We start from the raw sequence: 72,089 nt of genomic DNA, 5'->3' as shown, positions 1-72,089 counted from the left end.
GCTGTAACTGTCAATGAGACTTCTGTACCTCTCGACAGGTATTTTGGCCCACTCCTCAAGAGTAAACTGCTCCAGTTGTCTCATGTTTGAAAGTTGCCTTTTCCAGACGGCATGTTTCAGCTCTTTCCAAAGATGCTCAATAGAATTTAGGTCAGGGCTCATACAGTAGAAGGCCACTTCAGAATAGTCCAATGTTTTCCTCATAGCCATTCTTGGGTGTTTTTAGCTGTGTGTTTTGGGTCATTATCCTGTTGCAAGACCCATGTCCTGCGACTGAGGCCAAGCTTCTGACACTGGGCAGCACATTTTTCTCTAGAATCCCTTGATAGTCTTGAGATTTCATTGTACCCTGCACAGATTCTAGACACGCTGTGCCAGATGCAGCAAAGTAGCCCCAGAACATAACAGAGCCTCCTCCATGTTTCACAGTAGGGACAGTGTTCTTTTCTTGATATGCTTCATTTTTCCATCTGTGAACATAGAGCTGATGTACCTTACCAAAAAGTTCCATTTTTGTCTTATCTGTCCATAGGACATTCTCCTCAAAGCTTTGTGGCTTGTCAACATGTAGTTTGGCAAATTCCAGTCTTTTTTATGATTTTTTTTTCAACAATGGTGTCCTCCTTGGTCCTCTCCCATGAACTCCACTTTGGCTCATACAACGACGGATGGTGTGATCTGACACTGATGTTCCTTGAGCTTGAAGTTCACCTTTAATCAGTTTAGAAGTTTTTCTGGGCTCTTTTGTTGCCATTCGTATTATTCGTCTCTTTGATTTGTCATCAATTTTCCTCCTGCGGCCACATCCAGGGAGGTTTGCTACAGTCCCATGGATCTTAAATTTCTGAATAATATGTGCAACTGTAGTCACAGGAACACAAAGCTGCTTAGAGATGGTCTTATAACTTTTACCTTTAACATGTTTGTCTTTAATTTTCTTTCTTATCTCCTTAGACAACTCTTTCCTTCACTTTCTCTGGTCTACATTGAGTGTGAAACACACCATGTCACCCAACAGCACAGTGAGTATCTGTAGCCCTATATACAGACCCACTCAATGATTCCAAGATTGTAGACACCTGTGATGCTAGTTAGTGGACACACCTTGATTTAACAGTCCCTTTTGTCACATTGTTTTCATGGGTACCATCATTTCTGTTGAGGCCTATTTCATAAGTTTAATTTTTCTTTTTAATTCTGTGGAAGCATGGTTGAAAAGCAATGTCTGACTTTCATTTGTTCATTTTCATAGATCTTGTATTTATTATTACTTTTGTCAGATTCAAGTTATTTCTGTGACCATTGTGGGTTTTTCTGTCATTAAACGAGCGGTACCAACAATTTTGTCCACTTGTGTATGTGGGGTAAACCACTGTTTTGGGTGCATGGCAGGGCTCAGAAGGGATTGACCACTGTTTGACTTTTTGAACGCAAAATTGCCTGGAATCAATGGAAGCGCCATGTCGCTTTTGGAGACCCCCTGATGTACATAAACAGTGGAAACCCCCCAACTCCAACCCTAACCTCAACACCATTGACTCTACCTGGCACCTGTGAATAGCTGTGCTGTAGAGGAGTCTTTATTAAAATAAAGTTGTTGTTTTTTCTGTTTTTTTTTTTTTTACTTACTGGGTTAGTAATGGGGGCAGGGCATCTGATAGCTGCCTCTCCATTGCTAACTGTTTTAGGTTGATGCCAGCTGACATCAAACCCAAAAAATATTACCCCAATTGCCACCACAGCAGTGCAATCAGGAAGAGCTGAGGCAAAACACCAGAATTGGTGTATCTAATAGATGCGCCAATTCTGGGATGCCTGTGGGCTGGTATTTTTAGGCTGGGAAGGCGCCAATAACCATTGGCCCAGCAAGCCCAGCAGGAGACAAACTCCTGATACAACAGATACAACAGTAGCAATGGCAGATGGAACTCCTGGCAAGGGATGTTTGAGACAGAGAAACCGCCCCACCTCCAAGTCCAGATGATGACTCGCATGTCCAGAAGGTGGTAGGATGTACCATGCAAAAGATGACCTGGGGGACTGTGTCGAAGCATTTTTGGCAGTATTTGAAAGGGTTGCAGAGTGGGCAGAGGTGCTGGTACCCTATCCAACTGGCAAGCCCAAAAAAGCTTATTATGACCTCGCTTTACAGGACTTAAAGGAATATGCCAAACTAAAGACAGAAATTTTGGCACACTTGGGAGTGACTTTGTCTCTCAGGGCACAACGGGTCCACTGGCGAAAATCCCCACCCCTTCCCCACTCCCTAATGTTTGACTTGCTACAGTTTGTTCAGAAGTGGATGCTTCTGGACTCCTCCACTTTAGCCCAGATGGTTGAGCGCATGGAAATGGACAGGTTTATGCACGCTCTTCCTAAACTGGTGCAGACCCGGTCTTGCCCAGGGAGATCCTCAAAATTTAGATGACCTGGTTGGCTTAGTGCAAAGTTACCAGGTGGTCGAAAAATCATTAGAGAAACCAGGTGTAATCACACTCCCGTATTGGGGTACCCAAAAGGAGACTGATTAAAGGGAACCTGTCACCACGTTTTTGGAAGATGGGATAAAAATAGCGTTAAATAGGGGCAGAGGTGGGCGTTACATTAGTGTGTGTGTTATGCGTTTATTACCCACCTAAGTTGCCGAAATAACTTTGCAAAGTCTCCGTTTTCGCCTGTCAATCAGGCTGGTCAGGTCGCATGGGCGTTGTCTTCCCCCAGATTTGGCGTAGTTTTCCGTTGGTGGCGTAGTGGTGTGCGCATGCCCAAAGTCCGGAATCCTCTTCCAGGGGATTTAAAATAGCGCGGTGTTCGTTATTGCATTGGTGATCGGTGGGCGCGGCCATCTTCCTTTGGCCGCGCGTGCGCAGAAGCGGCGCTCTGCTGGCCGCGGCTTCAGGAAAATGGCCGCCGCGATATCCATCTGCGCACGCGCGGCATCCCGCGGCCATTTTCCTGAAGCCGCGGCCAGCAGAGCGCCGCTTCTGCGCACGCGCGGCCAAAGGAAGATGGCCGCGCCCACCGATCACCAATGCAATAACGAACACCGCGCTATTTTAAATCCCCTGGAAGAGGATTCCGGACTTTGGGCATGCGCACACCACTACGCCACCAACGGAAAACTACGCCAAATCTGGGTGAAGACAACGCCCATGTGACCTGACCAGCCTGATTGACAGGCGAAAACGGAGACTTTGCAAAGTTATTTCGGCAACTTAGGTGGGTAATAAACGCATAACACACACACTAATGTAACGCCCACCTCTGCCCCTATTTAACGCTATTTTTATCCCATCTTCCAAAAACGTGGTGACAGGTTCCCTTTAAAAAAAGGGGTGCTTGAGCCGCAAATGGGGGGGGCATCTACGGGCTCGCTGAGGCGTTGCCGTGGGTCAGGGTTAAGGACTTAATTTGTTGGAGATGTCTGGGTCCGGGACACATAGCCACTCGTCCTATGTCAACTGAACCAATGGACTGCAGCCTAGGATGGCGCGGTTCATATTATGCTTATCTGGCCTGGCAAAAAGGGATTTTGCCAAGTGACTCGTTTAAGAGCGGGTTCGCCCGTAAAAATCCCCATCACAGTTGAAGGTGGATGGGCTCCCCCTGTGTATGCTTGGGAGCGATGAGGACGAGACAGCAACCCATGAGTCTGAGATTCCTGAGTGTGAAGGAAATATATAATCAACTAGCTGTTTCCAGCCAGCTAACGCTCGGCACGCTCAGGAGCCTCGTGTGATAATGTGCAGGGATGGAGCCTCGTGTGGTAATGTGGGGGAACCGAGCCTCGTGTGGTAATGTGTGGGGACGGAGCCTCGTGTGGTAATGTGGGGGGACGGAGTATTGTGTGGTAATGTGGGGGAACGGAGCCTTGTGTGGTAATGTGTGGGGACGGAGCCTCATGTGGTAATGTGTGGGGACAGAGCCTCGTGTGGTAATGTGGGGACGGAGCCTCATGTGGTAATGTGTGGGGACGGAGCCTCATGTGGTAATGTGAGGGGGGTGGGATTATGTGTGGTAATGTGAAGGGGGCGGGATTATGTGTGGTAATGTGGTGGGGGGTGGGATTATCTGTGGTAATGTGGTGGGGGCAGGATTATGTGTGGTGAGGTGTTGGGGGGCAGGATTATGTGTGGTGATGTGGTGGGGGGCGGGATTATGTGGTGATGTGGTGGGGGGGCGGGATTATCTGTGGTAATGTGGTGGGGGGGCGGGATTATGTGTTAAGAAACTGGGGTGTATTGAATGTGTTGGGGCGTAATTTATACATACTTTATAGCCTAAACAGTGATTGAGAGCTCAATTGAGTGAGAGAAGATAAATTAGTTGTTAAATTAATTGTTGAGAAGTGTGTATGTGACAACTTGGTGGTGAGCAGTGGGATACATTTTTTTCTATCTTCTATTAGAGCATTAGTACTTTAAAAGGGTTGTCCACTACTTTCAATTAACCCCCCAATGTATCCCCCCGGGGCCCATAATGAATTGTGCAAATATCTTCCGTTGCCGTTTTCGCCTGTGAGCGGCGCTATTCCGGCGGCTGAGTCCGGGTCACGTGACCCCCAGGCTGCAGCCGCCGCTTATTTCCGCAGACTCTGGAAATTGACGTGACGTCAGCAGCAGGCGTGAGCCAGCCTCACAGTCAGCAGTCACTCATCAAGAGTGACTGGGCTGTTGGCAGGGCTGGGGGCTGCCTGCGGGGCTAGGCAGGGATGATTGTGCGGGCGCCGGGGCTCTGCGTGCCGGCGCCAGTATGTGCGGGCTGGAGGTCTGCGTGCCGGCGCCGGTATGTGCGGGCGGTGCTGGGGTCTGCGGTGGGTCTGCTGCGGGGGTGGTCATTGGTGTGTGTGTGTCTCTGTGTGCAGGCATCGTCCGATGCTACAGTGAAAGTGAGTGACACATTAGCCAATCATGGGACAGTAGTAGTCCCATCATCCGGCTAATGTGTTGAATGTAAAAAAAAATAAAAATACACATATACAGTACATACACATATACAGTAAGTACATACATACATACAACACACACACCATGTGACAACATGCAACATACAACATGCAATAACATGTGACAACATGCGACGACATGCACCATGCGATATGCGATGACATGCAGCATGCGACGACATGCAACTTACGACATGCAACATGCGATGACATGCAACATGTGACATACACCATGCGATGACATGGGACACCATGCGACGACATGCACCATGTGACGACATGCACCATGCGACATGCACATGCGATGACATGCGACATGCACCATGCGACGACATGCACCATGCGACGACATGCACCATGCGATGACATGTGACATGCACCATGCGACGACATGCAACATGCACCATGCGGCGACATGCACCATGCGACGTGCACCATGCGACGACATGCGGTGACATGCACCATGCGACGACATGCACCATGTGACGACATGCAACATGCGACATGCAACATGCGATGATATGCAGCATGCAATGACATGCGATGACATGCGACGACATGCAACATGTGACATGCACCATGCGACGACATGCAACATGCGATGACATGCGACATATGACATGCGTCATGCTGCATGTGACATGCAATGACATACAACATGTGGCATGCGACATGCCACATAGAGTACATACATACATACATACAGACATACAGTACATGTAACATAGAGTACATACTCACCATCACTTGTCACCTTGATCCCCGAAGCCATTGTCATCTGTAAAAAATATTAAAATAATAAACAACCAATATACTCCCTGATCCGCAGAAATACAATTAAAACGAGTGTTCCTCGACGATCTCCCGTGGAGAGCAGGAGCATCAGCCGATGCGACCGCTCTGCAGGGGCTCCAGGAATACAATGATGGAAGGTATCCTTCCACAATGTATTCCTCAAAATGTATTCCTATGCCCCTGTGAGAAAATAGTCCCTAGTCTCACTTTATGCCATTGCTGTGTGAGAAATTTTCCCAGGCAGCAATTGCCATAAAGTGAGACTTTGTCCTAAGGTAACCTCTCAGTGATGCACTGCAGGAGGCATTGTCTACTGTGTGTCACTGAGGGTCCTATAGAGCAGTGACATCACCCGATGTCACTGTTCTATAGGGGAGATCGTCGTGGGACACTCGATATTAATTGGACTACGGCGGACAGGTAGTATACGGTTTATTATTTTACTTTTTTGCAGGTGCTGAAGTATGGTAATTATGGTTAAATGAAGAATATTAAAATACTTTTTTCCTAATGTGTGTGTGTTTTATTAACCCTTTAAAAGTATTGGATTACTAATGGATAGGTGTCTTATTGACACCTCTCCGTTATTAACCCGGCTTAATGTCACCTTACAATAGCAAGGTGACAGTAACTGTTGTGAATTCCGTTCTCGGGCTCCCTCCTGTGGTCGTGAATGGTACTTTGGTGAGTTCTGTCCTTGGACACCCTCTGGTGGCTTTAAGTGGAACTGCTGATCTTTGAGGTTGGCTTTCTCAGCTGCCCTCGTTTATTGCTGCTGCTGGCTTCCCTATTTAACTCTGCCCAGGTCATTAATTCATGCCAGCTGTCAATGTCTCAGTACTGGTTCAGATCTCTCTTGGATTTCTCAGATGACCTGTCTACTCCAGCAGAAGCTAAGTCCTCGCTAGTCCATTTGCTGTTTATTGGTTTTTTAATATATTTCTCAGTACATGCTATGTTTCTAGTCCAGCTTGGTATTGCGATATTTCCTTGCTAGCTGGAAGCTCTGGGGGTGCAGAGCTGCACCTCCACACCGTGAGTCGGTGTGGAGGTCTTTTTGCACACTGCGTGGTTTTTGTTGTTTTTAATACTGACCGCATAGTTCCCTTTCCTATCCTCTGTCTGTCTAGAGAAGATTCGGCCTCCTTTGCTAAAATCTGTTCCATTCCTGTGTTTGTTACTTCCTCTTAACTCACAGTCAATATTTGTGGGGGGCTACCTTTACTTTGGGGAATTTCTCTGAGGCAAGGTAGGCTACTATTTCTATCTTTAGGGGTAGTTAGCTCTTAGGCTGTGAAGAGGCGTCTAGGGAGAGTTAGGTACGCTCCACGGCTATTTCTAGTGTGTGTGATAGGATTAGGGATTGCGGTCAGTAGAGTTACCACTTCCTCAGAGCTTGTCCCAGGTTTTTCCATTTTAACCATCAGGTCATTTCGGGTGCTCCTAACCACCAGGTCCATAACAAGTAACCCCTTATTACCCCATATCCCACCGCTACACGGGAGTGGGAAGAGAGGGGCTAAGTGCCGGAATTGGTGCATCTTACAGATGCGCCATTTCCGGGGCGGCTGCGGACTGGTATTTGTAGCCGGGGGGGACCAATATCCATGACCCCTCTCTAGGCTATGAATATCAGCCCGCAGCTGTCTGCGTGTCGCCTTTCTGGCTATAAAATATAGAAGGACCCCACGTCATTTTTTGGGGGGGTCCCCCTATTTTAATAGCCAGTAAAGGCTACGCAGACAGCTGCGGGCTGATATTCATAGCAGGCTACAAATATTAGCCCCCGGCCGTCGGCTTTCCCCCTCTGGTGCAGAAAATTGCGCGGGAGCCCACGCCGTTTTTTTCATTAAGGCCTCTTTCACACTTGCGTCAGTACGGGTCCGTCGCTATGCGTCGGGCCTACGTACTGACGCACGTTGTGAAATTTGTGCACGGCGTGGGCAGCGGATGCAGTTTTTCAATGCATCTGCTGCCCATTCTTAAGTCCGGGCAGGAGGGGGCTGTTGTGAATTCCGTTCTGGAGCTCCCTCCTGTGGTTGCTAATGGTATTTTTGTGAGTTCTGCCCTTGGGCTCCCTCTGGTGGTTTCGAGTGGAACTGCTGCTCCTTTAGGTAGCTGTAGCAGCTGCCATCACTGATCGCCTTGCCTGGGTTTGTTATTTAAACCTGCTCTGGGCTTTAGTTCATGCCAGCTGTCAATGTCTTAGGTTGGATTTTGTTCTCTCCTTGGATTTCTCATATGGCCTGTCCTTGTCAGCAAAAGATAAGTTTCTGCTAGTTCTTGTTTGTCCATTTGCTTTGGACATTATTGCTTTGCAAATATGTCTCTTTTTGTCCAGCTTGTCACTATGTCATATTCAGGCTAGCTGGAAGCTCTGGGAAGCAGATTTGCCCCTCCACACCGTGAGTCGGTGTGGAGTTCATTTTTGTAAACTCTGCGTGGATTTTTGTAGTTTTTAATACTGACCGCACAGTATCCTTTTCTCTCTGTCTATCAAGTTTAGTATTGGCCTCCTTTGCTGAAAACTGATTTCATTTCTGTGTATGTCATTTCCCTCTCCACTCACAGTCAATATTCGTGGGGGGCTATCTTTCCTTTTGGGGTTTTCTCTGAGGCAAGATAGCTTTCTATTTCCTTCTTTAGGGGTAGTTAATTCTTAGGCTGTGAAGAGGTGTCTAGGGAGAGTCAGGAACATCCCACGGCTATTACTAGTGTTGTTGTTAGGATTAGGGACTGCGGTCAGTAGAGATACCACCTCCTCAGAGCTCGTCCCATGTTGAGTTTTAGCCACCAGGTCATATCGGTGTGGCCTCTTAACCACCAGGTCATAACAGGGGGCGGAGTTTTGGCCGCGCATGCGCGGTAGAAAATGGCGGACATGACGGGCAAAAAAAACGTTCACTTGACCGTTTTTTCGTGCCAACGGTCCGCCAAAACACGACGGATCCGTTGCACGACAGACGTGACGTGTGGCCATCCGTCGCGATCCGTCACTAATACAAGTCTATGGGTAAAAAACGCATCCTGCGAGCACATTTGCAGGATCCGTTTTTTTCCCAAAAAGACGGATTGCTAAAAACGCAAGTGTGAAAGTAGCCTTAGAAACATTGGCCTTTCTATTATATATCTATGGATATATCTATCTATAGATATATTTATAGATAGATATATCTATAGATACATAGATGTATCTATCCATATATCTGGCTGCTTTCACACATCAGGTTTTTGCCGTCAGGCACAATCTGGCGAGTTTTGAGAAAACTTTTTCCGCCGGATCCGTTTTTTTCTCATAGAGTTATATTAGCGCCGGATTGCGCCTGATGGCCACACGTTAAATCCGGTTTTTGCCGGATCCGTCCAAAAAGCTGTTTCTGCCAGACGGAAAACACATACAGAGGAACGTTTTTTCTGTCCGGCGAAAAAACGCACAGCGACAGATCCGGCAAAAAACGTATGAAACTGAGATGTGAAATGATGAATCCGGCCTCGGAATCCGTTTTTTCATGCATGTTTCCATTCAAATCATGCACATTTTCCATTTATTTATTTCCAAAAACTGCATCAAAACCGCACAAAAAACGCACCAAAAACAGCATCAAAACTGAACCAAAAACTGCATCAAAACTGCACCAAAAACTGCATCAAAACCTGGTGCAGTTTTGCAGTTTTGCTGCAGTTTTTTGTGCGGTTTTTGGTGCAGTTTTGATGCAGTTTTTGAGCGGTTTTGGTGCAGTGTTGATGAAATTTTGGTGCGGTTTTGATGCAGTTTTTGGTGCAGTTTTTTGTACGGTTTTGATGCATTTTTTAATTCGCTTTTGGTGCGGTTTTTGCGCGTTTTTTATGCGTTTAGGTGCGTTTTTGAAAGCTAATAAAGATGTATTATTGAACAAAAAAAAAAGATTTGTGATGTCATTATTGTTCAACCTCCTCTTTTACATTTGTCCTACCCACACTCCATTAAACACCCAGATAGACAGATAGATGATAGATGAAATGGATAGACAGATCTACATATAGATAGATCTATAGATGCATACATCTATCTATTCCTATATCTATAGATATATCTGGATAGATAATCTATTGATAGATGTATGGATAGCGTAGGATGTGTGTCCACTGTCCAGATTACATCCGAATTAGCTGCAGATTGGATGCTGCGTACTTGTAGTCCCATCGGATGATGCCTGCACACACACCCGAACAGTCCCGCACACACCTGAACAGCCCCGCACACACACGAACAGCCCGCAGACCCAGCACACACATACACGCACACAGTCACCGCCCACACACTTCTCTCCTCCCGAACGGCAGCGTTTCTCGGACCCACATCCGCATCTAAACTGCAGATCTTTTTTACATCTGCGGTTTTGCTGCGGATGTGCCCGACTCAATGAAAGTCTAAAGGTGCAGAAACGCTGCAGTTCGGCACAAAAGAAGTGACCTGTTGCGGGAAAAAAAAGCTGCCTTTCCGTGCGGCTTTTTCCGCAGCATGTGCACAACAAGTCTGCGGCTCCCATAGACTTACATTGGTTGTGCACTACACTGCGGATTTGATGCAGTTCTGTGCGGCAAAAAACGCTGCGGATCTGCAATCAAATCCGCAACGTGTGCACACAGCCTTAGCATTTAGTGAACCTAGCAAAAAAGCCAAGCAAAAAACAAGTGTGGGATTGCACTTTTTTTGCAGTTTCATTGCACTTTGAATTTTTGTTCACATTTTCTGTTACACGACATGGTAAAACCAATGGTGTCGTTCAAAAGTAGAACTTGTCCCGCAAAAAATAAGCCCTCACATGGCCATATTGACGGAAAAATTATGGCTCTGGAAAGAAGGGGAGCGATAAACGAAAACAAAAAAAGCTCCAGGGGTGAAGGGGTTTAGAAACATGGATATGGACATATCTATGGAAATAGACATAGATATATAGATATATCTGTATGTATTCATCTATCTAACTATTTGTTATTTATCTATCTATCTATCTGTGTGTAATGGAGTGTGTGTTGGACAAATGTAAAAGAGGAGGTTGGACAGAAATGACATCACAAATCTTTTTGAAGATAGAGGGGGGAGGGGTTGGGGTGTGTTTTGGAGTGGGTGTGCCAGGTGCAGAGTTACAGGCGAGTGCAATGCATCATGGAACTTGTAGTATTAGAGCACAGTAAGTCAGGAGAAAGGAAGTTGTCGATTAACCCCATGAGAGCTGGGTCCAGCACTGAAGATGTGCTGCTACAGCATGATAAAAGGTAATATTGCTAAAATAAACACAGTAGATGTTTTCAGTGGCACATAATAGCAAGATTTATGAAAAAAAAAAAAAAAAGTTATAGTAGTGGACAACTTCTTTAAGTAATTATTCTCTGTACTAAAGAACTTGTATCCTTGTCAGGAGTGCACCAGTTGTACAAGGTTCAACTCAGTGCTTACATAGACTTACTTGCAAACAGTTTCCCCTTTCCATTTTTCTTTTCATTATGGCCTGGCCCTCACCTGTAGTTTTTGTCCAAAAAAAGACTGTAGCACCCATTTTGCGTAGATTACTGGAAATTTAAATTGCTTACAATGTTTGATGCCTACCGCATGCTGAGGATAGAGGAGCTGTTAGAACAGCTGGCTCATGCATCTTACATAGCCATTATAGACTTAAGTAGGGGATATTGGCAGATGCCCATGACAAGAGAGACAGAAAAGAGGTCTGCCTTTTATAACCCTGTTTTGTCTTTTTGAGTTTCTGGTGAGGCTATTTGATATGAAAAATGCCCCTGCCACCTTCCAGTGGTTGGTTAATCAGCTACTGGAGGGATTTGATGGTTCTGCATTTGCTTATCTGGATGATATAGCCATTTTTGGTAATTCCTGGGAGGAACACCTTGAGGCATCTGTCTACGTTGCCGCAGAGACTTAACACAGCAGGTCTGACTGTTAATGCAGGGAAGTGTCAGATAGCCATTCTGGAAGTACAATACCCTGGACACCATGTTGGGGGAGGGGTGCTAAAATCCAAACAAGGAAAGGTAGAAACCATCACGACCTGGCCTACCCCATGAACCAAGAGGCAAGTAATGTATTTCCTGGGTACAGCTGGCTATTATAAGAAGCTTGTGCCAAACTACAGTGCTCTGGCTAAGCCGTTAACTGACCTGACAAAGAAGAAGCTTTCCAAAGTTATGTCCTGGACTTCTCAATGTGAGGAATCCTTTAGTGCCCTAAAATCAGCATGGACTAGTTCACCCATTCTTCAGGCCCCAGGTTTCACTCGCAGGTTTGCAGTACAGACTGATGCCAGTATTTATGGGTTAGGTGCGGTTTTCGTCCAGGTAAACCAGCAAGGTGAAGAGCACCCAATTTTCTACCTAAGCAGGAAACTCCTGCCAAGAGAGGTTGCTTATGCCACAATTGAAAAGGAGCGTTTAGCAATTGTGTGGACTCTGCAGAAACTACAGCTATACCTCTATGGACGCAACTTCACTGTGATCACAGATCATAACCCACTGAGTTGGCTCAACAGAGTAGTAGAGGATAATGGGAAATTGCTCAGATTGAACCAGATTTTGCAGCAATATGATTTTACAATTCAACATAAGAAAGGAATTGACCATGGCAATGCTGATGGTTTATCTCGCCAATGGGGGCCGAAACTGGATACATGCTAGGGAGCTGACCAGTAAGTCAAACTCCCATGCACGTTCAAAAGGAGGGACGGGGGTTGAAGGAAATATATAATCAATAAGGAAAAAGCTTAACAGCAGTAGAGTTACATTTAGTTGTCAAAAGGGTGAAACTGGATATACCAGTATTGCAAACACAAACGGGCTTTTGCCTGAGGCGTCAATCATGGTACCTGGACCATGAGCTTCAAAGGGGTTCCCAAGTGTTCTGTACTAGACACAGGATATTTAAAATGCCACAGCTTAGTCCATCGTACACTCACAAACAGCATCTTTTAAAGGGGCAAATCTGGATTATCCTGGAAATATGAGCCTATGGTCAGAGCTATAAAAGCTGGGGGACACGATGAGATGTTGTCCACATGTGAGGGCAGCCTGGAAGGCTGATGTGCTCCATAATCCACTTCTCCTCCCCTCAAGGAAAACAGAAGGTAAGTGTACATGGAAATGTTTAGGTATTTGTGTTATTGTTCCCTTTTTATTTTATAACTGTTTTGCATATTTGTGTGTTTTATTTTTACCTTTTTATATAATTATTGTAAGCACTATATATTTTTATATTAAAGCTTAAAATCTATATAGAATTGTCTAAGTGTCTGTTTGTCTGTAACCGAAATCCCACGTCGCTGATTGGTTGCACCCGGCTAGCCTCGACCAATCAGCGTTCATAAATAAACTACATAAATATACTAGAACGAGAATAACATGAAGGACAGTCTGTGAGGGAGAAAATAACATGGATGACAGTGTGTGTTTGAGAGAATAACATGGAGGACAGTCTGTGAGGGAGAGCATAACATGGAGGACAGTGTGTGAGGAAGAGAATAACATGGAGGACAGTGTGTGAGGGAGAAAATAACATGGAGGAATCTGTGAGGGAGAGAATAACATGGAGGACAGTCTGAGGGAGAGAATAACATGGAGGATAGTCGGTGAGGGAGAGAATTACATGGAGGTCAGTCTGTGAGGGCGAGAACAACATGGACAGTCTGTGAGGGAGAGAATAACATGGAGGACAGTGTGTGAGGGAGAGTAACATTTAGGACAGTCAGTGAGGGAGAGAATAACATGAAGGACAGTCTGTGAGGGAGAGAATAACATGAAGGACAGTCTGTGAGGGAGAGAATAACATGAAGGACAGTCTGTGAGGGAGAGAATAACATGGAGGACAGTCTGTGAGGGCGAGAATAAGATGAAGAACAGTCTGCGAGGAAGAGAATAACAAGAAGGACAGTCTGTGGGGGAGAGAATAACATGGAGGATAGTCGGTGAGGGAGAGAATTACATGGAGGTCAGTCTGTGAGGGCGAGAACAACATGGACAGTCTGTGAGGGAGAGAATAACATGGAGGACAGTGTGTGAGGGAGAGTAACATTTAGGACAGTCAGTGAGGGAGAGAATAACATGAAGGACAGTCTGTGAGGGAGAGAATAACATGAAGGACAGTCTGTGAGGGAGAGAATAACATGAAGGACAGTCTGTGAGGGAGAGAATAACATGGAGGACAGTCTGTGAGGGCGAGAATAAGATGAAGAACAGTCTGCGAGGAAGAGAATAACAAGAAGGACAGTCTGTGGGGGAGAGAATAACATGGAGGACAGTCTGTGAAGGAGAGAATAACATGGTGGACAGTCTGTGAGGGAGAGAATAACATGGAGGACAGTCTGTGAGGGAGAGAACAACATGGAGGACAGTGTGTAAGGGAGAGAATAACAATTTTCCCCGTTTTTAAGTTTATCATATGGTAAAATAAATGGTGTCTTTGAAAACTATAAGTCATCCTGTAGAAAACAAGCTGTCATACAGTGATAGATGACTAATAAAGTTTTAACTCTTAAAATAAAGACAGGAGAATAACAATGGCAGTGTGTCCAATGGGTTAAAACATAAATGTAAGCACCAATGTTTATATGAATACTAGATGGTAGCCCGATTCTAACGCATCGGGTATCTACTATATAATCGTCTAATTCTGTCTGTCTGTAACGGAAATCCCGCGTTGCTGATTTGGCGCGGGATTTGAACCATGCTTCACTAAATGCTCGCGCCAGGCCTGCCGCGACCAATCAGCGATATTGGTGCAGTCCGGCCGCAAATTGGCACGGGATTTGAACCACGCTTCGCTGATTGGTCGCGCCCGGTCGGCAGCGACCAATCAGTGACAGGCGCAGTCCGGCCGCAAATTGGCCTGGGATCTGAACCACACTTCGCTGATTGGTCGCGCCGGCCGGACACGACCAATCAGCGATATTGGCACGGGACTTAAACACCGCTTCGCTGAGTGGTCGTGGCTGGCCCGGCGTAACCAATCAGCGATATTGGCTCGAGAATTAAACACCGCTGTGCTGATGGGTCGCACCCGGCCGGCCGCGACCAATCACTGATATTGGCACGGGATTTAAACACCGCTTCACTGATAATGTATATATTTTACCCGGAAAATCCTGTGTATTCATTGCATTATTCTTACATTTTCATAAATAAACTACATACATATTCTAGAATACCTGATGCATTAGAATCGGGCCACCATCTAGTCTTTAATAAGTTTGACCCTTATATGATCTAAAATAATCTATAGCCCTTCAGAGAGTGTGTGACCTTTTGATTGTCTGACAGTAACATATTTTGGGGACTCATCACCCCGTGTGTTTGATAAGTGATGGCAGCGAGTTAAGAAATTGAGGTGTGCTGAATGTTTAGGGGAGTGATATCTACTTCCTTTCTAACCTAAAACAGAGGTTGAGAGCTTTATTGCGAAGAGATAATTTAACCCATGGAGGCGCTGTCCACGTCACGTGCTGAGAAGTGTGTACGTGACAGGAGGCTTCTGGAGAGAACTTTGAGACTGCTCAACTGAAGTGTCTTAAGGTACCTTCACACTAAGCGACGCTGCAGCGATATCGACAACGATGCCGATCGCTGCAGCGTCGCTGTGTGGTCGCTGGAGAGCTGTCACACAGACAGCTCTCCAGCGACCAACGATGCCGGTCCTCGGGTAACCAGGGTAAACATCGGGTTACTAAGCGCAGGGCCGCTCTTAGTAACCCGATGTTTACCCTGGTTACCATTGTAAAGGTAAAAAAAACCCAGTACATACTCACCTTCTGATGTCCGTCAGGTCCCTGGCCGTCTGCTTCCCGCACTGACTGTGAGCTCCGGCCGGCCGTAAAGTAAAAGCAGAGCACAGCGGTGACGTCACTGCTGTGCTGTGCTTTACGGCCGGCCGGCGCTCACAGTCTGTGCGGGAAGCAGACGGCCAGGGACCTGACGGACATCAGAAGGTGAGTATGTACTGTTTTTTTTTTACATTAACAATGGTAACCAGGGTAAATATCGGGTTACTAAGCGCGGCCCTGCGCTTAGTAACCCGATATTTACCCTGGTTACCATTGTAAAACAATGTTGGCATCGTTGCTTTTGCTGTCAAACACGACGATACACGCCGATCTGACGACCAAATAAAGTTCTGGACTTTCAGCAACGACCAGCAATATCACAGCAGGATCCAGATCGCTGCTGTGTGTCAAACACAACGATATCGCTATCCAGGACGCTGCAACGTCACGGATCGCTATCGATATCGTTGCAAAGTCGTTTAAGTGTGAAGGTACCTTTACTCTAAATGGGACATTTCATAATGTCGCCATGTTAAACGTGGTCGCTCAAGAGGCGGGAGCCGACACCAAGTTTCCACACTTTGTAGTAAACAGAATTTGCTATATCGGGTGACTAAGCCAGGATGAGAGATATTAGAACAACTGGTAGGACCAGGACCCTGTAAGCGTAGGGTGCTAGACCTGGTTAATTCTTATGTCTTGGGTGGTCATCTGGGTGTAGACAAGACCCAAGAGCGGATTTTAGGTATGCCATGTCAACCTGCTCAATCCATGGTGTGATAGAGAGCTGGTGAATGCTCCATGTCTGGATTAACTCCAGAGCCAATGTCGAAGTGGCAGAGACACTATCATTGGCCCAGAAACAACAGTGCTGAGAACTCCTTCAGCAAAACTGAGATCTGTTTTCATTGTTGCCAGGATATACTCGGACCATGGAACACAAAGTTCTGATGTAATCACACTTTCAGGTAAACGTTCAGCCTTATTGAATCCCTGAAGCCCGCTGTGATGTGGTTTAGAAGAAGTTGAGAAGATTGTTAAGCCTGGGTGTCATCGAAGAGTCAAAGAGAGGCTTGTCCAGTCCCATTGTCCTTGTGCAGAAGCCAAATGGAGAATGTTGGTTTTGTAATGATTATCGTAAGCTCAATGAGGTGTTCAAATTTCATGCATATCCAATGCCCCAGGTCAATGAGTTCATTGAGAGGTTGGTGTCGGCAAGATACATTACCACCTTTGACCTAACAAAAGGGTGCTGGTATATCCCCATGTCCCAAACGGCCAACGAGAAGACAACTTTGTCTACACCTGATAGGTGTTTTCAATACACCAGGATGACTTTTGGTCTGCAAGGAGCCCCAGCCACCTTCCAGAAGGTCATGGATCAGGTCCTAACTCCTAACAAGAAATATGTTGCAGCTTAGGCTACTTTCACATTTGCGTCGGTACTCGCCCGTCACAAAGCATCAGCGCGACGTACTGACGGAGGTTTGTCCTTTCACATATCCGTCTGTAGCCCAGGGGAGGAAAGAGAGTGAGTGCGAGATTTTCTGCTGGGCATGCGCAGTCAGAAACACTGGATACAACGTACAGAAAAACGTTCCCTTGAACGTTTTTTGCAAAAGACGGGCCGTCACATTTCGCAGGATCCAGTGCCTGGTGGACAAAATGTGAGTACATACGTCGCTAATACAAGTATATGGGAAAATGCAGGATCCTGCAGATTTTTGTTGCAAAAATCGACGTATTATGACGGCAGAGGAAAGACGGAAATGTGAAAGTAGCCTTACCTAGATGATATTGTGATCTTCAGCCCTGATTGGGAAAGTCATCTGCAGAAGATCCAGGTGGTAATGAACACTGATGAAGGCGGGGTTTACCATAAACCCAAACAAATGTGCCATGGGGAAGGATGAGGCCAAATGCCTGGGTTATATTTTCAGTAGGGGAGAAAGCAAGCTGCAGGAAAACAAGGTGGAGGCGATCCAAAATTGGTCGCAACCAGTCTCCAAACAACAGGTTAGAATGTTACTGGGAATTGTAGGATACTATCGGCGATTCATCTTGAATTTCGCCATGAGAGCTGCAGCCCTGATTGACCTCCTTAAGGGCACAAAGTTATCGATGGCCAAGTGGACTTCCAAAGCAGATGCAGCTTTCAGGGAGTTAAAGCTAGCCTTGTTTAAACAGCTAGTCTTAAGGTACCTTCACACTAAACGACTTTGCAACAAGAACGACAACGATCCGTGACGTTGCAGCATCCTGGATAGCGATATCGTTGTGTTTGACACGCAGCAGCGATCTGGATGCCACTGTGATATCGCTGGTCGTTGCTGAAAGTCCAGAACTTTATTTGGTCGTCAGATCGGCGTGTATCGTCGTGTTTGACAGCAAAAGCAACGATGCCAGCAATGTTTTACAATGGTAACCAGGGTAAATATCGGGTTACTAAGCGAAGGGCCGCGCTTAGTAACCCGATATTTACCCTGGTTACCATTGTAAAAGTAAAAAAAAAAAAACACTACATACTCACCCTCTGATGTCTGTCACATCCCCGGCGTCCGCGCTGCTGCTCAGAGCTTCCTGCACTGAATGTGTCAGTGCCGGCCGTAAAGCAAAGCACAGCGGTGATGTCACCGCTGTGCTTTAGGGCCGGCGCTTACACAGTGCAGGGAAGCTGAAGGCGAGGGACGCGACAGACACGGCAATGTAAGTATGTAGTGTTTGTTTTTTTTTACATTTACACTGGTAACCAGGGTAAACATCGGGTTACTAAGCGCGGCCCTGTGCTTAGTAACCCGATGTTTACCCTGGTTACCCGGGGACTTCGGCATCGTTGGTCGCTGGAGAGCTGTCTGTGTGACAGCTCTCCAGCGACCACACAGCGACGCTGCAGCGATCGGCATCGTTGTCGATATCGCTGCAGCGTCGCTTAATGTGACGGTACCTTTAGTCGCACCAGACGTCAAGAAGGAGTTTGTGGTCCAGATAGACGCATCAGAGGTCGGGTTGGTCGCCGTGTTGTCACAAGAAATAAAAGGGGAGGAACATCCAATTCTATAAGTAGGAAAGGCTCCTCCTGAGAAAAGAATTACGCCTTCTTGGAAAACAACATTTGGCCATCAAATGGGCGATTGACACTTTGAAGTACTACATGCTAGGCCGAAAGTTCAGGTTAGTGTTAAATCATGCGCCCCTAAGATGGATCAGTAAAAGGAACAGGAAGAATGCCCAGGTGACTAGGTAGTTTCTGGTGCTCCAGGACTTCAGCTTCCACATGGAACAAATGCCAGGGAAACTACACGCTAACACAGATGCCCTGTCGAGGCTTCCCTGTCTAGTGACTGAAGGTGCCAAACTCCCCCGGCTTTGGGCAGATGGGTGGATATGTAAGAGGGTCACTGTTAATGTGATAGAGAGGAGATATGTTTCATTGAGGTTATTAGCTTCAGTGATATGAACCTGGAAATTTGTTCCAGAATGTTATGTGCTGAGAGAAGTTAATCGGCCATGACAGGTTCAAGTTTTTTTGTTTAACAGCTAAAGAGTTTGGCAGAACGTCTGTTCATCATAATTCCACCCGAGGGTGTGGTCCAGGATGTAAAGATGAAACCTCTGGACTTAATGATTGTTCTGTGTGTGCTCTGGAAGTGAAGCTGACCTACAGAGCAGTGCTCTTGCTAAAGAGAGCTAAGCACTGTTTTCTGAGTGGGCGGATCCTCGCATTTATACAGACTGTAAAGGGTGCTGTTTGTTTATACCAACAAGTCTGAATATGGCTATTTTTCTGTTGCAGCAACAAAAGAAACATTGTTTTATGGAGCCGGAACGCTTTTCTTTATTCATTCCTTAAAATTCCTTCAATTCCATAACTCCTTGCATACATGCGAATGCTTAGGTACAAGAAATATGCGACGCGTTTCGATCGTGTCAGATCTTAATCAATGCTTTTCTTTTGTTGCTGCATCTTCTCTCATCATGGTCCTGGACGAAGTTCCGAGCACCTGCGTCTGATCGGTGAGCTGGCTGAGGTTTATATAACCATAAACCCTCTTTTTTTTTTTTTTTTCTGTTGACCTGGTTTATGATGTACTTTTTAATAAACCAGCTGAAGATTGTGAAGATTGAAATGATGAGAATACCTGTGACTACCTCATTTGGAAGCTGAATGAGCCATTGTACCACACTATCTATATCTTTGCACCACATTATCTATATTTTTGCACTGTAAGGGTTGCACTCAATTGGGTGTGTCAGTAGGAAGACAGGAGGCTTGTTCCATTAAAAGTTCATGTGGGTTTATTGCTTCATAAACCCAGAAAACAAACAGCCTGCAGATCAGGCAAAGAAAATACAAATGTCTATAGCAGGGCTCTGCTCTGCTAGGCCTGTATGGCATACAGGCTGTTGTAACCCCCTAGTATTCAGGCTCGGTCTGGAGCCAAACACACACAGGAGACCTTCTCCCTCCCAAGACGCAGACAATGTGCCAAACAGCCTCCATTATATAGGCTGTAACCACACCCAGAGGTGAGGTATGTGGGTAGCTAGACCTGTCTATGTCTCACAGCTACCCGTAACCCGGTCCCAGGTGCAACAAACGAACCTCTTAGTGCTTTCACTCAGGCACTAGAGAAATACTCCGGGTTACATCACAGAGACAAGCCATCTCTGCTACACATACCTCCCATCGACTACCCAACCATTAGTCACACTACAGCACATAGAGACAAAAACACATGCAATTATGCACGCTAAAATGCAAGGAAAAACGTAAGTGAGCTGAGGTGTGGGATTCATGTGGAAATTCAGCTGCGTGAAAGCCTGAACAAACACTGATCATGTGAACGTGCCCTTAAGATGACAATGTACAGGGTGGGCCATTTATAAAGTTGGATCCAAAATGGCCGACTTCAAAATGGCCACCATGGTCACCACCCATCTTGAAAAGTTTTCCCCCTCCCATATACTAATGTGCCACAAACAGGAAGTTGATATCACCAAACATTCCCATTTTATTTAGATGTATATGGCCCACACTGTACATTATGATAGATTTTTTCCAATCCCCATCTAATATATAAAGCTGAATGTGTGTATGTGTGTATGTCCGGGATTGGCATCTGAACCGCCGCAGCTACAGACACAACATTTTGCACAGTCACACGTCTGGACCCCGAGAGCGTCATAGGCTATGTTGTGAGTGAAATTTTAACCCCGCGCTTTCCAATTCACCAAACAATTTTGCCCCTATCTACATAATGGAGAAAAAGTGAAAGGAAAAGTGTTGGAGGCGTCGCAGCTACAGGCACAAAATTTTGCACAGTCACACGTCTGGACCCCGAGAGCATCAAAGCTATGTTGTGAGGTGAAATTTCAACCCCGCGCTTTCCAATTCACCAAACAATTTTGCCCCTATCTACATAATGGGGAAAAATTAAAGGAAAAGTGTTGGAGGCAAATTAACAGCTGCCAGATGTGAACAAGGGGGACTTAAAGAATGAGAGCGATGGCGCCAAAGAGTATATACTGTACAGTTGCTAAGGTGGGGCCCCGACATGGGATAATCACCACACCACCACGGGGATATGAACACACACACACAAAATGCGCCACACACTACCACGTGCTCGAACACATATACCACCCTCAGCGCACATTTCACCACACATACACCAACCTCACCACATAAAAGTCGAAACACAAAAGTCGCCGCTCAAAACTCGCCACGCGCAAAACTCTCCACATGCAAAACTCGCCACACGTGCAAAACTCACCTCATGGAAAACTCGCCACATGCAAAACTTGCACACGCGGAAAAATTGCCACATGCACAAAAGTTGCAACACATGCAAAAGTTGCCTCACACAAAACTTGCACATACTCAAAAGGCACCACACATAAAACTCGCCACGCGCAAAACTCGCCATGCGCAAAACTTGCTGCACACAACTTGCTACACTAACCTGTCACATGCAACTCGACACACAAAAAGTTGCTACACGCATGTCGCCACACAAAACTCATCTCACAAAAGTCGCTACATGCATGTCGCCACATGCAACTCAACACACACAACTTGACACACGAAACTCGCCCTAAAACACACACAAGTCTGGTATTATCCTTCAAAAATAAAAATCTGATTAATAAGCAGACAAACTACAAGAGCAACAAATGTACCATATAGGAATCCGGCAGCTGTCAGTCATATGACCAGTCTATTATGTGTATGTGTGAGCTAATATATACTGCCAGGGGGTGGGCTTACTGTTGGCTGGGGATTTATCAGGCTGCCAATTTAGCTTACAAATACTGAGGTAAAAATACTGACCAAATAACGTGTGAACGAGGTCTAATACAGGAGGAGATGACATACAGATATATACTATATACAGGAGGAGATGACACACAGGTATATACTATTTACAGGGGAGATGACACACAGGTATATACTATATACAGGAGGAGATGACACACAGATATATACTATATACAGGAGAGATGACACACAGGTATATACTATATAGAGGAGGAGATGACATACAGGCACATACTACATACAGGAGGAGATGACATACAGGTATATACTATATACAGGAGGAGATGACACACAGGTGTATATACTATATACAGGAGCAGATTACCTACAGGTATATAGTATATACAGGAGGAGATGACATACAGGTATATGCTATGTATAGGAGGAGATGACATGCAGGTATATACTATATACAGGAGGAGATGACACACAGATATATACTATATATAGATGAGATGACACACAGGTATATACTATATATAGGAGGAGATTACATACAGGTATATACTATATATAGGAGGAGATGACATACAGGTATATACTATATACAGGGGAGATGACACAGCAGGTATATACTATATACAGGGGAGATGACATACAGGTATATACTATATACAGGAGATGACATACAGGTGTATACTATATAAGGCAGATGACAAACATGTATATACTGAGGTGAAAATGAGAGGTGTGAGGTGAAAATGAAAAGGTGTGAGTGCAAAATGAGAGGAGTGAGGGAAAATAGTGGAGTGATCGGAAAATGACAGATGTGAGGTCGAAATGACAAGTGTTAGGGGGGAATGAGAGGAGTGAGGGGGAAAATGAGAGATGTGAGGGGGAAAATGAAAGATGTGATGGGGAAAATGAGAAGCGTGATGGGAAAATAAGAGAAGTGAGGTGCTATAACTAACCACAGATATTTACTATGCCCAGGCAACGCCGGGCTCTTCAGCTAGTATTTACATAAATATGGAGCTAAATGTAACACAGGGCAGTGTGATATGTACAATATATCTTTACTAATAGTATATAATAATCTGTATAAATATGAAGCTGATGCGTGTGCACGACACCTAACATATAACTAAATGATATCATGTTAATGTGCATGTTATGACATAACAAGAATTTTACATGTCAGCAGGGCAATGTTTGTCCAATATTGACTGGCTCGAAGGGAATGATAAGACAAGATAAGCGTTGCCTAGTGTCACCACTTCCTGATTTTATGCACATATATTATAGGCACATTATCAGTCTGGTCAGCAGGGTAAAAAAAAAAAATGTTCACTCATGAGTCTACTATAGTGGATGCTAATTATGCACAATTCTGATAGCATGACTGTGTGTTTTCCAGCAAATGACACCGCACTGGTGTGAAACACAAGACCTAGAGCAGCATGGGCAGCCTGCTTTATCAGTGGGACACACAAAGCCATCTCTAGCAATTGTTTTGTGTGCTCTGGGAAACGTATAAGCCGGTATGACCTGTGACACACAACAAGGGACAACACACATACCAACCCTTTACTATCTCTGTCACACCCATCAAACCTCCCATACAACCTGTTCCCTGTGTCACTGCACGCTTCCCTCTTTACTTGTCTTTCCAATACAGAAAGGCAACTTGTGCTCCTGCCAACTCTTACTGTCTTGCTCAAAGCTTCCAATTTCTCCGAGATTTCAAGGTAAATATAGGTTACAGAGCTTTTTTTTTGCAAAGCAGCTGAAGAATGGCCAATTTTAAATGTAATTTGTGTATATGTGTATGGATGAATGAATTGTCACACACTGTCATTGGGATCTGCTGGCAATCATGTCTGTGTACATGGCTACTTACTATAATCTCATGCCTTGCTTATTATTGTGCACCCAGTTTGTCATACTTATTATATAACAATACATTGTCCAATGAATAACTGAAAAATGTATTAATAGTATTGGGAAACTGCTGGTCATCTGATCTAATACTACACATTACCATCTTTCTAATTTAACGGCAGAAAAAAATGCAAATTTTCCTTTTTTATTTTTTGTATTTATTTTTTTCCATGTAATCCTTTTTAGTTAATACTACATTTTCTCTCTAAAAACTAAAGAGGAAAAGATATACTGTTTGGTGATGTAGTATACATTTCTACATATTGTAAATCCAGGGGTTTATACAGTTATCTTTGTAGTTATTAGTATTTGGGATTTACTGTATTTTTCGCTTTGTAAGACGCACTTTATGTCCCCCAAATTTGGGGGGGAAATGTGGGTGCGTCTTACAAAACGGATATACTGCTTACCGTTACAGGCTGGGATGAGGGGGTGTCTGCCGCCGCTGCCGCGGTTGTCCACTGCTACCCAGGGTGATGCTGGAGTCTCCGGTGCTGCGGGGGACTCTGGCGACATTTTGTGAAAGGCCAGAGCCCCCCGGCAGTTCGTCCATGCTTTCCTGTGCGACGGACTCCGGGAAAATGGCCACCCACCGGAATCTCAGGAGATGAGATTTCAGCGCTGAGATCTCAGTTCTCGAGATCTTGGTCCCAAGATCTCCATCTGTGCATGCGCCGCCTCCCGGCGGCCATTTTCCCAAAGTCCACCGCACAGGAAAGCATGGACGAACTGCCGGGGGGCTCTGACCTTTCACAAAATGTCGGCAGAGCCCCCCGCAGCACAGGAGACACCCCTGCAGCACTGGAGACACCCCTGCAGCACAGGAGCCCCCCTGCAGCACAGGACACCTGCACACCCTCTCATCCCAGCCTGCAGCAACGCTCCACTCCTGCCTCCTCCAGCAGTGACCCTGGGACCCTGATCCACTGCAGCCACAGCCCCCGGTAAGCAATAAGATGCATGGATTATAAGAAGCTCCACCAATTTATTAAAAAAAGTTTTTTTCCTATTTTTCTCCTCAAAATTTCGGAGCGGCTTACAATACTGTAGTTGTCATTTGCAATGCAAAGTATATATGTATTTGATGCTGATATGCTACCTCTATATAACTAACATCCACAAATTACATCTCTCCCTTAAAATAAAAAACACACAAAACATTTATGGCAAATGTGTGGTTTCCACTACTTTTTATTGAAAGCAAACAACTTGACCACATTACATCATTGGTTAAAAAACAACATATGATGTCCTACACTCAGTATGATGGTCCCACAACCACCCCACTCAGTATGATGGTCCCACAACCACCCCACTCAGTATGATGGCTCCCACAGCCTCTCACTCAGCAAGATGGCCCCCTCACCTCTCTTTCTCAGTGTGATAACCCCCATAGTTCCCCAATCAGTAAAATGGCCCTCACAGTTCCTCATTCAGTATTGTGGCTTACTCGGAACCCTGACTCAATATGTTGGTCTCACAGCCACTCCCTCAATGATAACCCCGCACAGCCACTCATTATATTAGCCTCACAGCCCCTAGCTCATTAAGTCCACCACTCAGTATGATGTCCCCTTAGTCTCCTACTCAGTATGATGCCCTAAACTGTCCCCCATTCAATGTGATTGCCCCCAATCAGTATGAGGGTTCTTACAGCCCCCTACTCAGTATGATGGCTACCACATACCCCCACTCAGTATGATAGTCCCCACTCAGTATGAGGGTCCTAACAGCCTCCCACTCAGTATGATGGCCACCCCAACCCCTCACTCAGTATGATACCTCCACATCCACCCACTCAGGATGAATGGTGGATCCACAATTCTGTTCAGTGGTATCCACATCTTGAATATCCGGACACAGCTGTAAATTTTGTCAACAGGCTGATCCATACGTGTCACTTGTTTGCTGCTATAGACAGTATGCGCTGGCCAGAACCCATTACATAAGGTAGTCTATAAAATGCAACAACAAATTAGTGGGTTTAATCAAATCTTCCCACACCAAACACTGGTACTTTTTAGACTGTGTATGCAATCAAATATTATCAGATGGACTTTTTTTATCCTCTTAAATATTGCAATCATCATATTATACAGCATAACATACTTACAATTGCTAATCGTTGCCCTTCTACCCAGCTATTTCTTCTCTTTTCTCTGCTTTATGAAAAAACAGGAAGTCTGTTTTCCCTGCATTTATCATTTCCCTCTTCAACACCTGACCCAGCTGCTCCACCCTTTTCCTCCCCTTGCCAGGGACTTTTGCAGTGACTCCTGAGTCATACCAGTAAAAGAGACTTCCTGTTTCTACAAAGAACTTATAAGGATTCAGCTAGTCTGTTTTTAATCACGTGATGTCATAGACCTAATGGAAAAGAGACAAATTATCTGTGTAGAAAGGAAAAAATGTCAATTGTAAGTACACAGTACCATATAATATGAGGACTGCAAAACATTATGAGGATACAAATTTTAATGGCAGTGCTTCTTTAAGTAAGTGCTAAGCTGGACTTAGGATGATACTGCCAGATAGAGAAGGTGATTGAGGCTTAATGCGATATCGTGGTGGGAGCGCTTGATGCAAGAATACCGAATAAGGGTAATGTGGGAAATCTTCGATGCAAGTATACTGCCTTGGTATGATTTCTTGATTTCTGTGGTGAAGCTTTGGTTATCATTACACCGATAAAAGGGGCTCTGGCCTGGGTGTCACTACTGTGGGGCATGCCAGAGGTAAAAAAGGTTGGGGATCACTGTTGTACTGATTATTCTGACAATCAAAAGGATGCTTTGAGCAAGAACCTTCGGCACACAAATAAGAACAATTTATTGTTCAATTTTCAAAAATTAAAAAAGGGGCAAAACGTCCACCAAATACAAAGAAATAAGCAAAACGTTGGTATGCACAGATATACTGCAGCCGCGACGTTTCGGCAACAAAATGCCTTTTTCAAGCCAAATCTGTTTAGGGAGATATTGCGGACTGGAAACCACTGGTGCGCACATATCTCACAGGCTTCACAGCCATGGTGGTTTCCACTCCGCAATATCTCCCTAAACAGATTTGGCTTGAAAAAGGCATTTTGTTGCCGAAACGTCGCGGCTGCAGTATATCTGTGCATACCAACGTTTTGCTTATTTCTTTGTATTTGGTGGACGTTTTGCCTCTCTTTTCATTTTTGAAAATTGAACAATAAATTGTTCTTATTTGAGTGCCGAAGGTTCTTGCTCAAAGTCTACGTGATTTTTTCCTCCAGAGCACTGCTTTTCATTGATACAGTGAGCGTCCCTTATATACTACATAAATCAAAAGGATGTTGCCAGTGTTTTTTAGAGAGTGAAAGACAACACAACAGCATTGTGCAGATTTCCACACAATGGTAAGCTATAACAATATAGTACCAAGCCATATTGTACCCACCTAGTGCCTACAGTACCAAAGTGGTCCATCACAGAGTAGACATGCTTCATATTATATTTTGCATTCTGCATTAACTGCGTTGTAGAGAAGTAGCAGGCGGTCATACTTGTTTTTTTATTTGATTAGTAATTCATATCCATGTTGCTGACAGCTGCAAATTATAGCCCTTCTTTTTTATGAATGTCTAAGCTGCCAACCATCTACTATGGAGATACAGCCCAACTAACAACAAGATGGATTTTGCCATTTAGGCTAACTGGTGGATAGGAAAAAGCACTTTACACTGCCAGAATAGAAAATTACATTGTTGCAGAGTTTACATCTTTTCTTTTAATTTTTTTTTTTTTAAACATTTGCAGTTGATGTGGGATTTTATTTGCTAGCAACTATGACAAGGGAAGCTCAGGGTTTACAGATTTAGACAGCTTCCATTGAGTTAAATGAGAATAGTTTAATTATGCTTGCAGTGTGCTCCACCTAGAATTTCTTAAACAGTAAAAATACATGCTATTAACAATTTTATAGCTAAATCTTATATAACTTTCATTCTAACTACTTCCAAGTTAATGCTTGTTGTCAGTAATATTATTTCAAAATTTCCAAAACGTTGGTGGCTATATGCTCTAAGTACATAATTATTATATAAAAACATGCTATCACAAATGTGAGCTGTACTTTGTACTCCATTATCTGGCTTATGACCCCTCATTCATGTGATGCAAAGGCATAATAAAGAACATGTTCTGGTCTGAGTCATTCTACATGGTCAATTTAGTGTGTAGGCAAAGTGGTGCAATCAGCAAATGCCAGTTGACAGTGATCAATGCTCTATTTCTTATTGAGAATCTGTCAGCAGGATTTCACACCCAAAACTTACATGCATATGTAGCTCTTTCAAGGACAAGTCCAACATAACCCTTACATTGCCAGTTTGCTTCCTAATTACCGAGAAATCAGCATTTGAATTGATATGTAAATGAAGCTGAAGATCTATTAGATCTATAGATCTGAAGCCTTTGTCACTCCAGTTCCACTCCTTGCCCAGTGCTGCCTCCTTCTGCTTGCCTGACAGACATTATTTTATGTCACATCAGGAAAGTCCCCAGTCAAGTAGGAGGAGATGGCACTGGCGGGGAATAGAGCTGGAGTGACAGAAGCTTCAGACCTACAATACCTATTCAGTCTCATTTGCATATCAGTTCAAATGCTTATTTCTCAGTAATGGAGGAATGGACTGGGCATGTAAAAGTATGTCTGGACATGTCTTTGAAAGAGTTACATGCATATATAAATACTTTGGGGTGTGAAATCATGTTGACAGATTCCCTTAAATGTGCATGGTTTTCACATTGGATTGTTGTTCTAGAAACTATAACAAAGACCTCGTTCACTTTTTGTTCCTTATTTGCAAATTAACTTTGTTTTTGAATAGATAAATAGTGCATCATATGGTGCTCTTTTCCCTTTAAAATAACACCTTGGTGGAATCTCAATGAACTCAGTAGAAGCCATTAGGGCCTGTCAGTCACCCTCAATGTTAATCACTCAATCTGGTAGGCACCTTAATGTCAAGCACTAAACCTGTCAGGCACTCTCAATGTTAATCACTCAACCTGTCAGGCACCCTCAATGCCAATTATTCAATCTGACAGGCACCCTCAATGTCAATCACGCAATGGATCCATGCATTGTGGATTCTGGTAAAATCCACACTGCTGACGTGAACAGAGCCAAGAGCTTGTTATTTCTTTGACCCCTTCACCACATTGGGATTTTCCAGTGTTTTTATTTTTTGCTCCCCTTATCCCCAGAGTCATAACTTTTTTATTTTTCCGTCAATATGAGAGGTCTTGTTTTTTGTGGAACAAGTTTATTTTTTAACAACTTAATTGATGTTACCAACTAGTGTACAGGAAAATGGGGAAAAATTCCAAGTGCAGTGAAGTTGAAAAAAAAGTGCAATTCCACAATTGGTTTTTGGGTTTGTCATTTACCATGTCCATTTAATGCTAAAACTGACCTGCCACTATGATTCGCCATGTAATTACGAGTTTGTAGATACCAAACATATATAGATTATTTTTTATTTAAGTGGTGAAAAAAAAAATCCAATTTTCCGAGACCTATAGCGCTTCCATTTTTCGGGATTTTGGGCTGAATGAGGGATTTTTTACGCGCCGAGTTTACATATTTATTGATACCATTTTGGGGTAGATCTGATGTTTTGATTGCCCGATATTGCATTTTATTGCAATGTTGTGGTGACCCAAAAAACAAAATTCTTGTGTTTTGATTTTTTTTCTTTTACACCATTTACTGATCGGATTAATTTTATATTTTGATAGATTGGACGTTTCTGAACTCGGTGATACCAAATATGTGTATTTTAGAATTTTTTTATTGTTTTATTTTGAATGGGGCAAAAAGGGGGGGGTGATTTGAACTTTAATATTTTTTTATTTAAAAAAAACACATTTTTACTTTTCACTTGCTTCAATAGTCTCCTTATGAAATTTGAAGCTGCAGTCGTCTGATCGCTTTTGCAACACATAGCAGGGCTTCATCTCCTATAAACACCGGCCACTGGGTGGCGCACAGACCCCGGTTTGTCATGCCAACCCATTGGCGCCCTGCGATCATGTGACAAAGGCGCCGATAGGCGTAGTTAGTAACATGCTTCTGGTGCGCGCATGTTAAATGCCGCTGTCAGAATGACAGCGGCATTTATTTAACATGTTAACAGCTGTGGGAGGATCGCAATTTCACCCACGGCTGTTAGGGGCACATTACATGTGCCTGAAAAAATTATGGCTCCGGCGTAAAGAGGGGATGGCTTGTGTAACTCTACTGGACTTCCGGTTGTGCGCATTGTGCCTTTGAAGCTGGGAAGCATACACCCGGCAACAGAGGCGCAATGACATGTCTCAAGAAAGTGAGGTTTGCAGAGAGCTGTTAATGATGCAGGCTCTTGCAAATCATGTTATCACACCCACAGTGGCGTGATAACATTCGGAGAGGGCCGACTACTCTGGGGAAACCAATGCCTGATTGATTAGTCAAAGGCCTAATTAGCATAAGAAAAACGAATTTATAAATACTTTTTTAAACATGGATTTAAGTGACTAACATAAAGGGCTGGTTAGGCAGGGAATTTAGTTAAACATATAGAAATGCTGGGCTAGAGGGCATGACAGGTCCCCTTCAATAAGAGTCAAAGCATTGACCATACATTTTTCAAAGAATCAACAAGAAAATAACCAAATTAATAAATCAGGGACACATTTTTTTTGAGAATATCTCTTTAACTTCTTTTCATTTAGAACATGTCTTGTAAAATACAACCAAAAACTTTATTAAGTTCATAGTAAATAAATTCTCACGCCAGAAATAATTGAGAGTTAAAATAAAAATAGAAAGTTTAAAAAAAAAAAAAAAAAAAAAATAGAAGTTACAGTAAAAATGGATGCAAAACATAGGCAAAAATGTTTTCTGTGCTGCTTTAAAAGATACTGAGCTTTTCTTTCTCAGACATTCATATCCATTCTAGATATACTTTGGTATCCTTTGTCTCAGGATGAATGACACAATGTATCAGCGTGCTATCAGTTTTTACATATGAAGGTTTTTATGATTCCCTGAAACAAATCTGCTATCATGAAAACTACAAGGAATAGTAGCTGCCAGCAGCTGCCAATGACTTAGACAGAGTAGTGGAATGTAGGACTCTGCTACACTTTTGATCACAAATTGTTCTATTGAAACAAATGTCATGAATGCATTATTGTGCAAAAGTGTGGATGTTAGACGTTTACAAGAAAAGATAGTTGTCATTTTAAAGGTACAATACTGTGTTTATATTGTCTTTCCAATTTAGCATGCCCCCAAGTATATTTGCAAGGCATAGTTCTGAGATTGACTGGTGTGAAGCAAATTACTTACATTCAGAATATGTTGCAGAATACTACAACACGGTAAGTCCCTTCAAGCTGCATACAGATTTCCGCTTTCCTATCCATCCCCAAAGTGCCTGTAAACTCAAAAATTGTATGTAAGTCTTCCCTATATGCAATGCTTATACCCTATTGATTGGCTTCTTCTTAGCTCAGCTGTAATACACCAAATTCCAAATGATTATGCAAATACTATTTTCTCTGATTTTCCTAAATGGTCCATGCAAATTTGTCAGTACAATGTTCAAATGATCAACCGTTAGAGTATAATTATAGCGCCATTTATTCCATGGCGCTTTTCATGTGATAAGGGGTATACATAATAAAAAACAAGTACCGTAATCTTAAATAATACAAGTCATGACTGTTACAGGAAGAGAGAGGAGTGAGGGTAGAGCAGGTTGTGTAGCGGTTTGGTGGTTACTGCAGGTTTTAGGCTGTTATAAATCCTGTCTTGTTGGACAAACTGCCAATGATGACAGTATTTAAAAAAAAAAAACAACTAATAATGAGCTTTTCCCAATTATTATGCACAACACAGTTTCCAAACATTTTTTAGATTGTAAATAATTGTCAATAATCATTTGTTGAATTTTCAGCATTAAGAGGTCACAGTTACTGAAATCAAAAGCTTTTTCAATCAAAAACATCTTAACCCTTTAACGACTGTCGATACGCCTTTTAACAGCGGCAGTTAAGGGTAAAAATAAATAAATAGTAAATCAAACCCCCCTTTATCACCTCCTTAATTAGGTAAAATAATAAAATAAAAAATGTATTTATTTCCATTTTTCCATTAGAGTTAGGGTTGGGCTAGGGTTGGGCTATGGTTAGGGTTGGGGCTAGGGTTATGGTTGTGGTTATGGTTGGGATTACGGGTTGGGATTAGGGTTAGGGGTGTGATAAGGTTGTGGTTAGGGTTAGGGTTGGGGGTGTGTGTGTTGGGGATACGGTTGGAGTTAGATTCTAGCCAATTTTGTATTCAAAAAGTCAAACTGTGCTCTCTCCCTTTTGTGCCCTGCCATGCACCCAAAAAGTGGTTTTCCCCCACATACGGGGTATAGGCGTACTCAGAGAAATTACACAACAAAGTTTGTGGTCCATTTTCTCCTGATACCCTTGAGAAAATAAAAAATAATTGTTGCAAAGTAAATTTTTTGTGAAAAAAGTTAAATGTTAATTTTTTCCTTCCACATTGCTTTAGTTATCGTGCAGCTGAAGGGTTAATAAACTTCTTGAATGTGGTTTTGCATACCTTGACGGGTGCAGTTTTTAGAATGTCACTTTTGGGTATTTTCTGTTATATTGACCCCCAAACTCACTTCAAATGTAAGGTGGTCCCTAAAAATATGTTTTTTTTGTAAATTTTGTTGGAAAAATGAGAAATCGCTGGTCAACTTTTAACCCTTATAACATCCTAACAAAAAAATTATGTTTCCAAAATTGTGCTGATGTAAAGTTGACATGTTGGAAATCTTATTTATTAACTATTTTGTGTGACACCATTCTCTGATTTAAGGGTACAAAAATTAAAAGTTTAAAAATGCAAACATTTTCAAAATTTTTGCCAAATTCCGTTTTCATAAATAAATGCAAGTTATATTGAAGAAACTTTACCACTAACAGGAAGTACAGTATGTCACGAAAAAACAATCTCAGAATCAGTGGGATACGTTGAAGCATTCCAGAGCTTTAGCTTCATAAAGCGACCGTGGTCAGAATTGTAAAAATTGGCTTCGTCATGAAGTACCAAATTGGCTCTGTCACTAAGGGGTTAAGAGGCCAAGTGATATGTTAACATGAGACCCCTTCTTTGATATCACCTTCACAATTCTTGCATCTGTTCTTGAACTTGTGGTGGTTTTGGCTAGTTTCTGCTTGAATATCTTTGCAGGATGTCCAAATATCCTCCCAAAGCTGCTGTTTTGATGTGAACTGCCTCCCGCCCTTATAGATCTTTTGCTTGAGGATACTCCAAAGGTTCTCAATAAGGTTGAGGTTAGGAGGATGGTGGCCACACCATGGAATTCTCAGCTAATGACTTATGGTTAATGAATTGTTGTGCATGACTTTGATGACTTTGCTACGGATGGCACAGTTCTTTTTCTTATAACATGGAAAAAAGTGGTCAGTCAGAAACTATATACTTTGCCCTGGTCATTTTCACACCTTCAAGAACCTTAAAGAGGCCTAAGAGCTCTCTCCCCATGATTGTGACCCAAAACATGACTCCGTCACTTCCTTGCTGACTTCGCAGCCTTGTTGGAAGATTCCACCAACCATCCACTACTCTATCCATTTAGACCTCATTTGTAAACAAGAGTGCTTTAAAGTTAGTCTTTGTGTGTGTCTGTGCCCACTGCAACAGTTTCTGCTTCTGAGCACTGTTTAGGAGTGGCCAATTAGTAAGTTTATTTATAATGGCAAGCCTCTGGAGGATCCTGAGGTACCAGCAGCTTCAAATACCTGTTTGCTTCTTTGAAAGTGGTATTTTAGCAGCTGCTCTCTTAAGGTACCGTCACATTAAGCGACGCTGCAGCGATCTAGACAACGATGCCGATCGCTGCAGCGTCGCTGTTTGGTCGCTGGAGAGCTGTCACACAGACAGCTCTCCAGCGACCAACGATCCCGAAGTCCCCGGGTAACCAGGGTAAACATCAGGTTACTAAGCGCAGGGCCGCGCTTAGTAACCCGATGTTTACCCTGGTTACCATTGTAAAAGTAAAAAAAACACTACATACTTACATTCCTGTCGCGTCCCTCGCCTTCAGCTTCCCTGCACTGTGTAAGCGCTGGCCGGAAAGCAGAGCGGTAACGTCACCGCTGTGCTCTGCTTTACGGCCGGCCGGCGCTGACACTGGGGGACGCAGGGAAGCTGACGCTGAGGGACGTGACAGGAATGTAAGTATGTAGTGTTTTTTTTTTTTTACTTAACAATGGTAACCAGGGTAAACATCAGGTTACTAAGCGCGGCCCTGCGCTTAGTTACCCGATGTTTACCCTGGTTACCAGTGAAGACATCGCTGGATCGGTGTCACACACACTGATCCAGCGATGTCAGTGGGTGATCCAGCGACGAAATAAAGTTCTGGCCTTCTAGCTCCGACCAACGATGTCACAGCAGGATCCTGATCGCTGCTGCGTGTCAAACACAACGATATCGCTATCCAGGACGCTGCAACGTCACGGATCGCTAGCGATATCGTTGTTAAGTTGTTCAGTGTGAAGGTACCTTTAATCCAATGAATTTCTCTGGCAGAAACCTTCCTCATTATGCCTTTATTTGCACAAATCCATCTGTGCTCTGTATCAGCCACAAATCTCTTCACAGTACCATGATCATGCGTAAGTTTTCGTGAAATATCTAATGTTTTCATACTTTGTCCAAAGCATTGCACTAATTCACGCTTTTCAGCAGCAGAGAGATAATTTTTCTTTCCAATATTATTTGAAACCTGTGGCCTGCTTAATTATGTGGAACTTGATAATTTAAGAATATCAGCCAATAAAAAAGCATTATACTATAAGATTATAATTTTGTTTTATGTAGTTGGGTTTTTTAAAACTTATAACAGTAATGAAAAGGCCTAGTTTAGCTTTAATGTACACACATTTGTTTGTTTGTTCTTCATTGTCACATTCCAGGAGTCATTCGTTTTGTATTTTTTTTGTACATGTAGCTGTATAAGCCTTGTAATTTTTGTAGGATGAGATGTATTTGGCAGTGGAACCATTTTGACGTACATACAACCTAATACTTAACTTGTATTATCTCTTAATAGGAAGAAAGGAAACTCCCCACAAATGTAGCTTTTTTTTTACATTTTTAATTTTTACAATTTTCATTTGCTGCATGCTTAAGTAATGGGCTTTATTCTTTTGGGTAAGCACGTTGATGGTGATATCATATTTTTATAGCTTTAGCTATGCCTTATTACTTTTATAAAATAAATACACTGAAAAAAATATATTTTTTTGATGTAGCCATATTCTGAGGATCATTAGTTTGAACATTTTGTTTATTTTTCCAAGTAATTTTCATTGTACCCATTTTATTTTTAATAGAAAAAAAGTAGTCAGCTTACCGAAGCTTTATAAAGTTTGAGCCACCTCCGCCTTCAGCTGGATCATTTTTCCTCTTGCTTCCATTTTATTTTTAGGTATATTTGACTTTATTACTTTTTATTACACCGTTTGTGAGGTGAAATAAATATAAAGAAGCAATAATTCTGTATTTTTTTGTTATTTTTTTTTCTAGACAGAACTCAACATTCAGTATAATTAACATGCAACTATTTTACTGCAAGTCAATACTATAATTACAATATCATTTTTTTTAAACATTTTATTAATTTTACTAACAACCCCCACTTTTTTAATGTAAAAAGAAACTACAGATTTTATTGATAGTTTTTTTTTTGTACTACTTTCTTAATACATACACATTTTTATCATTTTTTATTTCATTGTATATGAGGCGAGATAAAAATGGCAATTCTCTAATAGGTTTTTTTTGCAGCATTAAATGAGCATGATAACAATGTTGTACTGTTTTCAAAAGTTGTCAGGTTCAGTTATGAAATTAGCCATTTCTTAATGATTTTGACCTCATGAATTCAAATCTGACAATGGAAATTTTAGTTGGCTCTTGTTTTTTATGATATCAAAGAGTTTTCCTTTTACTGCTACATATACAATGCAATTATAATATTTTGATTTTTCAAAATGTCTGCAAAAAATGTTGGCTGTTCCTTTAGTTTGGATAAGTTGTATAGTAAACAAAAAGTTGGTTTGACAACTTTTTTTTTTTGTCTTGGTCAAAGAAAGACAACAAAAGAAGTAGTTCTTAGGCTTTATTCACACCAGTCTTTTTGCATCAGTATTTCATCAGTATTTGTATGCCAAAACCAGAATTGTTTCCAAAACACAGAACAGGTGAAAATCTTTCAGTTATGTTGTTCTCTGTAAGTTTTCCACTCCTTGCTTTAGCATACAAATACGATGAAAAATACTGACCTGTGAATGAGGCCTTAGGGTATGTCTCCACGGTACGGATGGGCGGCGGTATCGGCGCAGCGGCGAAGCCGCTCGGCGCTAAGCCCCACCCCCTTAATGGGACGCGATCATGCCGGATGTGTTAACTCTTCACATCCGGGATGATCGCTCTCTCCCATAGGACCCTGTGATATGCCTTGCGGGGACGCTGCGTCCCCGCAAGGTGTACGGGCATGCTGCGATCTGAAAAGACGCGCAGCATGTCCGTAGTCGCAGGGCCGCCGCGTGCGGGTTTCCACGCATAGTGGAGACAGGATTTCATCAAATCCCCTCCACTATGCAGGAACATCTGGACGCTGCTTGTTTGACGCTGCAGCGCTGCGCAGCGTCAAACAAGCAGCGTTTCCTGAACGTGGAAACATACCCTAAGAGAGGAAGGAAAGTGAACAATTCTACTGGATAAACTCAGTATTAAGCCACAATCAAATGTTCTGTATTTGTTCAGTATTTTACATTGGTTTTGTAAGTCAAAACCAGGACTGGAACAACCATAGAAAGAGTATAATGGAAACGTCACCACCATGTATTTATTTTTCACTCACTCCTGGTTTTAGCTTAAAAATACTAACCAAATACTGAACGTGTGAACATGGCCTTTACGTTCACCCACCTAATTGATTAATATTTACCAATCGGCAGTTTTATAACCTCTTAATGTCCGAGCCAATTTTGACCTTAACCCGTCTGTGACCTTTGACGTACTATCCCGTCGAGGTGACCTGGGCCTATCTGACCCTCGACGGGATAGTACGTCATAGCCGATCGGCCGCGCTCACGGGGGGAGCGCGGCCGATCGCGGCCGGGTGTCAGCTGACTATCGCAGCTGACATCCGGCACTATGTGCCAGGAGCGGTCACGGACCGCCCCCGGCACATTAACCCCCGGCACACCGCGATCAAGCATGATCGCGATGTGCCGGCGATGCAGGGAAGCATCGCGCAGGGAGAGGGCTCCCTGCGGGCTTCCCTGAGCCCCCCGCAGCAACGCGATGTGATCGCGTTGCTGCGAGGGTCTTACCTCCCTCCCTGCCTGCTCCAGACCCGGATCCAAGATGGCCGCGGATCCGGGTCCTGCAGGGAGGGAGGTGGCTTCACAGAAGCCTGCTCAGAGCAGGCACTGTGAAGCAGCCTGCACTTCAATCAGATCGGTGATCTGTCAGAGTGCTATGCAAACTGGCAGATCACCGATCTGTATTGTCCCCCCCTGGGGCAAAGTAAAAAAGTTAAAAAAAAAATTTCCAAATGTGTAAAAAAAAAATAAAAAAAAATATTCCAAAATAATGAAAAAAAATATATATATTATTCCCATAAATACATTTCTTTACCTAAATAAAAAAAAAAAAACAATAAAAGTACACATATTTAGTATCGCCGCGTCCGTAACGACCCGACCTATAAAACTGGCCCACTAGTTAACCCCTTCAGTAAACACCGTAAGAAAAAAAAAAAAAAAACGAGGCAAAAAACAACGCTTTATTATCATACCGCCGAACAAAAAGTGGAATAACACGCGATCAAAAAGACAGATATAAATAACCATGGTACCGCTGAAAGCGTCATCTTGTCCCGCAAATAACGAGCCACCATACAGCATCATCAGCAGAAAAATAAAAAAGTTATAGTCCTGAGAATAAAGCGATGCAAAAATAATTATTTTTTCCATAAAATAGTTTTTATCGTATAAAAGCGCCAAAACATAAAAAAATAATATAAATGAGATATCGCTGTAATCGTACTGACCCGAAGAATAAAACTGCTTTATCAATTTTACCAAACGCGGAACGGTATAAACGCCTCCCCCAAAAGAAATTCATGAATAGCTGGTTTTTGGTCATTCTGCCTCACAAAAATCGGAATAAAAAGCGATCAAAAAATGTGACGTGCCCAAAAATGTTACCAATAAAAACGTCAACTCGTCCCGCAAAAAACAAGACCTCACATGACTCTGTGGACCAAAATATGGAAAATTTATAGCTCTCAAAATGTGGTAACGCAAAAAATATTTTTTGCAATAAAAAGCGTCTTTCAGTGTGTGACGGCTGCCAATCATAAAAATCCGCTAAAAAACCCGCTATAAAAGTAAATCAAACCCCCCTTCATCACCCCCTTAGTTAGGGAAAAATAAAAAAAAAGTATTTATTTCCATTTTCCCATTAGGGCTAGGGTTAGGGCTAGGGTTGGGGCTAGGGTTAAGGCTACAGTTAGGGTTGGGGCTAAAGTTAGGGTTAGGGTTGGGGCTAAAGTTACGGTTAGGGTTTAGATTACATTTACGGTTGGGAATAGGGTTGGGATTAGGGTTAGGGGTGTGTCAGGGTTAGAGGTGTGGTTAGGGTTACTGTTGGGATTAGGGTTAGGGGTGTGTTTGGATTAGGGTGTCAGTTATAATTGGGGGGTTTCCACTGTTTCGGCACATCAGGGGCTCTCCAAACGCGACATGGCGTCCGATCTCAATTCCAGCCAATTCTGCGTTGAAAAAGTAAAACAGTGCTCCTTCCCTTCCGAGCTCTCCCGTGTGCCCAAACAGGGGTTTACCCCAACATATGGGGTATCAGCGTACTCAGGACAAATAGGACAACAACCTTTGGGGTCCAATTTCTCCTGTTACCCCTAGGAAAATACAAAACTGGGGGCTAAAAAATAATTTTTGTGGGAAAAAAAAAGATTTTTTATTTTCACGGCTCTGCGTTATAAACTGTAGTGAAACACTTGGGGGTTCAAAGTTCTTACAACACATCTAGATAAGTTCCTTGGGGGGTCTAGTTTCCAAAATGGGGTCACTTGTGCGGGGCTTCTACTGTTTAGGTACATTAGGGGCTCTGCAAACGCAATGTGACGCCTGCAGACCATTCCATCTAAGTCTGCATTCCAAATGGCGCTCCTTCACTTCCGAGCCCTTCCATGCATCCAAACGGTGGTTTCCCCCCACATATGGGGTATCAGCGCACTCAGGACAACTTGGACAACAGATTTTGGGGTCCAATTTCTCCTGCTACCCTCGGGAAAATACAAAACTGGGGGCTAAAAAAATAATTTTTGTGGGAAAAAATGTTTGTTTTATTTTTACGGCTCTGCATTATAAACTTCTGTGAAGCCCTTGGTGGGTCAAAGCGCTCACCACACATCTAGATAAGTTCCTTAGGGGGTCTACTTTCCAAAATGGTGTCACTTGTGGGGGGTTTCAATGTTTAGGCACATCAGTGGCTCTCCAAACGCAACATGGCGTCCCATCTCAATTCCTGTCAATTTTGCATTGAAAAGTCAAACGGTGCTACTTCCCTTCCGAGCTCTCCCATGCGCCCAAACAGTGGTTTATCGCCACATATGGGGTATCAGCGTACTCAGGACAAATTGTACAACAACTTTTGGGGTCCAATTTCTTCTCTTACCCTTGGGAAAATAAAAAATTGGGGGCGAAAAATAATTTTTGTGAAAAAATATGATTTTTTATTTTTACGGTTCTGCATTATAAACTTCTGTGAAGTACTTGGTGGGTCAAAGTGCTCACCACACCTCTAGATAAGTTCCTTAGGGGGTCTACTTTCCAAAATGGTGTCACTTGTGGGGGGTTTCAATGTTTAGGCACATCAGGGGCTCCCCAAACGCAACATGGCGTCCCATCTCAATGCCAGTCAATTTTGCATTGAAAAGTCAAACGGTGCTACTTCCCTTCCGAGCTCTCCCATGCGCCCAAACAGTGGTTTATCGCCACATATGGGGTATCAGCGTACTCAGGACAAATTGTACAACAACTTTTGGGGTCCAATTTCTTCTCTTACCCTTGGGAAAATAAAAAATTGGGGGCGAAAAATAATTTTTGTGAAAAATATGATTTTTTATTTTTACGGTTCTGCATTATAAACTTCTGTGAAGTACTTGGTGGGTCAAAGTGCTCACCACACCTCTAGATAAGTTCCTTAGGGGGTCTACTTTCCAAAATGGTATCACTTGTGGGGGGTTTCAATGTTTAGGCACATCAGGGGCTCCCCAAACGCAACATGGCGTCCCATCTCAATTCCAGTCAATTTTGCATTGAAAAGTCAAATGGCGCTCCTTCGCTTCCGAGCTCTGTCATGCGCCCAAACAGTGGTTTACCCCCACATATGGGGTATCGGCGTACTCAGGACAAATTGTACAACAACTTTTGGGGTCCATTTTCTCCTGTTACCCTTGGTAAAATAAAACAAATTGGAGCTGAAGTAAATTTTTTGTGAAAAAAAGTTAAATGTTCATTTTTATTTAAACATTCCAAAAATTCCTGTGAAGCACCAGAAGGGTTAATAAACTTCTTGAATATGGTTTTGAGCACCTTGAGGGGTGCAGTTTTTAGAATGGTGTCACACATGGGTATTTTCTATCATATAGACCCCTCAAAATGACTTCAAATGAGATGTGGTCCCTAAAAAAAAATGGTGTTGTAAAAATGAGAAATTGCTGGTCAACTTTTAACCCTTATAACTCCCTAACAAAAAAAAATTTTGGTTCCAAAATTGTGCTGATGTAAAGTAGACATGTGGGAAATGTTACTTATTAAGTATTTTGCATGACATATATCTGTGATTTAAGGGCATAAAAATTCAAAGTTGGAAAATTGCAAAATTTTCAAAATTTTCGCCAAATTTCCATTTTTTCTGCAAATAAACGCAGGTAATATCAAAGAAATTTTACCACTATCATGAAGTACAATATGTCACGAGAAAACAGTGTCAGAATCGCCAAGATCCGTTGAAGCGTTCCAGAGTTATAACCTCATAAAGGGACAGTGGTCAGAATTGTAAAAATTGGCCCGGTCATTAACGTGCAAACCACCCTTGGGGGTGAAGGGGTTAATGACCAAGCCAAATTTTACAATTCTGACCACTGTCCCTTTATGAGGTTATAACTCTGGAACGCTTCAACATATCTGATTGATTCTGAAATTAGTTTTTCATGACATATTGTACTTCATAATATTGGCAACATTTCTTCAATCTGACTTGCATTTATTTGTGAAAAAAAATGGAAATTTGGCAAAAAGTTTGAAAATTTTGCAATATTCAAAATTTCACTTTGTGACCTTAAATCAGGGAGTTATGTTACACAAAATAGTTTATAAATAATATTTCCCACATGTCTACTTTATATCAGCACAATTTTTGAAACATCATTTTTTTTGTTAGGAAGTTAGAAGGGTTAAAAGTTGACCAGCGATTTCTAATTTTTCCAACAAAATTTACAAAACCATTTTCATTTAGAGACCATATCACATTTGAAATGAGTTTGTGGTGTTTATATGATAGAAAGTACCCAAAAGTGACACCATTCTAAAAACTGCACCCCTCAAAGTGCTCACAACCACAATGAAGAAGTTTATTAACCCTTCTGGTGCTTCACAGGAACTGAAGCAATGTGGAAGTAAAATATTAACATTTAATTTTTTTTACAAAAATTTTATTTTAGACCCAAACTTTTTATTTTCACAAGGGTAACAGTAGAAAATAGACTCCAAACTTTGCTGTGCAATTTCTCCTGAATACGTTGATAACCTTATTTGTGAGGGAAATCTACTGTTTGGGCACACAGCAGGGCTCAGAAGACAAGGATCGCCATTTGACTTTTTGAATGCAAAATTTTCTGGAATAATTAGTGGATGCAATGTCGTGTTTGGAGGGCCCTGATGTGCCTAAACAGTGGAAACCCACCACAAGTGACCCCATTTTGGAAACCACACACCTCAAGGATTTTATCCAGGGGTATAGTGAGCATTATTAACCCACAGGTGCGATACAGAATTTGATAATATTAGATCGTCATATTGAATATGTCCTCATTAGTGTTGAGCGTAAGTGCTCGCTACTCCAGTTTGCATCGGGTGCTCAGGTATGCAACAAATAGCGCTGGTGCTCAAGTGACATGCTCAAGTCCCAGCCCCGCATGTGATTTGCAGCTGATAGACACCCCAAAAAAACCATGCGGGGATCCGTGATACTATGTGCATACCCGAGTACCCAATGCAAACTCGAGTAGCAAGCACTTGTGCTCAACACTAGCCATCATAACGTCATTTGTTTTACTTTTGAAAAACCCAAATTCTAACCCTAACACAACACTAAAACCAACAATAACCCCAACTGCATAGAATGGAAAAAATATACAGTATTTTTCAGACTATAAAATGCACTTTTTCCCAAAAAAATTTGGGAGGAAAATGGGGGGTGCGTCTTATAGTCCGAACGCAGGCTTACCGGGTGGTTGCGGCAGTGGTATAGCAGCGTCCCTTCCTCAGGGAACCGGCGGTGGTAGAGGTGTGGTGATGCTGAGGCTCGGTGTCGGCACTGGGTGGTGCAGCGTACATTGATGGTTTCCCTGTGGCCATCATCCTTGGGCCGCCGGAGGCAGCACGTGAGCAGATTGAGATCTTGGCGGCCCTCGGCTTCAGGAAAATGGCCGCCAGAGGCCATGCATGCCCAGATTGAGATCTCGGCGGCCATTTTCCTGAAGACGAGGGCCGCTGAGATCTCAATCTACGCACGCGTGGCCTCAGCAAGATGGGTGCCGAGAAACCAGTGATGCACTCGACTTTGCTCACCGTGGAGACCGGGCCACGGCGTCGCCACATTTGTGCCACCGGCATCCTGAGGAAGGGACCCTGCTCCATGCTCTGCCTCACTGCCGACAAAGGACCGGCAGCATCGCACTGCTGGGATACCCAGGGACTGCAGCATTGCCCCACTTCTGCCACCGCCAGCTTCCTGAGGAAGGGACCATGCCTCCGGTGACCCCACTCTACCACCGCCGGCCCTCTGGTAAGATACCTTAAATTTTGACAATAAAATGGACCCCCATCTTATAAAAATCTTTTTTCTGCTATTTTCCACTATTTTTCTGCTATTTTGGGGTACGTCTTATGGTCCGGTGCATCTTATAGTCTGGAAAATACAGTATATACAGTATATTTTATCATTTTTATCTAAGTGATGACAAAGATGGATTTGACATACTATTTTATTTATGCTGATCACTCTGATGGGGTCTATCACAGCGATCAAAAGGAACTAATAAGAAACATTTCCTATTGTTGCCGGATACCGGACAGCAGATCTCGGCGGGTGTGCTGCTCATGTGCCCGCATTTTTTTTCCAAGAAGATGAGGATGAGCCGGGAGATGGATCAGGAGGGCTTGGGGATGGCGGAGGTATCGGAGTATCTAGGGAAACATCATATCTCTCTCCTGTGACATGTATATCATGTCAGAAGAGAGAGAAATCATTGAAACAGTGGGCACACTTTTTTTTAATTCACTGAATAACAGTGATCACGTGATTGGGCACAGGAAAATCTGTCCCTGACCATGTTCTCCAGAGTCTGAACTATCTCCGGTAGCTGAGACCATGGAGATTTTCCGACTCAACAATAATATTTTGTGAAAATCAAAAGATCACTCAAACCGATGAACGAGCGTTTTGCTCATTTATTGGGTGATCATCTACCAGTTTACACTGAAGATTATCATGAAATGAGCATTCTGATGAAAACACGTTCACAATAATCTTGCAGTGTTAGGCTACATTTCTGCACCTACTATTTAAATTAGGTTACTTGCAATTTTTCGCTGTGTTTTTGTGTTTTACACTGAGTAAAAAAGAAGCACAATGGGTATGAGATTTCTATAAATCCCATCCACTCTGCAGGATCTGTAAGACACTGCATTTTTGACACAGAAAAAATAGAGAAATCACAATAAAAGCTCATTGTGGCAACATACAGAGGGTAAAAAAAGTATTTAGTCAGCCACCAATTGTGCAAGTTCTCCCACTTAAAAAGATGAGAGAGGCCTGTAATTGACATCATAGGTAGACCACAACTATGCGAGTCAAAATCATAAAACAAATACAGAAAATCACCTTGTCTGATTTGGTAAGATTTATTTTGCAAATTATGGTGGAAAATAAGTATTTGGTCATTAACAAAAGTTCATCTCAATAATTTGTTATATATCCTTTGTTGGCAATGACAGAGGTCAAACATTTTCTGTAAGTCTTCACAAGGTTGGCACACAGTGCTGGTGGTATGTTGGCCCATTCCTCCATGCAGATCTCCTCTAGAGCAGTCATGTTTTGGGCCTGTTGCTGGGCAACACGGACTTTCAAATCCCTCCAAAAGGTTTTCTATGGGGTTGAGATCTGGAGACTGGCTAGGCCACTCCAGGACCTTCATATGCTTCTTACTAAGCCACTCCTTTGTTGCCCTGGTGGTGTTCCACCCCTATGCTTCACAGTAGGTATGGTGTTCTTTGGATGCAACTCAACATTCTGTCTCCTCCAAACACGACGAGTTCTACTTTCGTTTCATCAAACCATGTGACATTCTCCCAATACTATTCTGGATAATCCAAATGCTCTTTAGCAAACTTCATATGGGCATGGTCATGTACTGGCTTAAGCAGGGGGATACATCTGGCACTGCAGGATCTGAGTCCCTGGTGGCTTAGTGTGTTACTGATGGTAGTCTTTGTTACAGTGGTCCCAGCTAGATGCAGGTCATTCACTAGGTCCCTCCGTGTGGTTCTGGGATTTTTGCTCACTGTTCTTGTGATCATTTTGACCCAATGGGGTGAGATCTTGCGTGGAGCCCCAGATCGAGGGAGATTATCAGTGGTTTTGTATGGCTTCCATTTTCTTTTATTGCTCCCATAGTTGATTTCATTACACCAAGCTGCTAGCCCATTCCAGATTCAGTCTTCCCAGCCTGGTGCAGGGCTACAATTTTGTTTCTGGTGTCCTTCGACAGCTCTTTGGTCTTCACCATAGCGGAGTTTGGAGTGTGACTGTTTGAGGTTGTGGACAGGTGACTTTTATACTGATAACAAGTTTAAACAGGTGCTATTACTATAGGTAATGAGTAGAGGACAGAGGAGCTGTCTTAAAGAAGAAGTTACAGGTCTGTGAGAGACAGAAATCTTGCATGTTTTTAGGTGACCAAGTACTTATTTTCCACCATAGTTTGCTAAATAAATTTTGCCAAATCAGACAAGGTGATTTTCTGGATTTGTTTTCTCATTTTGACTCTCATAGTTGTGGTCTACCTATGATGTCAATTACAGGCCTCTTTCATCTTTTTAAATGGGAGAACTTGCACAATTGGTGGCTGACTACTTTTTTCCCGACTGTAGCCTTAATACACCTTTACAAAGGCTCCATTATCTAATAAACAACATAACTGGTATTTTAGTAAGCTGTACTTTAGCCCTGCCTTTGCTGCAGTAGAAATGAGGTCTGCCTACACTCAGTGATGAGCCTCTGACTTGTGTTATTACACAGCAACCAATCTAACGGGACATTGCTACTAAGACAAAGGAGAAAGCAATGGCCTGAAACTATCATTTACAGGAAGTATGTCTCAGACTACCACAAGAAAGAACAGTTTTTGCTACCATACTAGCTAGCTAAAAGAAGGTTAACCATATACTGTCGTCTCACTGGACATGCTGCTTTCCATTAGGTTGTGGAAAGTCATTGGCCTCGATTCCTCAAAGTGTTTATGCATATCTAATGCTACAAATCTTATGTCAATGACTGAAGTAAGATTTGTGGTGAGGCCCCCTTAAATGAATCAGGCTCTTAACTCACCAGCGACATTGTATCTTTACCCCGGGATCACAATCCTGGGACTTCTTCTGTCTAAAGGTACCTTCACACTCACACGCAACTTTACAACGAGAACGACAACGATCCGTGACGTTGCAGCGTCCTGGATAGTGATCTCGTTGTGTTTGACACGCAGCAGCGATCTGGATCCTGCTGTGATATCACTGGTCGGAGCTAGAAGTCCAGAACTTTATTTGGTCGTCAGGTCGGCGTGTATCGTCGTGTTTGACAGCAAAAGCAACGATGCCAGCAATGTTTTACATGGAGCTAACGACCTGTGAGAACGATAAATGAGTCACCGTTACGTCACAGGATCGCTCCTGCATCGTTGTGGAGCTGCTGTGTTTGACGTCTCTACAGCGACCTAAACAGCGACGCTGCAGCGATCGGCTCGTTGTCTATATCGCTGCAGCGTCGCTGAGTGTGACGGTACCTTTACAGCATTAAATTCCCCCTGGTATCAAAGGTATGGCAAATTGAAATGCGTGCAGCAAGTGTTTGCAGTGGCTCAATGAATCGTTTACATGCTGCTGATAATAGCGACTGCTGCATAATAGGAGGGTGGCTGGGTGATTGCTGCCCCATTCATGTCATTGTGTCCATTTAGCGAAATTTCAATGTGCCAATGGTTGCAGTGACAACTGGAGGCCTAATAATGAATTACCTAAATTGTCCTAAACTGGTTATAATTACAATTGCATTAATCTTCACAATCTTCAAAACAAAAATTATGGACACTGGGAAAAAAAAGCTCTTGTTTTTGCAGACAGGTCTAAGAATTTACAGATGGCTGGCAACCCTCATCTATGCATGCATTCTATGTTCTTTGACATGTTTTAGTGGAGGTATACACATAAATAGTGCACTCATTTGCTTTTTGAAATGCAGAAGTGATCAAAATGACAAATTCATTTTAAATTAAAATAAATAAAATCATGCAAAAGGCACAACGTTAAAGCAATAATTATGCCTTACTTTAAATTTGATTGTGATATGCATCAAGATATACACAAAGAAATGCAAAAATAAACATTGGTAAATCAATTATATTGTTAACTGTTTTATCATCATCATTTTTCATAACTGTTACATTTTATTTATGTATAGCTATTATATTCTCTCAGTTGTAAACATTTTTTTTAGGTCAGTCCAAAACATGAAACTGTCATTTTTTTAAATTTCTTGCAGGTTACTAATATTGCATTCCTTCTTGTTGGGCCCCTTATGATGTATCTCTTACATCCATATGCCTGTCGACGAAGCTTGACTGTCCATCTAGTCTGGATTATGTTCATCATGATTGGTTTGTACAAAATACATATTCTTACTTTTTTCATCACACAATATTCTAATTTCTAATTAACTAATAATTTAATATGTTTATTCATGATTTTCTTTTATTTATTTTTTTACTTAACCTTTCACAACCTTTGTATAATATTTATATCAAAGTCTGTGTTCCTGCCTTTGAAGTGGGAACGCATGCTGAGCTCACATCTTTCCCACACATGATGACTAATCTAATCAGTCATCATGTGCCTTTAACAGCTGCGGATGGTGTGGTGCTCCGCCCGTGGCTGTTAAACAGTTAAATCCCACTGTCTATTCCTTATAGCTGGATTTAACAGGTGACTGACAAAAGTGCATAATTCATTCTGCCCATCGGCGCCAGTCACATGATCACAGGGTGCCGATGGGTTGTCATGACAGCCGTCGGTCTGCTGAAAAACCCTTTGCCTATCATTACAATACTCCTGTGAACACCGGCTTGTGTCCGGTGTTCTTTGGAGATTTTGATTTCTGCTATACATAACAGTGCTGGATCCCTGCTGTGTATAGCACAAGCGATAAGACGATCACAGCTTGAAGTCTCTAAAGGAGACTGAGATAAAGTAAAAAAGTTTTTAAAATTTAAAAACACACAAAAGTTCAAACCACCCTCTTTTGACCCATTAAAAATAAAACAATTGAAAACCCTATACATGTTTGGTATCTTTGTACTCGTACTGACGTGGGGACTCATATTGCCTGGTCAGGTTTACCATCCAGTGAACATGGTAAATTAAAAAAAAAAAACAATTGTGGAATTGCACTTTTTTTGCAATTTCAACGCACTTTAATATTTTTCCCCACTCATCATATGATAAAATGGATGATGTCAATCAAAAGTACAACTCCTCCCTCAATAAAACAAGTCCTCATACAACTTTGGGGACGAAAAAATAAAAAGTTATGGCTCTTGGGATAAGGGGAGGAAAAAATAAAAGCGTAAAAATGGAAAATTACAAGATCATTAATAGGACTTTTCACCAATTTTTTCTTGTTGCACTGGACACTGGATGTAATGGTGGCTGCAGAGCGGAATAAAATGTTTTTTTTTTCTTTCATTTCTCTGTTGGGGAGGTATTTGGCACCCAATGAGTTAACTATTTTAAAAGGGGGTGTTATCAGATAGTTTTCACTGGGGGACATGTACTTCTCCCTGTATAATGTTGACCACTCAAACAGGCAGCAACACTTAAAGGAAAGAAGAACACCCCACACCATAGCTTAGAGAATCTTTCTCAGTGAGTGAAATGTAATGATACATCCCTTATCTTTTGGTCTACCCTCCTGCATGAATCGGTGTAGGGGAAGAGGCAGTGCAGCTAAGTTCAACTGTGTAACATTACAAACCCTAAAAAGTTAGCTAAATAAATGCCAAATAATTTGAGTAACAATATATCCGCAATGAAGGGAAAGGAAAAAAAAACAAAAACGTTTAATTCCGCTCTGCAGTCACTATTACATCCTGTGTCCAGTTCAGCATGAAAAATTTGGTAAAAGGTCCTCTCTGCAGCATGGGAGAAGCCCAGAGGGACTGAAGGTGGCAGGACCCAGTGATCTCGCCAGCTTCAGCGTGGCACAAGGAGGCTGTAAAGCATCGAGCCTTCTCATGCTGCACACTCCTTACCTGGATAATCAACCACTCTGAGATTGCAGGGTGGCCAATACCTAAGCAACGAGTGGTAAACTATAGAATTAGGTATCCTTCAATTCTAGGGGCACGGAGAAGATTTTTAACAGTAGGTTGCTTGTAAAGTTGCCTGTTTTTATAAGCACTTTGCAGTTTTAACCATTATAGGACTTGAGATAACCCCTTTAATGTTGTAACACTAGATAACTTTATAATATTGCTTAAACAATAGGTCTATTCTCCATGTATTACCACATGACGTTGAGCTTCTTTGGACAGTTACTGGATGAGATCTCTATCTTGTGGGTTATTTGTCTTGGCTATTCCATCTGGCTTCCCCAGCCTTACTTTCCAAGATTCATCAAAGGCAGGTAGTATTGCGCTATTCTACTTTATTAATGCCGAATATATTCTCAATGATTAGTGGTTGGTGGTAAAATAATTTATTGCTGCTATAGAGGGAAATCACTAGTTTTAGTTGTAGAGCTCCAACCATTACAAAGATATATTAAGATGCAAATTGCCTCTTCAGAGGCAAAGATATATTAAGACATCAGAACATAATATTGGAGCTATTTAGAATAATTAAAAAGGTATCCAATGACAGAAAGTCTCCCATATATGACGTTATTCGTAATAATTACATATAAGTTTGTTTTAAACGTTATAGCTATTTATTTATGTTTTTAAATGTCTATGGGTCGTGGCCATGTTGTAGGCAGATTTTTTTTACATGTTTGTTAAGACAGTACAGTAGGGACTGTTATGATGAGCAGCATCTTAAAAAAGCACTCCTATCAAAATATGTATCCATTTGGTATATTGCAGTCATCATATTATACAGTAAACATCCGAATCCTGTTTTTCTGGGCATTTGATGGAGTCACTGGCAAGTGGATAAAATGTGATGTGAACCCACCCTTAGATCAATACATTCTTCAGAAAGTTCTAAAGTATTATCTCCTTTCCTAAAGACGAGGGAGAACATACAGAGTCTTTTATGTAGGACTTCAGCAATATATAGAATCATGGAATGGTAGAGTTGGAAGGGACCTCCTGGGTCATCTGGTCTACCCCCCCTAAATCTCTCTTCTTCGAATGAGATGACTCTGCTGATTTTACGCAGCAAGGTTTAATAAGGCTCTACATGACACAGAAAATGTTCCAATGACTTTCGTGAAAAATTGAACATTTAAATCATGATTTAGTCAAATAAAAATAAAGAAAAATGTCATTTTTTCAGGATACATAATTTGGTTTTGTCCTGAATGGGATTATAACATACAGTAAATGCAGATTTTATGAGGCAGTTAAACATCCAGTTTTATTCACTGTCTACAATTTGATGAGATAATATTTTCATGTGAATAACATTTCTTGTATTATGTATATAGGAGTGAATTTGGTGCTGCCATCTTTGTTGTGGCCATCGTTAGCACACTGATGTCACTTGTAAAGCCTACAATCAATGCTTATGTCTTGAACAGTATAACTTTTCATATACTGTATCTACTTGTAAAAGAAATAAGAAAGTAAGTATTCTAGGCACCATCCCCAAAATTTCCCAAAAATATAATTGTGTTTTGTGGAGGCCAAGAATTGAACATTTTCCCATGTACATGACTGTTATGTCCACGTTCTATACAACATATCTCCAGTATTCAGCAATGTGTAGTCCAAACAATACAAAGTAGATGCCTTTCATAAATACTGACTTAAAGGGAATCTGTCTGCAGGATCTTACCCCTATACTATTTGTATGTACATGTAGCTCTTTCAAATACAAGTCCAAATAAAACATGGAAAGTTTGTGGTCCATATCCGCACTACCATACCAGCTTGCGAAGAAACGTCGGACGCCAGAAGTATTATAAAATAACGGTTTATTTTACTTTCTACGCGCTTCAAGGTGTAATCCACTTTTTCTTTTCAGAAATAGAAAACCATATACACTATATAAACCGTGTAATACCCTGTACATATGTATATGGAGGTGAGGTCTGAAATAGGGTGCCAAAAAAGGTCACATGACAGTGTCTGATGTGTCAGAGTTCATAGGGAAGGCACATGATGTGGCTAAATAATACTTCTGGGGTCCGACGTGTCTTCACAAGATGGCAGCGCGGCTATGGACCACAAACTTTACATGTCTTATTTGTTCTATTGGTGAAATCGCCCGTGGATCCGCAGCAGCCTTTCAAACCTGGACAAGGTCAGCATACATTGATACAATTTCTGATATTTATCAACCAGATAAGACGCTATCCTTGCTCTATTTTTTTCCTTCTCAGCTTTTTTTGCATTAAAGGCAAGCAATACTTATACGTGGCCAGTCAGCTTCTTCATTAATTAGAAATCAGGGTATGAATTGAAAAGTAAATGATGCTTCAGACCCGAACCTCTGTCACTCCAGCTCGATTTCCTGCCTAATGCTGCCTCCTCCAGCGTCTTTGATGTATGACTTCAGGCAAATGAGCCGTCAGTCAAGCAGGAAGAACTTGTACATGCCAAAAGCACTTCAGCTTCATTTACATATCAATCTCATTTACATATCTGCTTTCTCAGTAATGGAGGAATGGGCTGGTCATGTAAATACAGGTCCTTCTCAAAAAATTAGCATATAGTGTTAAATTTCATTATTTACCATAATGTAATGATTACAATTAAACTTTCATATATTATAGATTCATTATCCACCAACTGAAATTTGTCAGGTCTTTTATTGTTTTAATACTGATGATTTTGGCATACAACTCCTGATAACCCAAAAAACCTGTCTCAATAAATTAGCATATCAAGAAAAGGTTCTCTAAACTACCTATTACCCTAATCTTCTGAATCAACTAATTAACTCTAAACACATGCAAAAGATACCTGAGGCTTTTAAAAACTCCCTGCCTGGTTCATTACTCAAAACCCCCATCATGGGTAAGACTAGCGACCTGACAGATGTCAAGAAGGCCATCATTGACACCCTCAAGCAAGAGGGTAAGACCCAGAAAGAAATTTCTCAACAAATAGGCTGTTCCCAGAGTGCTGTATCAAGGCACCTCAATGGTAAGTCTGTTGGAAGGAAACAATGTGGCAGAAAACGCTGTACAACGAGAAGAGGTGACCGGACCCTGAGGAAGATTGTGGAGAAGGACCGATTCCAGACCTTGGGGAACCTGAGGAAGCAGTGGACTGAGTCTGGCGTGTGCAGGAAATGGGCTACAGGTGCCGCATTCCCCAGGTAAAGCCACTTTTGAACCATAAACAGCGGCAGAAGCGCCTGACCTGGGCTACAGAGAAGCAGCACTGGACTGTTGCTAAGTGGTCCCAAGTACTTTTTTCTGATGAAAGCAAATTTTGCATGTCATTCGGAAATCAAGGTGCCAGAGTCTGGAGGAAGACTGGGGAGAAGGAAATGCCAAAATGCCTGAAGTCCAGTGTCAAGTACCCACAGTCAGTGATGGTGTGGGGTGCCATGTCAGCTGCTGGTGTTGGTCCACTGTGTTTCATCAAGGGCAGGGTCAATGCAGCTAGCTATCAGGAGATTTTGGAGCACTTCATGCTTCCATCGGCTGAAATGCTTTATGGAGATGAAGATTTCATTTTTCAGCACGACCTGGCACCTGCTCACCGTGCCAAAACCACTGGTAAATGGTTTACTGACCATGGTATTACTGTGCTCAATTGGCCTGCCAACTCTCCTGACCTGAACCCCATAGAGAATCTGTGGGATATTGTGAAGAGAAAGTTGAGAGACGCAAGACCCAACACTCTGGATGAGCTTAAGGCCGCTATTGAAGCATCCTGGGCCTCCATAACATCTCAGCAGTGTCACAGGCTGATTGCCTCCATGCCACGCCGCATTGAAGCAGTCATTTCTGCCAAAGGATTCCCGACCAAGTATTGAGTGCATAACTGAACATTATTATTTGATGGTTTTTTTGTTTGGTATTAAAAAACACTTTTATTTGATTGGTCGGGTGAAATATGCTAATTTATTGAGACAGGTTTTTTTGGGTTATCAGGAGTTGTATGCCAAAATCATCAGTTTTAAAACAATAAAAGACCTGACAAATTTCAGTTGGTGGATAATGAATCTATAATATATGAAAGTTTAATTGTAATCATTACATTATGGTAAATAATGAAATTTAACACTATATGCTAATTTTTTGAGAAGGACCTGTATATTGCTGGAGTTGCCTTTCAAAAAGCTACATGTGCATAGAAATAGTTTGGGGGGGGTTAAATTTTGCAGTCAGATTCCCTTTAAAGTGCTGCACGTGAATGTTACCAATGATTTTATGTTCAATAATTGCAGTAAATGCAAATATTTTGGGGTTGCTCACTTCTCTAACAGCAAATGTCCTTGGTTCACACAGGACAAAAGCTGCTGCCTAAAGAGTCTAAAGGTACCGTCACACTAAACGATATCGCTAGCGATCCGTGACGTTGCAGCGTCCTCGCTAGCGATATCGTTTAGTTTGACACGCAGCAGCGATCAGGATCCTGCTGTGATGTCGCTGGTCGCTGAATAAAGTCCAGAACTTTATTTGGTCGTCCGATCGCCGTGTATCGTTGTGTTTGACACCAAAAGCAACGATACCAGCGATGTTTTACACTGGTAACCAGGGTAAACATCGGGTTACCAAGCACAGGGCCGCGCTTAGTAACCCGATGTTTACCCTGGATACCAGCGTAAAAGTAAAAAAAAAAAACAGTACATACTCACCCAGCGTCATACCTCCCCCAGCGTCTGCTTCCCACACTGACTGAGCGCCGGCCCTAAAGTGAAAGTGAAAGCCGCTGTGCTGTTAGGGCCGGAGCTCAGTCAGTGTCAGGAAGCAGAAGCTGGGGGACGCGCAGGTGAGTATGTACTGTTTGTTTTTTTTACTTTTACGCTGGTAACCAGGGTAAACATCGGGTTACTAAGCGCGGCCCTGCGCTTAGCAACCCGATGTTTACCCTGGTTACCCGGGGACCTCGGCATCGTTGGTCGCTGGAGAGCGGTCTGTATGACAGCTCTCCAGCGATCAAACAGCGACGCTGCAGCGATCGGCATCGTTGTCGCTATCGCTGCAGCGTCGCTTAATGTGACGGTACCTTAATAGCTGTGTATTCCACTTTCCCCATTGATAAAAAAATGTTTTTCGCTGATCCAATTGTGCAACTTCAGAAGGAATAACTGCTAAATAATTATCTGCCGATTGTTGCCAAAAGGGTCACCATTATTTTGTAAAACACTTGACATGTAAGATATTGGAACGGTGTCTGTGTGATGAAACCCTAGAGATTGAAAAAAAAAAAAAAAAGGGGGCACAGCACACACACTTTGCTAATGCCCTTTTACGTCTGATCTGCTCCTGTAAAGGATTTTCTACTGGACCGTACACTGCTTGAGGAGAGCAAAACCAAACAGAAAACATAGCAAAGCAGTTCTTGATTTCTTTTAGTGTTACTTAAAGCCAGAAAGTTGCCATTTGAAATGACTTTAGCTTTGTGCCATGTCTGTGATCTGCTTTTTTTTTTTTTACAAAATTAAACAACTGAATGAACATTCTCCAAGGCCGGTGATTCCATAATTTTTGCCAGGGGTTGTATAACCCCGACTCTCCCTGTATACTCCCCAAAAACCTTTTTAAGGTTCTCCCACGCTGAATGTTAATCATGTTGGTTGGGTCCAAGAGGCATCCGTTTTGGGCTCTTAATCCCTCCTACTGGCTACTGCTTGCCATCTTCCTGCCTTCATTGATGTGGATGGTGCCTCCTGCATCATCCACATGGCCGAGCAAAATCTCACACTGCGCAGAGAAATTGCCAGCTTGCGCCTGCGCACTATGCTCTGCCCTGCTGTGGGCAAAGCCAAAAACTTCAGTGCGCATAGCAATGGTGGCAAAATAGTTCAGGTACATGAGCTGAAAAGATGTGTGCCGTTGAATGCACACTCACGTTTTCAGCTCTGCTCACAGTAGGACAGAGCATAGGGCGCAGACGGGAGCCAGTTCTCTGTGCAGGAGGCATCATCCACGCCAATCAAAGCAGGAGGACGGCAAGCAGCAGCCGAGAGGAGGCATGGAGAGCCCAGAATATACGCCTCTCGGACCCAACCAACAGGATTAACATTCAGGGCAGGAGAACTTTAAAAGGCGATGAAGACGGTGATAGTTTTAGTTGACACATTATAAAACTGGTGACAGGTTCCCTTTAAGTATAGGACCAAGTTTTCTATGACAACTAAAACATGAAAATCCTAAGAGATGGACAACATATACAGTCCCAATTTACTAGCCTAATTTAGAGTAATTATAATTTAACAATGTAATTCGTGACCATCTTGTATCCATATCTTATCAAGTATATTAACGATGACATTTGTCCAAATTATTCTCTTGATATTTCATCCTCAGGTGCAGTGATCGTGAAATTATTCATCTGACCTTCGTGTCATTTTGTCTTTGGCTAGTGGCTATTTCCTGTTGGCTCAGTGATCGCCTTTTCTGTAATTTCTGGAAAAGGATTAACTTCTGCTACATGCACAGCTTCTGGTAAGGACTGATCTGGTTTTCTGCAATCATGTAATCATGAAATCTAGACTCAGCTATCTTGGCTTAGGTGCTCTCATATCGCGCCGGCCAACTGATGGTCGGGAAGATGTCAATCTGGCATGTCCAATTTCAATCTGTGGATTTCATTGTTCTTCCAGAGATAAGTGGTTGGCCGACGTGTCAGCCAGCGGCTGTCTCATAGAAAACACTGGAGTGCTTGGCTGAATGAGCACTCCTATGTAAACGAGAGTCATCTGAGATGGCTGTTGGATGAATGATTGGCCGGAGCATCGTTCGGCTAACAACCATCTGATTGGTATAGGGGCCTCTAGATACATGCTTCTCAACAGAGCACAACTTTTCCCAAAAAGGATATAGAAAAAAAATATGAAATAAAAAAATATCAATACCACACCAAAAAATCCTAGCTGGTATGGAAAACCACAGAAAAAGAGTCAAGAGTATATTTAACAAAATATTATCAATTTATTAACATTATAAATATACACAATTACATCAATCCAGAGTAGCACTACCAAAAGCAGGTTACATGGGGATTTTGTGAACCAGAGTATAGCATTATTTACAACTCAAATACATTAATTAAAAAAATGAATACAATTATTATGTGCTGTGTATGATGTAGGAGCACACTAAATGCAAGGGAGTCACGATTGCCACGTTCTTAGTTAGTCCCATAAGGGGTCAAACTCCAAGTGGAGAGGGAACATGAATATAATGATTAATTCTTATAATAAAGTGCCATGGTGCATATTAGTGCATATTAGCTAAACTAAGTTAAATAAGTTAAACTGACGAACAAGGGTGAAACACGCGTAGACGGCAGGCCTGGGTTTATTTTTTGTGGAATACCATGTAAGATATAGCGCAGGCACTTGCACTTTAACTATGGATACTTTTCACTAATATGCACCGTGGCGCTATATTGCAATAAAATGCAATAACGGGCGATCAAAAGATAGTATGTTCACCAAAATGGAATCAATAAAAACATAAGCTAGGCACACAAAAAATAAGCCCTCACCCAGCCCGAGATCACAAAAAAATGGAGACTCTACAGGTTTCAGAAAATGGCGCCATTTTTTTTCTACCAAATTTTGGAACTTGTTTTCACCACTTAAATAAAAAAAGAATCTAGACATGTTTGTTGTCTATGAACTCGTAATGACCTGGAGGTCAGTTTTTGCATTAAGTGAACATGGTAGGAAAAAAAAAAAAAACAACTGTGGAATTGCACTTTTTTGGCAATTTCACAGCACTTGGAATTTTTTACCTGTTTTCCAGTACATGATATGTTAAAACCAATGGTTTCATTCAAAAGTACAACACAACTTGTCCTGCAAAAAACAAGGAGAAAAAAAAGGTTGTTCAGCTCACACTTGGTTGGATCTTTATGAACTTGAGAAGTGAAGCACAGGATCGTGTCTCTGCCGGACGGTAATGCAAATGCTTATAGATGAGGAGAGATCCAGCTTCAATTAAAATCAGAATGCTTTATTTATATCCATTAAAAAATATATAGCATAGCTGCTGTGACATACTGTTATATATATATTTATTAGAAGAAGTTGGTGCGTTCCCAACCCGGGATCCACCGTGCAGGAAAGCACCTGCAGCTAGATATGGCGGTACAATTTAGTAATATAAACAAACTCTGTTACTTCACAGAGTCTGTTAGCAAGGGTAACGCTGTGCCCTGTTTGGCTCACAGAGGAACACAGCTACTTAGTAGAGCAGATGGTGGTCATGCAGTCAAATGCAAACATGAAACTCCTTGCCGGAGGTGCCAGCATTCTAGGGTCTTATTTCAGCCGGGTCCCTGAATACACACACAAACATGACCACACTGGCGCTGAGCTTGTACATAAATTGACACTAGCGCATGGCCGTGCGGACATGCGCACCTCTTATAGCTGCAGCAAGTACAGGACCTTCCTAGAAGGACCAATGAGAGACTGCCACAGATGTTGAACACCTTCAGGACCTTCCTAGAGGACCAATAGGATTTGCTGCAGTACCTGAGCATGTGACCCTTGATCTCCAATGAGAGATCTTACCCTGGGCATGCTCAGAAGGGGAAAAGTAGGACTTAGTCCCAAAGACATCTGCTCGCTGCTGACCAGTACTGGCCACAATGGCAGAAGCTGGAAGGACAGCAGTAACCCTTCGCACAGTGTCAGACTGAGCATGACGCTGGGACCGACGCCTCCGCTGAGCAGGCTCCACTGCGGCAGGAGAAAAATGGGAGACCGCAGCGGAGATGGCTTGAGATTCCCCCTGTGCAGAGGCAGGAACTCGACCCCTAACACATACCCTACCGGATTTACTGGAGGAAAGGTGCCAGAAGAAGGAAAACTGGACACGTTTCGAACACACCGTGTGTTCTTAGACTCAGTCGTTAAATCCGGTAGAGTATGTCACAGCAGCTATGCTATATATTTTTTAGTGGATATAAATAAAGCATTCTGAGTTTACTTGAAGCTGGATCTCTCTTCTTCTACAAGCATCTGCAAAAAACAAGCCCTCACATGGCTGTTTTGACCGAAAAATAAAAACGTTATGGCTCTGGGAAGAAGGGGAGCAAAAAATGGAAATTCAAAAACTGAAATACCCCTGGTCGTTAATATGTTAAGGGGATTTTCACATGAAAAAGTTATTTTTAACCCCTTAAGCCCCGAGGGTGGTTTGCACGTTAATGACCGGGCCAATTTTTACAATTCTGACCACTGTCCCTTTATGAGGTTATAACTCTGGAACGCTTCAACAGATCTTGGCGATTCTGACACTGTTTTCTCATGAGATATTGTACTTCATGTTAGTGGTAAAATTTATTCGATATAGCTTGTGTTTATTTGTGAAAAAAATGGAAATTTGGCAAAAATTTTGAAAATTTCACAATTTTCCAACTTTGAATTTTTATGCTCTTAAATCACAGAGATGTGTCACACAAAATACTTAATAAGTAACATTTCCCACATGTCTACTTTACATCAGCACAATTTTGGAACCAAAATTTTTTTTTGTTAGGGAGTTATAAGTGTTAAAAGTTGACCAGCAATTTCTCATTTTTACAACACCATTTTTTTTTTAGGGACCACATCTCATTTGAAGTCATTTTGAGGGGTCTATATGATAGAAAATAACCAAGTGTGACACCATTCTAAAAACTGCACCCCTCAAGGTGCTCAAACCCACATTCAAGAAGTTTATTAACCCTTCATGTGTTTCACAGGAATTTTTGGAATGTTTAAATAAAAATGAACATTTAACTTTTTTTCACACAAAATTTACTTCAGCTCCAATTTGTTTTATTTTACCAAGGGTAACAGGAGAAAATGGACCCCAAAAGATGTTGTACAATTTGTCCTGAGTACGCCGATGCCCCATATGTGGGGGTAAACCACTTTTTGGGCACATGACAGAGCTAGGAAGCGAAGGAGCGCCATTTGACTTTTCAATGCAAAATTGACTGGAATTGAGATGGGACGCCATGTTGCGTTTGGAGAGCCCCTGATATGCCTAAACATTGAAACCCCCCACAAGTGACACCATTTTGGAAAGTAGACCCCTTAAGGAACTTATCTAGATGTGTGGTGAGCACTTTGACCCACCAAGTGCTTCACAGAAGTTTATAATGCAGAGCCGTAAAAATAAAACATCATATTTTTTCACAAAAATGATCTTTTCGCCCCCAATTTTTTATTTTCCCAAGGGTAAGAGAAGAAATTAGACCACAAAAGTTGTTGTTCAATTTGTCCTGAGTACAACGATACCCCATATGTGGGGGTAAACCACTGTTTGGGCGCATAGCAGAGCTCGGAAGGGAAGGAGCGCCATTTGACTTTTCAATGCAAAATTGATTGGAATTGAGATGGGACACCATGTCGCGTTTGGAGAACCCCTGATGTGCCTAAACATTAAAACCCCCCACAAGTGACACCATTTTGGAAAGTAGACCCCCTAAGGAACTTATCTTGATGTGTTTTGAGAGCTTTGAACCCCCAAGTGTTTCACTACAGTTTATAACGCAGAGCCGTGAAAATAAAAATTCTTTTTTTTTTCAGAAAAATGATTTTTTAGCCCCCAGTTTTCTATTTTCACAAGGGTAACAGGATAAATTGGACTCCAAAAGTTGTTGTCCAATTTGTCCTGAGTACGCTGATACCCCATATGTGGGGGGGAACCACTGTTTGGGCGCATGGCAGAGCTCGGAAGGGAAGGAGCGCCATTTGGAATGCAGACTTAGATGGATTGGTCTGCAGGCGTCATGTTGCATTTGCAGAGCCCCTGATGTACCCAAACAGTACAACCCCCCCACAAGTGACCCCATATTGGAAACTAGACCTCCCAAGGAACTTATCTAGATGTGTTGTGAGAACTTTGAACCCCCAAGTGTTTCACTACAGTTTACAACGCAGTGCTGTGAAAATAAAAAATCCTTTTTTTCCCACAAAAATGATTTTTAGCCCCCAAAATTTTTATTTTCCCAAGGATAACAAGAGAACTTGGACCCCAAAAGTTGTTGTCCAATTTGTCCCGAGTACGCTGATGCCCCATATGTTGGGGTAAACCCCTGTTTGGGCGCACGGGAGAGCTCGGAAGGGAAGGAGCACTGTTTTACTTTTTCAACGCAGAATTGTCTGGAATTGAGATCGGACGCCATGTCGCGTTTGGAGAGCCCCTGATGTGCCTAAACAGTGGAAACTCCCCAATTCTACCTGAAACTAATCCAAACACACCCCTAGCCCTAATCCCAACTGTAACCCTAACCACACCCCTAACCCTGACACACCCCTAATTCTAATCTCAACCCTAATCCCAACCGTAAATGTAATCCAAACCCCAACCCTAACTTTATCCCCAACCCTAACTTTAGCCCCAACCCTATCCCTAACTTTAGCCCCACCCTAACTTTAGCTCCAACCCTAGCCCCAACCCTAACCCTAGCCCTAACCCTAGCCCTAACCCTAACCCTAGCCCTAGCCCTAACCCTAATGGGAAAATGGAAGTAAATACATTTTTTTAATTTTATTATTTTTCCCTAACTAAGGGGGTGATGAAGGGGGGTTTGATTTACTTTTATAGCGTTTTTTATATCGGATTTTTATGATTGGCAGCTGTCACACACTAAAAGACGCTTTTTATAGCAAAAAAGTTTTTGCGTCTCCATATTTTGAGATCTATAATTTTTCCGTATTTTGGTCCACAGAGTCATGTGAGGTCTTGTTTTTTGCGGGACGAGTTGACGTTTTTATTGGTAACATTTTCGGACATGTGACAGTTTTTGATCACTTTTTATTCCGATTTTTGTGAGGCAGAATGACCAAAAACCAGCTATTCATGAATTTCTTTTGGGGGAGGCGTTTATACCGTTCCACGTTTGGTAAAATTGATAAAGCAGTTTTATTCGTCGGGTCAGTACGATTACAGCAATATCTCATTTATATCATTTTTTTATGTTTTGGCGCTTTTATACGATAAAAACTATTTTATAGAAAAAATAATTATTTTGGCATCGCTTTATTCTGAGGACTATAACTTTTTTATTTTTTTGGTTATGATGCTATATGGTGGCTCGTTTTTTGCAGGACAAGATGACGTTTTCAGCGGTACCATGGTTATTTATATCCATCTTTTTGATCGCGTGTTATTCCACTTTTTGTTCGGCGGTATGATAATAAAGCGTTGTTTTTTGGCTCGTTTTTTTTTTTTTTTTCTTACGGTGTTCACTGAAGGGGTTAACTAGTGGGACAGTTTTATAGGTTGGGTCGTTACGGACGCGGCAATACTAAATATGTGTACTTTTATTGTTTTTTTTGTTTTTTTTAGATAAAGAAATGTATTTATGGGAATAATATTTTTTTATTTCCTCTTTATTTAGGAATTTTTTTATTTTTTATTTTTTTTTTACACATGTGGAAATTTTTTTTTTAAACTTTTTTACTTTGTCCCAGGGGGGGACATCACAGATCGCCAACTGATAGTGTGCACAGCACTCTATCACATCGGCGCTCTCACTCACATCGCTGCAGGCTGCAGCTTTCATCTGCAGCCTGCTCCGGACCCGGAAGTACTCCCTGCAAGACCCGGATGCAGCCCCGTGGCCATTTTGGATCCGGGGCCTGCAGGGAGGAGACGCTCGGTACAAGGTGAGTACATTCCCTTGTACCGATCGTCTCAGGGAAGCCCGCAGGGAGCCCCCTCCCTGCGCGATGCTTCCCTGTACCTCCGGTACACCGCGATCATGTTTGATCGCGGTGTGCCGGGGTTTAATGTGCCGGGGGCGGTCCGTGACTGCTCCTGGCACATAGTGCCGGATGTCAGCTGCGATAGGCAGCTGACACCCGGCCGCGATCGGCCGCGCTCCCCCCGTGAGCGCGGCCGATCGGCTATGACGTACTATCCCGTCGGTGGGAATTAAGGCCCACCCCACCTCGACGGGATAGTACGTCATATGGGATTAAGGGGTTAATCAATAGATCTTGGAATAATGATAATTTCCACAATTGGATGTGTTTAAAGAAAATGTTCCTGTGCTGAGATAATCTTATAAATCTGCCCGTGCTGTGTACGGTGTAATGGCCGTGTCTGACCATACAGGATCATGGTCTGATCATACCACATCTCCTGGGCAGGAGGGGAAGCAAAAGAGTATACAGAAAATAATTATTTCTTTGAGGTAAAACATTGCTTAAAAACAGGCAGGGAAATGTTTTACCTCACAGAAAGAATCAGCTGTGATCCCCTGCTGTAATGTCTGTGTACTCTTTTCCTTCCTCCTCTGCCCTGGAGTGATGGTATGATCAGACTATGTTCCTGTACGGTCAAACAGTCATTACACAGCACATAGCAGGATCATATTTATAAGATTATCTCAGCAGGGGGGCATTTTTTAAACACATCCAATAGTGGAAATTATTATTATTCCAAGATCTACTGATTAAAATGATCTTTTGTTTGTGGGAAAACACCTTTAAGCATTGGCAAAAACCATTACAATGTCATAAGAACCCCAATATGGTATCAATAAAAAACACAGCTCAGTGTGCACAATACAAGCCCTCAGACAGGTCCACAGACATAAATAAATTACCAGTCTCAGAAACTGGCAGCACAAAAAAAATATTTTGTACACTTTTTTTTTATAACCTCTAAAATACACTACTCAACATTAAAGTTTCAACAACAAGAAGAAAAAGTCGTGGAGTTATGGAAATCAGAGGATCGATAGACATGTCAATGGTATTCAAATGCTGAAAAATGGGAAAAACAATTCAAAACGCGCCACAAGCAGAAATACACGCACTTGATAAATTATCATTGAGGTTATTAATGGTTGTCTGAGGAATGTTCTGCCACACCAAATGCACTTTGTTACACAAATCATCAAGATCTGCCGCTGGCAGCTCCCTTTGCCATTGTCGTCCAATGATGTCCCAGATATGCGTTCGGTGGAAGATGAGTTCGGAGATGCTCTAGGCCTTGGTAGCACATTTCTGCCACGCAGACTGCTCACAGAGAAATTGCCACTACCAAATCAATGTAATGCTGAGTTGTTAATGTATCTGGAATGAAGACTAGAGGGGTCCAGCTATAATTCATTATGTAACACGATAATCCTGGGAACAGAACCACTTTTTCAGAATCTCCATATTAATAACATGTCAATCAATACTGTGATTTTCATAATTCCATTACTTTTCTTCTTGCTGTTACAGGAAAGATATATATCTTGGTACCGTGTTAGCCAGTGGATAGAAAAATATTTAGAACTAGATGGTGGCCCGATTCTAACGCATCGAGTATTCTAGAATATATATATATATATATATATATATATATATATATATATATATATATATATATATATATATACACACACTCACTGGCCACTTTATTAGGTACACCATGCTAGTAACGGGTTGGACCCCCTTTTGCCTTCAGAACTGCCTCAATTCTTCGTGGCATAGATTCAACAAGGTGCTGGAAGCATTCCTCAGAGATTTTGGTCCATATTGACATGATGGCATCACACAGTTGCCGCAGATTTGTCGGCTGCACATCCCAAAGATGCTCCATACAAGGCAGGATGGATCCATGCTTTCATGTTGTTTACGCCAAATTCTGACCCTACCATCCGAATGTCGCAGCAGAAATCGAGACTCATCAGACCAAGCAACGTTTTTCCAATCTTCTACTGTCCAATTTCGATGAGCTTGTACAAATTGTAGCCTCAGTTTCCTGTTCTTAGCTGAAAGGAGTGGTACCCGGTGTGGTCTTCTGCTGCTGTAGCCCATCTGCCTCAAAGTTCGACGCACTGTGCGTTCAGAGATGCTCTTAGGTCTACCTTGGTTGTAACGGGTGGCGATTTGAGTCACTGTTGCCTTTCTATCAGCTCGAACCAGTCTGCCCATTCTCCTCTGACCTCTGGCATCAACAAGGCATTTCCGCCCACAGAACTGCCGCTCACTGGATTTTTTTTCTTTTTCGGACCATTCTCTGTAAACCCTAGAGATGGTTGTGCGTGAAAATCCCAGTAGATCAGCAGTTTCTGAAATACTCAGACCAGCCCTTCTGGCACCAACAACCATGCCACGTTCAAAGGCACTCAAATCACCTTTCATCCCCATACTGATGCTCGGTTTGAACTGCAGGAGATTGTCTTGACCATGTCTACATGCCTAAATGCACTGAGTTGCCGCCATGTGATTGGCTGATTAGAAATTAAGTGTTAACAAGAAGTTGGACAGGTGTACCTAATAATGCGGCCGGTGAGTGTAATATATATATATATATATATATATATATATATATATATCAGCCACATAGCATATAGCAGAGGCCACATAACACAGACACCCACGTAGTATATAGCACAGCCATGTAGTATATAACACTGCCCACGTAGTATATAACACTGCCCACGTAGTATATAACACTGCCCACGTAGTATATAACACTGCCCACGTAGTATATAACACTGCCCACGTAGTATATAACACAGCCCACATAGTATATAACACTGCCCACGCAGTATATAACACAGCCCACATATTATATAACACAGCCCACATATTATATAACACAGCCCACATAGTATATAACACTGCCCACGCAGTATATAACACTGCCCACATATTATATAACACAGCCCACATAGTATATAACACTGCCCACGCAGTATATAACACTGCCCACGCAGTATATAACACTGCCCACGTAGTATATAAGACTGCCACGTAGTATATAACACTGCCCACGTAGTATATAACACAGCCCACATAGTATATAACACTGCCCACGCAGTATATAACACTGCCCACATATTATATAACACAGCCCACATATTATATAACACAGCCCACATAGTATATAACACTGCCCACGCAGTATATAACACTGCCCACATATTATATAACACAGCCCACATAGTATATAACACTGCCCACGCAGTATATAACACTGCCCACGCAGTATATAACACTGCCCACGTAGTATATAAGACCGCCACGTAGTATATAAGACTGCCACGTAGTATATAACACAGCCCACGTAGTATATAACACAGCCCACGTAGTATATAACACAGCCAACGTAGTATATAACACTGACCACATAGTATATAACACAGCCCACGTAGTATATAACACTGCCCATGTAATATATAGCATCCACGCAGTATATTACACAGCCCACGTAGTATATAAAATTGCCCACGTAGTATATAACACAGGCCACACAGTATATAACACTGCCCACGTAGTATATAACACTGCCCACATAGTATATAACACAGCCCATGTAATATATAGCATCCACGTAGTATATAACACTGCCCACGTAGAATATAACACTGCCCACGTAGAATATAACACTGCCCACATAGTATATAACACAGCCCATGTAGTATATAACACTGCCCACGTATTATATAACACTGCCCACGTATTATATAACACTGCCCACGTATTATATAACACTGCCCACGTATTATATAACACTGCCCACATATTGTATAACACTGCCCACATATTGTATAACACTGCCCACATAGTATATAGCAGCCTCGCAGTTTATAGCACAGCCCAAGTACTATATACCACTGTGGGCACCATATCCCCGTTAAAAAAAGAATGAAAATAAAAAATAGTTATATACTCACCCTCCAGCGTCCAGTGTAGCTATCCCTATGTGCGCGATGTGGCCACCAGCTTCCGTTCCCAGCGGTGCAATGCAAAATTACCCAGATGACTTAGCGGTCTCGCGAGACTGCTACGTCATCATCTCGCGAGACCACAATGCATGGCCCGGAGCGTCGCGATAAGCAGGAAAGGCGCCGGAGGGTGAGTATATAATGATTTTTTTTTTTTTTCTTATTTTTAACATTAGATCTTTTTACTATTGATGCTGCATAGATGATGTAACGCAGCCATTAACCCTGTGTGAGCGCTGACTGGAAGGTGCACTGACAGAGTAGGAAGGGGCGAATTCGCGGCCGGACTGTGCCCGTCGCTGATTGTGCAAAATCGCACAGATCTTGAAAGAGTTAAGACATCTCATTGTTTCACACAATTTTTTACTGGGGGCTTGAATTACTAAGAATTTTACTCTACCTTTTTCCGTCTATTGGACACGTTATACATAACAGCTGGACCATACACACAAAACAGTAAAAGCATGGTCGTTCAATTTTTATGCTATTTTTTACATTACTCATCTCCCAGGGAACAAAAGGATATTATAGGTTAGGGCACAGACAGACGGCCATATAGCTCTTGTGAGGGCCGCATGGTAAACCTCCTACTGGCTTCTGCTCTCCTGACCTGAGCTTGACAGCTGCATAGAAATACATCACACTGTTTTGCTCGGGTCAGGAGAGGTGCCGGGCCAGTCCGTGCAGTGTGATGCGATCCTCGCAGGAGTTATACGGCAGTTTGTCTCTGCCCTTACAATTACATCTGTCTGACCCTTGCTTCCCTATAGCAAAGTTATTGAGTTAAAGTCTAGTCTACCATATACACTTTGGCCATTAAAACTGGTTATATGTCTCATGCGCATTGGTAGCCTCATAGAATTTTGTAGATGCTGCTGAACATTCATACAATTGTGAAGGTTGTAATTCTCATACCAATGTACAAATTCTGTTCTTCGCTTCACATTGATTTTGAAATCCATAACCATTTTCCTTTTTCCCTCTTAGGCACATCTTTATTTGTCTTGCTGTTGCCCACATCAACACCGTGTTTGCCTATTTCGATGCTCAATACGAGATTCCCGAGTGCACTCTGCAGCTTCAGTACTGGCCATTCAAGTCAAAAAGATTTGGCCTTCCTTACTTATTCATCTCCCAGACAAAGGTTTCTAAGAAGAAATGCTAGTCTTTTTTTTAATGATGGACTTAGGGATCATTTGTAACACTAATGAAGTCCAGATGGCCTGCCACGGTTGCTGCTATTGATGTACTGTTTTTTTTGTACATTGCCTTCATGGATTGACTTCTATTTTAGTTCTTTATGAGCCTTTGCATCTTTGATATGCCAAAAACATACCTTGGGAACAAGGTTCATGTGTACAGGCCAATAATAAGACTTATTTACCAAGCCATGCATATGACTAGAACCAAGTGTTTACAATGCCTGGAAGCAAAGCACATCAATAATGTGTATTGCTAAGATGCAAGCAGGAGAGAACTTTTTTTTACTATTAGGATATTTTTGCATGTACAGTTTTTTTGTGTTACTACAGACAACAACAATTGCCATACTCCAACAAATAACTCATGTATTCGAATGCTGAATGTGAATGTGTTGAGATTTTTCTTGCAATATCAAAGAATGTCAACAATGACTTCAGACAAATGCACTTTGAAGAGGAACATCTGTAATATAAGGGGATTTTCACATTCTGCCTGGATTCACCCGAAAAAAGGGCTAAAAAACTCTACAAACATTGAATATAATACACAGAAATGTAAAAATGACATGCTGTGCAAATGTTCCATCTTTTGTAACTTCTTTTAACTGTTTCAGGCTTCCTTTGCTAGGAAGCAATTAAATGAATTAGCATGTTCATTCTTTGGGCAGTGTCTTTTTGGAAACCACTTGCTATCAAAGTTTACATTTCCCAAAAATTATGCTGGCAGTGGCAATGCTGAAAAACGGCAGAAAAATCGCCACTAAAGACGCTCCAGGCAAATACCGCCGCTGTATTTTCGCTTTGGAAAACCAACTTTATAGGTTAACATACAGTAACTTGAAAAAGTCATTATACCGTGTGAACTTTTTCACATTTCACTTTCAAACTTGAATGTATTTTTATTAGGATTCTACAGTGGGCATGGAAAGTATTCAGACCCCTTTAAATGTTTGACTCTTTGTTTCATTGCAGCCATTTGGTAAATTAAAAAAAAAAGTTATCTTTTTCTCTCATTAATGTGCACTTTGCACCCATCTTGACTGAAAAAAAAACAATTGTAGAAATTTTTGCAAATTTAATAAAAAAGAAAAACTGAAATATCTTATGGTCATAAGTATTCAGACCCTTTGCTGAGACACTCATATTTAAGTCACATGCTGTCCATTTTTTTGTGATCCTCCTTGAGATGGTTCAACTCCTTCATTGGAATCCAGCTGTGTTTAATTAAACTGATATGACTTAATTTGGAAAGGCACACACCAGTGTATATAAAACCTCACAGCTCACAGTGCATGTCAGACCAAATGAAAATCATGAGGTCAAAGGAACTGGCCAAGAAGCTCAGAGACAGAATTGTGGCAAGGCACAGATCTGGCCACGGTTACAACATAATTTCTGCTGTACTCAAGGTTCCTAAGAGTAATGTGGCCTCCGTAATCCTTAAATAGAAGAATTTTGGAACCACCAGAAGTCTTTCTAGACCTGTCTGTCCAGCCAAAACTGAGCAATCATGGGGGAGAAGAGCCTTGGTGAGAGAGGTAAAGAAGAACCCCAAGATCACTGTGGCTGAGCTCCAGAGATGCAGTAGGGAGATGGGAGAAAGTTCCACAAAGTCAACTATCACTTCAGCCCTCCACCAGTCGGGTATTTATGGCAGAGTGGCCCGACGGAAGCCTCTCCTACAAGACATATGAAATCAATAATGAGACATATCACTCCATTGTCCACAGTATGGAGCGCAGAAAAATGATACCAATCCTAGCAATCAATTTGAAGAAAAATCTGGCACTCAAAATTCAGCATCAAGTTATATTTATTTGGAGTATAACAATCCCAAAGGTTACATTTCGGTCTTGACTCAGACCTTCTTCAGACTGGGATACACATAGTTAAACAAAAATTCATAGTCAATTATACTATTGAATCAAAATCATGAATAATAGAAAAATAAAGAAATGCAAACAAAAATGAACAAAATATAAACACTATAGAATAATCATACTTGTGGCATAACATAGATTTATAACCATTCTTATGGTAAACTTGGAAAACATTTAATACGATACAAATCCCTTCATCTTTCAAGTACTATAAAGCATTATAAGGTATTGTGAGAGTCTATTAAATCGTTCTGTTTCAATTCCAACTAAATGAATGGTAGAATTTTATTAAGGTGGCAAGACATATGAAAGCTCTCAGAGTTTGCTAAAAAACGCATGAAGGACTCCCAGACTATGAGAAATTAAGATTTTCTGGTCTGATGAGACGAAGATAGACCTTTTTCGTGATAATTCTAAGCGGTATGTGTGGAGAAAACCAGGCACTGCTCATCACCTAAAGGAACACAGATAGACCAAGCACTTTACCAATATTTACCAAATAAAATCCATAATGGAAAAGAAGTATACTGTGAATTATGTTCCAGTGATTGGTGCTCTGTGAAAAAAGTGAGAAACCACTTATACAAGGAGAGAGCAAAACACAACCAATATATGGATACCCAAAGAAACCACCAAACAGAAAGTAGATATAAAAATGCCTTTATTGTATATGATTGGCTAGATAATACAAACAATTGTGCGCACAACAGGACTAAAAAAATTATATCTATAAAGTTAAAAATAAATTAATGGTAGCGGCTGACCCAGTATATATATGTATACATATAGGAGTAGTGTTTCCCTATTTCAATATGTGCATGCAAAAAAAGGGGGTATATATATATATATATATATATATATATATATATATATATATATATATGTACTAGTGCTATACTTCCACAACTAATTATGAGGGGATTACCTCAATTGAAGTGCAATGTGCAAAAACCGCAAATAACAGTGTGCAAAAAAAGAAAAAAAGCATGTGAGGAAAATTAAATTCTCCTTTGCTGAAGTGTTATTAAACTCCGCAATGCATATATTGCCACCACATATCCACATAGGTGGCAATGTGAAGTGCAACAGTGCAATGTGCAAACTGCAATTGGTGTGCAAAGGAATAACTCAAAAAGCAACCATATAAAGTGCAGGGTGCAAGAAAAAGGGAGGTACATGATTACTACCTTATTATCTGGGTCTGCCACGTCCTGTAAGGATTTAATATCCGAAACGCGCGTCGGGGTGCACTATTATCTCTGGAGAGACCTGAAAATGGCTGTCCACTAACGTTCACCATCCAACCTGACGGAACTGGAGAGGATCTGTAAGGAAGAATGGCAGAGGATCCCCAAATCCAGGTGTGAAAAACTTGTTGCATCATTCCCAAGAAGACTCACGGCTGTACTAGCTCAAAAGGGAGCTTCTGCTCAATGCTAAGCAAAGGGTCTGAATACTTTTGACCATGTGATATTTCAGTTTTTCTTTTTTAATAAATTTGCAAAAATTACTATATTTCTGTTTTTTCAGTTAAGATCGGGTGCAGAGTGTACATTAATGAGAATAAAATGAACTTTTTTTAATTTACCAAATGGCTGCAATGAAACAAAGAGTGAAAAATTTAAATGAGTCTGAATACTTTCCGTACCCACTGTATGTGCTATACCAACACAAAGTAGCAAGTATTTGTGAAGTGTAAAAGAAATGATACATGGTTTTCTAATTATTTTGAAAATATAAATCTGAAAATTGTCATGTTCATTTGTATTCAGCCCCGTGTAGTCTGATACCCCTAAATAAAATCTTGAGTGACCAATTGCCACCAGAAGTCACAAACTGAGTCCACCTGTTTGCAATTTATTCTCAGTATAACTACAACTGTTCTGTGAAGGCCTCAGAGGTTTGTTTGAGAACATTAGGAGTCAATCAGCATCATGAAAACCAAGAAATACACCAGGCAGGTCAGAGATAAAGCTGTGGAGAAGAGTAAAGCAGGGTTAGATTATAAAAAAATAGCCCAAGGTCTGAACATCTCACGGAGCACTGTTCAATCCATCATCCAAAAATGAAAGGATGATGGCATAACTGCAAACCCACCAAGACATGGCCGTCCACCTAAATGGAGATCCCAAGCAAAAAAAGAGCTAATTAGAGAAACAATGGTCACTCTGGAGGAGCTGTAGATCTCTACAGCTCAGGTGAGAAAATCTATCCATATGACAGCTATTAGTCATATAATCCACAAATCTGGCCTTTATGGAAGAGTGGCAAGCAGAAAACATTTTTAAAAGCAAACCATAAGAAGTCCTGTTTTCAAAAACCCATGTAGGGGACCCAGCTAGTATGTGAAAGAAAGTGCTCTGGTCAGATTAGATCAATGTAGAACTTTTTGGGCTAAATGCAAAAAGTTATGTGTGGCGGAAAACTAACACTGCACATCACCCTGAAAACACTATCCCCACCATCAAGCATAGTGGTAACAGCATGATGCTGTGGGGATGTTTTTTTCAGCAGGTACATGGAAGCTGGTCAGAGTTGATGAGAACATGGATTGAACTAAGTACAGGACAATCCTGGAAGAAAAATTGCTAGAGACTGTAAAAGACTTGAGGATAGTAAGTTCACTTTCCAGCAGGACAGCAACCCTAAACGTACTACCAGAACTACAATGGAATGATTTATATAAAAGCATATTTATGTGATTGAATGGCCCAGTCACAGAATCTGTGGCAAGACTTGAAAATTGCTATTCAATCCAATCTCACTGAGCTAGAGCTAATTTGCAATGAAGAATATGCAAACATTTCAGCCTCTAGATGTGGAAATATGGTTGCGACAAACCCCCAATGTAATTGCAGTGAAAGGTGGTATTGACTTAGTGGGGGCTGAGTACAAATGCACGTCACAATTTTCAAATTTATATTTTTGAAATATTTACAAAAACAGGTATCATTCCCTTTACACTTCACAAATTTTGCTACTTTATGTTGGTATATCCCAGAATCCAAATAAAAAAAATATTTAAGTTTCCGGGTGTAACATAAAAAAAATGTGGAAAAAGGTAACAGGGTATGAATACTTTTGCAAGACACTGTATTGGGTGCTAATCCACAAATGGATGCAGACTGCAGAATCTCCAGTATAGAAAAGTTGCTAAACCAGTGTTTGGATTGATGAGTTCCCTTCTTTAAAGGGTTTGACTGCTTTAAAATTTACAGTATTTTAGGAAATCTATTAAATTTTAAATAACATATGTATGGCAAAAATTAAGAAGCCACCACATCAAAACCCTGTCCTGGGCAGCCCAATCTCCAGACCTGAACCCCACTGAAAACCTCTGGAATGTAATCAAGAGGATGATGGATAATCACAAGCCATCAAACAAAGAAGAACTGCTTAACTTTTTGCGCCAGAAGCAGTGTGAAAGACTGGTGGGAAGCATGTCAAGACGCATGAAAGCTGTGATTAAAAATCATGGTTATTCCACAAAA

General features: G+C 42.0%; 1 protein-coding gene across 1 annotated transcript; it reads left to right on the top strand.

Moving 5' to 3' along the window:
- The first annotated feature begins 23,392 nt into the window (after positions 1-23,392).
- Positions 23,393-67,374, top strand: ACER1 (alkaline ceramidase 1). The gene is made up of 7 exons (XM_077273460.1): positions 23,393-23,547; positions 31,038-31,134; positions 46,979-47,093; positions 48,979-49,117; positions 50,141-50,278; positions 55,145-55,282; positions 66,504-67,374. Exons 2-7 carry the CDS (start codon positions 31,039-31,041, stop codon positions 66,679-66,681), a joined length of 804 nt encoding a protein of 267 aa, XP_077129575.1. The 5' UTR covers positions 23,393-23,547; position 31,038; the 3' UTR covers positions 66,682-67,374.
- The last annotated feature ends 4,715 nt before the right edge of the window (positions 67,375-72,089 follow it).

The sequence above is a fragment of the Ranitomeya variabilis genome, chromosome 1 (genome assembly GCF_051348905.1).
Source record: "Ranitomeya variabilis isolate aRanVar5 chromosome 1, aRanVar5.hap1, whole genome shotgun sequence".
NCBI classification, from domain to species: domain Eukaryota; kingdom Metazoa; phylum Chordata; class Amphibia; order Anura; family Dendrobatidae; genus Ranitomeya; species Ranitomeya variabilis.
This window is presented reverse-complemented; position numbering and strand designations above follow the sequence as displayed.

Excerpts from the sequence above, each read along its gene's own strand:
- ACER1 (XM_077273460.1), top strand. The coding sequence starts at position 31,039 with ATGCCCCCAAGTATATTTGCAAGGCATAGTTCTGAGATTGACTGGTGT. Across the intron at positions 31,135-46,978 it reads TTGCAGAATACTACAACACG|GTTACTAATATTGCATTCCT; the intron begins GTAAGTCCCTTC and ends AATTTCTTGCAG. Across the intron at positions 49,118-50,140 it reads CCAAGATTCATCAAAGGCAG|GAGTGAATTTGGTGCTGCCA; the intron begins GTAGTATTGCGC and ends TTATGTATATAG.